Genomic DNA, 71,817 nt, shown 5'->3' with positions numbered 1-71,817 from the left:
GAGCAGACCGGCAGAGAGAAAGAAGGCAGAGCAGAGAGACAGAGAGTTCCAATTTCATCCAGTTCTCACGCGAACTGTGAAATTTATTTATTTTAATATGTCCTGGCCATAATGGCTCATGCTAACAAAGTAGTGCTCGTGACACTCACAAAGACACTGACAGACTAAGACTCGCACAGACAACGTCACGCTGTTTATGGAGGCGTCAAAGTACGACAGGCCTTTCAAAAGTAAGTAAAATTTAAAGACAGTACAGTTATGATTTCATGGCCAAACTTAAAATGGGTGAAATGGGTGCATATTGATTATTCATAGTTGTGCGGTTCAAGTACGACTCATCCCACTAGATCTTTGAAAATATTGCACTACAATCGTAGATGACACTGAAGCAAGAGGTGCCTATGCCAGTTCATGACCAGCTATGAAGTAAGAAAGGCTACAAAATAAACACTTGACGCAACAACTACTATGTACACTGTTGGAACAGTGTTCCAGCGCAGTAAAATGAACGCAGTTGGAAAAAGGCCATTCACCTAGGGTTGGAGAGTAAGATAAATATGACACAACACAACCAGTTAATGAACGTGAAACGTACACCGGTGCACACTCACCCATGTGCAGACCATACGATCTTTGCAAGATACATATGTGCACACACACACACACACACACACACACACATGTACGCACACACACACACACGGACACACACACATGCGCGTGCGCACACACACGCACACACACACACACACACACACACACACACTAGGTTAAGCTAATCACCTATTCGTGGACCACCTCGTCAGGTCCACGCCAACGAAAAGTGCTCACAAAGGTGTTGGCTGTACTCACAAACAGTATGGAACTAACAGCAGGAGTAGCTTGCAGACGTTGCATGGCTTCTGCGATGAACACATCGGCTGTATAGATATTGCTGATGCATCCTTGCAGAGCGCTGACATGGCTTTTACAGCATCACGTGGTCCTCATACTGTGCCTGGAGCAGCGGAGTGTACTATCAGCGATACTCATGTGGTATCTGCCAATACTGACTGACCCTCACAGCACTACACTGGATATCAGCTGATTCCTACAGCATGCAGCTGGATATCAGCTGATTCCTACAGCATGCAGCTGGATAATAGGAAGAAGTACTGACCAGCTACATGCATCATTGCACTGGGTTTATAGCACGTAAAGATGACCTCATAGACGAGTCATTGCACTGGCCATATGTAGATAGAATGGAACCCTGATCATCACTCCCTGAACAGAATACATTGCAAAAGACTGACGATGTCTGTCTAGAATCAATCAGTACCAGATCCAGACAGCGGTAGCGCAGTCGGTAGTCTACTGGCTTGGAGAAAGCCTCCACGCAGGCACGAATCATGACATCCACATGGCACGTACATTCTGCGTACGGTCCGTAATGAACAGATGCCACGAGACCCCAGAACTGCTTATTCTCCACTTGAGAGTGGGCCTCTGACACCTTGCCGTGCAAGCTCTTCACTATTTGAACAAAGCCTTTACAGTCGGCCGGAATGAGAGCAGCGTTGTAGACGGCCGCCGTGAACATTCCTGAGTTCTCTGACAGCGCGGGACACATATGAATTTGTGTGCAGAAGACACCCAGTGTTCTGATCGTGTCCACCAGCGACAGCTCTTGCTCGTCCGTACTTGTTTGCTGCAGGAGTGTGGCAAATGCTGCACGATTGGATGAAATGAAGTTCTGGCACCGAATCAGTTGCAGGATAGGCTTTCCAAACATATCTGCACACAGATTCGTGGTACAGTCAGTGACTTGCTGATAACCAAGACGGTCTTCCTGCACACCCAGCTGTAGACAACCGATTTCAGCGGGAGCCTTTCTGACCGTAATCTTGAACCATGCACTGATAAACTTACACGTTTCACAGCTCGACATGATGTCGACGTCTTCGCCAGGGTATCTCAACGGGGGTGGAATTGTCGGCGGGGGCGTTGTCGGACGAGGCTTCACCTTCAATCGTGCTCTTCTTGCTTGTATTGCCTTTCTTCTTTCCAGCACCAATCTTCGGCGTTCTTGCCATGAGAGGCGAGGGCGGACATGAACTTTTGATTTGGTTTCATCAGCGGCACAAATGGCAATGAGCACAAGAAGGGCGATAACAATCAAGAGAAGATATTGCCGGTGCCACCATCCGGCTTGCCCTCCAGACAAACGCCCCATCAAGGACCTGCACTGACTCTAGACCAGCGGGGACTTCATAGCTAAGCTATCATCTTGTCTTGCACGACCATAATGAATATGCCGCAAACGGAAAAGACAAACAAAAGTGAAACTACTTGATGGATACCATTTGCATTTGGTCATTCTGGAGCACGCTGTTCAAAAACAGTTCGTGTTTTGTGGCTGAAGAAGTGACGACGTGGGAAAGGAAGTCGTAGAATACCGGTATTTTACGACTCCTGGAGCACGGTATCCATGGTATCGGTACGGTATGCCGTGCCCGGGCCGTGGTGCATGCACGTGCACCGCTTACGTCACACTTCCATTTTGCGCGGGAAAAATCATTACAAAAGCATAAAATTTATTATTCATGCTCAGGCCTACAGTCCATTCATAAAAAGTTGGGTCCTGGCTCTAGCTCTGGCGAGCTCCCGTATTTGGCGATTTTTCGTGATTTCATCGTACACAGTGCAGTGCTGCGAACTTTGAAATTTGAAAAAGGGTCCAAAAAGGGTGCCTGAACTGGGGTTCGAACCGCAGAATGCACTGTTGCAGGCGGGGTCAAACGGCCTGGATTTAGATGGTTTTTCCCAATTCAGTGCTTTTGGGGCAAAACCTGGCCGAAATCCTATTCTTGCTATGGCTTGCTTTTTGGACAAAAAAACTTCAGAAACATAATTGGAAGAGGATTCCATTATGGGATTGCAGAAAAAAATTCTAAAAAAACTCAACGTTTGACCCATTTATGGCCAAAAGCTAGAAGTTCATTTTTTTCTGAATGGACTGTAGCGCCTGTGCAAGAACGTCAACTTCGTCCTTTTTGCCCGATCGTTGTGGTCATACTTTCCCTGTAGCACTGGCCACTTCTATTTCCGGCACAGTCATTTGTGGTCTTTAGTGTGGAGTTCAGTTCAGAGATTTGTCTTTCTGCTGACACCTGTGGTCACTTTTGCACGTTCCCTGCCACTCTGAGGCACTTGGATCATCCAGATGTCGAGGTAAGTTTTTTCTCACTTGCACTGATTGTAATAGATCTACAGTCTACCCGCATTATAATAATAATATTAGTAGATTACCCGGGGGGTAGCCATTGGCGGACTATGCTAGACCAATCGTCAAATTATGCTTTTGATTATGCCACAATTATGCCAACAAAATATGCTGAATTATGCTGAATTATGCTCGGTTCTACTATGTATTCACGCTGTACATAGAGGGTTGAGAAACCACGCATACACACACGCGGCCCCAGGGCTTTCTAACAAAGCTGTATTATTATGCCCTAAGCATAATTTTTGTCTAAACCGAAAGATTATGCCGACCTTACACGTTGGAATCCGTATATTATGCCGGAGCATAATTTTTTGACAAAGCTGTATTATGCCCTAAGCATAATTTTTGTCTAAACCGAAAGATTATGCCGACCTTACACGTTGGAATCCGTATATTATGCCGGAGCATAATTTTTTGACGAAATCCCAAGATTTAAAATATGCCAAATATTATGCCGGCATAATCCGCCAAGGGCTAGGGGGGGGGGGGGGGGGGGCAACATTTTTGTCCTACATTAAACAATGTGTATAACGAGTTTATCTACAGTACTGGTCAGAGAAATCCAACCTCATGAATAAAATAGCACCAGGCGCTACACAGCCGTACATACTTACCGGTACAGCACTACACATACCACCGTAAAGTACCGCCAGAGCGCCCCACCATCTCGTCCTTTCATGGCCGCCTTGTGGAGGCGGATTCATGTGTGTAGGTCATACGACACGGACCTTGTACAGTAAGATCGGGCGCCGAAGAACGCAGGGGCTCGAGCGCAGCCTAGGAAAGTTCTTAAATTTTTGATTCTAGCCAGACCGTTCTTATTCACACGCGCGCGGCGAGACGAGTGACGTCATGACGTTTGTCATGCACATGATGATGTAGTGCAATGTAGTACTTCTAAACTAGTGGGTGTCGTAAATGGGAATGACTGTACATGTAGCAGTTACTGTTTACACGTGTACATGACATGTACTCACCTCCCATACATGTACAATGTAGATCTACATGTACGTACAATGTAGATCTAGTGTTCTTAATTTAAATCTGATAATTCTAGCCTGGACTGTTCTTAAATTTTGCCGGTTTTCCAGCCTGGGTGTTCTTCGGCGAGGTGTTCTTCGGCGCCCGATCTTACTGTACAAACATTGCACATTGTGCAGTCAATCCGTACCCAGTTTACCTTCGAGCTCCACATAAAAGCATACCAAGTGTGACCTTAGGACACGAAGGTTCTCACATCGTACAAACTTAGTAGCATTCTGCCATACGATTTTCTTCCCTTGGCTGTAAAATCAAGGTGGGGCGCTCTCGCGAGACAGAACGCTCTGGCGGTACTTTACAGTACTGGTCTGTGCACTCGAACATGGTGCTACTTTATTCATGAGGTTGCATTTCTCTGCCCAGCACTATACTATCCGAACTTGCAGTTGCGTAATCTTCAAGTGAACATGATCGATTGGGCGAATCCAGAGCAAATGCGCTCCGAGTGAGCGCGATTGTTCGGCCGGATCCGGGGTACTTGGTGTGTAATCCGACCACACTGGCCCCCACACCGGGAGTGGCTGGAGTGGAAATGGACTTTGACGTTTTTTGACAGCTTTGCACGACATGCGTACATGTTTGCATACTACACCCTTGCTTTGTTCGATTGGGCAAGCGTTGCTCGGACCACACTGCCTGCTCGCACTCAATCTAGATTCACCACTCGACGACACCCTTAGGGCATGTTCGATTGGTAGGATCGGGATCCAGATCAACCGGATCCACTGGATTCGCACTCTTTCAATTGGTCGAATCCTGATCCGGATCCTTTGGATTTGGATCCGGTCAGCCCACCTCGGGGAGCAGAGTTGACCGGATCCAACGGATCGAAATGTGACCTTTGTGCGTATCATGACGAGTAAAAATCATTTTTGTACACATTGTGATACGCACACACGTAAATCGAGATACTGTTGTTGACTTTTCGTACGACAAGCACGATGAGTACGATTTTCACCCTTTTGGGTGACCTGTGAGTGCCATTTTTTTTACTTCGACGAAAGCCGAAGCTTCCGCCTGAAGGCGGAAGGCGAGAGAGAGAGAGAGAGAGAGAGAGAGAGAGAGAGAGAGAGAGAGAGAGAGAGAGAGAGAGAGAGAGAGAGAGAGAGAGAGAGAGAGAGAGAGAGAGAGAGAGAGAGAGAGAGAGAGAGAGAGAGAGAGAGAGAGAGAGAGAGAGAGAGAGAGAGAGAGAGAGAGAAAGGTGATTGCCATAACATCTAACTACGGGCAGGAGGCTAATCCCCCCCGTACGAACTATAGGGCAAGTAATGAACCATGCATGGTACACCCGCATGCCGCAGTGTACCAAACCTTAGCAATAATGTGTATAAACTGTATCACAAAGAGCGGGGGCCAGCTAAGGAAATAACAGGGTGTACCAAATAAGGAAGGCGCCAGGCTTTGTGCGAAGACATAGAATACAGGCAGTTATGAATCCGTTTATGGGAGATAGATAAGTAATTAGACACATAAATGAGGCAATCTTGTCACGTGGAGACTTAAAAGGCCACGTGTCAATAGCATGGATACGACATATCCCCCCGCTTACACGGAAAAGAACACGTCCTCGTGTTATAAGTAACTTAGTAGAGCTAGCAGGAAATTGAGGGAGGCTGTGGAGATCAGAAATTAAAATTTGGCTCCAAAGATAAACACTAACGCTGGGTGGTCATTGCTATAATTTGTATCGCCACTCGTTTATTGTCTGATTATCATGACATCGGCGCTGATTAATGTGTTGTTTTGGTTTTACCTCAGCTGTAGTCCCCTCCACTGATAGTCGATGTTCGCGCTAGTATTAGCTGAACTCTTTTTCACGCTGCTTCTCACACCCTCTTACTGACAGGGGAGTTGTTGGCCTTTATCAATGCTGGTTGGGAGCTTGCACATCATTGTGAACCTGATGAAGGCAATTTGCCGAAACGTTGTAATATTGTGAAATGAGTTAAACTGTTGCAGTGTTAATGGAAGAGAGCGTGTGGGCTCTACTACTTAACTGTTAGTAAATTAGAATAAGATTATAGCTAGCAATTTTAACTAAACGAGTGCAGGATTCCCTACCAAAATTGTTCACAACTAACTGTAATATCGAACACAACCAATCCAGTCAGTACCACTGAAGTCACTTACTCGTGCCACACAGGACTCTCATACAGTTGGTGGTGGATGGCCGGAACGCGGGGTTCGCCTTTCCATCACGCCAACTGGCGGAACACTATCAAATACCCGAGCGGTGTCCTCCTCGTCTCGGGCGGCGATATCAGTGGTATCTGGCTTGTAGGTAGGAGTCAGGGTGGACGCCATGGGCTGCGGTAGGTGACGGCTGAGAGCTTCTCTTCGACTAGGTATGGTCCGTGCCAAAGTCTAGCCAACTTGGCGGTTGTACCCGTCGAAATAGCTGGCACCAGAAGCCAAGCCGCGTCACCTGCTGCAAAGAGTCAGGGCGGTTTGACAGGGCTTCTGCGTTAGCGTGAGATCGGCCTGCCCTGCACATAATGGTGAACTCAAATGCAGACGAAAATTCCAGCCAGCGAGCCACAATCGCCGGTGGATTTTTAAAGTTAGCCAGATGTTCCAGAGAACGGTGATCTGTGCGTATAACAAATTTTATACCAAGCAGGTAGCAACGGAAAAGTCGGAAATGCTGCACAGCCCACACCAAGCCCAACAATTCCTTTTTGGTGGAGGCATACTGTGTTTCTGTATCGGCCAGAAGTCGACTAGCATTAGCTATCGGCCGTTCCAGGCCTTCCTGAACCTGAGACAGCACTGCTCCTAACCCTAGTCCACTAGCAGCTACGTCTACCAGAAATGGTGATGCATCTTGCCGAAACCTGGAGTAAGCTACTACTGGGGCGGTCGTCAGCACCGTTCTCAGATTCAGGAAAGCGGTTTCACAGTCACGAGTCCACTAAAACACTTGTCCTGTTTTTGTCAGGCTATACCAGGGGCGAGCAATGGTGGCAAAATCTTGGGCAAAACGCCTATAGTAACCACAGAATCCCAAGAAACCACGCACTTCCCCTACGGCTTCGGGGGTAGGCCAGTTGCTTACTTTCTCAAGTTTACCCGGGTCAGTCTTAACTCCCTCCCGGGTAACAGTGTGTCCCAAGAACTCTACACTTGTGCCAAACAAGAAACACTTACTAGGTTTTAACCTCAGATCTGCTTTCAAGAGGCGGTCAAAAACCAACTGCAACCTGAGCAAATGCTCCTCAAACGTGCTTCCAAACACAATGATATCATCAATGTAAATTAAGCAAATCTGCCATTGAAGATCACTTAAAACCACGGACATCATTCGCTGGAAAGAACTGGGGCCATTACAAACCCCGAACGGTAGTACGTTAAACTCAAAATGACCATCTGGGGTCGCAAAGGCGGTCTTCTCCTTATCCCTGGGGGCCATAGGCATCTGGTGATAACCAGAACACAGATCCAAAGTTGAAAAGTACGCAGCCCCTCCCAAAGAATCTAATGGGTCCGGAAACCAGAGGTCCTGGTAGAAGAACCTGTATGTAACGACTACCGTATTTTTCCGGTTGTAAGTCGACCTTTTACGACTAAAAATGGAAGGAGAAAGGGTGGGGGTCGACTTACAACCGGGATTCGACTTATAACCGGGAACTATCAGAATCTTACAAAAAATGACCTGCCCTGCATGCATGAGTGCACCATGTGTACACATGTTTGCCAGTTTATTGGCCTTTTTCGAGGATTGGGACGTTATACCCTCCAATAAGGAATGTTTACATGATTTGTTGATGTGTTAGTAGCAGGGCGTGGTTGGTAGTGCATCGTTGGGTGAAAACTTTAAAATGCAGAATTGAGACCTCCGGATATGGGGGTCGACCTATAACCGGGGTCGACTTACAACCGGTAAAATACGGTACCAGTTGCCTAATCCTTGTGTTTTGTCTTGTTTGGATGGATGTGCGAGCGAACGTGCGGACATGTTGGTGCCTGGAGCGGTGAATGGATGTCCAGTGGACGCTCTGATTGATACAGGATCTGCCGCTACATTGTTGTCAGAGGATTTTGCCGACCGCCTACCTAAGGCACTGGAAAAGGAAACCTCTGACCAAGGCCCGAAGTTGATTGGTGCCAACGGACAACCACTAGAAGCCGTGGCGTCAGCAATTGTTCAGTTGGAACTCGGGGATGCAACCTGTTGGCACCGGGTAAGAATTGTTAAGGGGTTGCCACGTGATTGTATTCTCCGGGTCGTCGGACTACGACATGTCCATCACAGATCAACTCGGAGTTATTCCCGTAGCTATGCAGAAGACGTTACTTCAGTAACGTCTGGCGCTAGCCAGGGTCCACACAGCTTTAATTCCCGTAGCTATGCAGAAGACGTTACTTCAGTAACTTCTGGCGCTAGCCAGGGTCCACACAGCTTTAACCCTTTATGGGTCTCACATAAGCGAAAGGGTCGTATGTGACCCTTACAGTAAAATCGCATTTTCTGTGAGTTTTGTTGCTAGGAGACAACTAAAATGGTGCTCCACGCGTAGCTGAGGTCCAAAGCTTTCCAACGGTGTAAAAAACAGCCATACTTACCATACAAATTTTTGCAGTATCGATCGGCTGAAGTCTGGTGAAATTGGAAAAGACGACCATCCGCCATGCGCGCATTTCGAGAATGGGAGTGCATCTCTTGAGGTCGTGTCAGAAAGGTTTTCTGAGGACACTGACGGCACCAGTCTAGGCTGGATGTCCCTGGAGAATTTCCAGTGTAATGTGGTGAGAAAGAGAGCTCCGTTGAGTCCTCCTAGCTCAAATAAATCGTCCCCGAATGAAGAAATCAAATTTACCAACCAGCGAGGAAGCACAGCAACAGCAACTCTTACAAGGACTTGTCAGGTGCGATCAGCTGATTCGCCTGGCCGTGAGAATCACGGCATGCGTGACATCGCACCTGAGTACTCATCTGAGCGAGAGTGAATCTGACGCGAGCGGCGATGAGGTGAACGAACCAAAATTGTGATATTGTGGAACTGTTGCTGCTGGTGCATCGCCGATGGCTAGGTATTGGAGTTCAAGGACGGAATTAGGAGCATATATTCTTCCCAAAAGACGTAGCGCTTACCTGATTGTTTATCATAGGACTTCAGCTCCATCATGAACTTGGTATGCACTTCGTGCTGTGATTTTTGTGCTTTTTGTTCGCAATTATATTTTCTCTCAACTTGAAGGGCTACCACGGGTCATACCCTTGCCTGGACATAGTCATATTTGTGTTTTCTGGACTCGTCCAGGCATACAGATTTTGAAAGTATATGGTTTACCCATACCTACAACTAACATAACTTGAGTTATGGCTGGATGTTTGTACGCGTGTTTGCGTGACCACCCCTCACATACATTGAGTAAGACCCACAAAGGGTTAATTTGGTGTTTGTTTGTTTGTGGCGGACGGACCTCCGTCTGGCGCTATCCCGTATCTGTCCCGTACCGTACCATCAAAGACATCTGGCCACAAACAGCTGGCCACAATATTCAAATAGGGCTTTCAAATGCAAGATCATAACGTGAAGCAACTTGGAAGAATGAGGCTGCGTTTACACGACAACGCACGGCCAGTTTTCCGTTTTCAGTCCCACATTTCTTCTTTCGTTTTCGTACGTTTACACGATCAAAGCCGATCCGAAGTGGTTTCCGTTTGTATCGTTTTCAAGCGTCTACACGAGAGCAAAGGATCCGCCAAAGTTCGTCATGTGCCAAGTGTTGCCGTGGAAGCACCAATCACACTCAAATAATGGTTGAAAACAGGCACACGACAACACACGTCACATGACGAAAATTGTAAAAACAATTTTTTGGATTGTCGGATCCGTGTAAACGGCCGAAAACGAAACAAACGTGACGGAAAACGAGGCCAGCACACCGTTTCGACTGTTAACACACCCAAATTTTTCCGGCAGAATATTTCCGTTTTCAAATTCTTCCACCTTGGCCAGCGTTTTGGTTTTCTTCAGTTTTGGTGTACAACTTTTACGTTTAGCTCTGATGAACCATGGATCCGAAAGGATTTCGTTGCGTTTTCGCCCCCAGCGTTGTCGTGTAAACGCAGCCTGAGTATGAATGTGAACTGTATCGGGTAATGCCAAGAGTACATAACCCCCCAGAGTGTGCAACTCCACTATGGGTGCTGTCCCGACAGAATTTCAAGTTGACGTCATTTTGATGATGCAATGCGCACTGTACACGGATTATCAGACGAATCCGGAACCTGTGGTTGACCGAAGCCGATCGATCCTGTACAAATTATTGCAAAGAAAAACGTGTGATGCGTTGACACCCGTACACATGTTGTAAATCACTGGTGCAAGGAGAAAGGAGAATTGCATCATAAATAATGACGTCAACTTGAAATTCTGTCGGGACAGCAGGGTATGTGGGAGTTGCACACTCTGGGGGGGGGGGTTATGTACTCTTGGTAATGCATGTAGGGCGATTGTGCGGGTTCGAATCCCAGGTTATGCCTTGAAAAAAATTAGGGCTGAAACAATTATATCGATAACTCGGATATCGATCGTTTTAACAGTGCAATCGATAATCGTTAGTGTTCCAAGCGAGTGCTAACGATTTTTATGCATGCATATCAGTGACAGTGTTCTAGCCCATGCACTCCATCCGATATTAAAGGGGAAGTTAAGGCAAAAATTAAAATTTCACCAGTTGTAGTCTTCGGGGTGCTGAGTCGAATGGTCTTGGTCCGAGAAAGCTGAGACGCTCCCTTCCTACTTGAATCCCAATCGAACTCGCGCACTTCCACTGAAACTGGGTGACTGCGCCCTACGAGATGGGGATTTGTATGCAAAATGTCACTAAAAGCGCCATTTCGTTCTTATAAAAGCACGGATGACCGCGATTGGCCCATATGTTGTAGTCTTTTGGACGCTGAGTCGACTGGTTTTGGTCCGAAAAGGCTGCGATGCAGCGTTCCTCCTATATTCCCAATCGAACATGGTTGAACAAGTGGTCACGTGCTCCTGCGTACACCAGTCACCTGGTCACCGTGCCTGCAGGGTACAACTTACTAGCCTGTTTGACCTTTTTTGGGTGCACTCCTGTCACTCGAGTTGAACCTTGGTGTGAAATTTGTCGCCTGCTGGCGTGGTGACCAGGTGATTTGGGCACCCAGGAGCACGTGACCGCTTGTTCAACCATGTTCGATTGGGAATAAAGGAGGAACGCTGCATCGCAGCCTTTTCGGACCAAAACCAGTCGACTCAGCGTCCAAAAGACTACAACATATGGGCCAATCGCGGTCATCCGTGCTTTTATAAGAACGAAATGGCGCTTTTAGTGACATTTTGCATACAAATCCCCATCTAGTAGGGCGCAGTCACCCAGTTTCGGTGGAAGTGCGCGAGTTCGATTGGGAATAAAGGAAGAAGGGAGCGTCTCAGCTTTCTCGGACCAAGACCATTCGACTCAGCACCCAGAAGACTACAACTGGTGAAAATTTGATTTTAGGGTATACTTCCCCTTTAATAAATGATCGTTTCAGCCCAAAAAATACTTCGGAGTAGGAGAATTGAAAAATTTATAACATTCCTATGCTTTTTTGCCTAGGTCATCAAGGTGGTAGACGGTGTCGTATTACCCTCGACCGTACCTGTCCCGTACCGTACCATCAAAGACGGCTGGCCACAAACAGCTGGCCACAATATTCAAATAGGGCTTTCAAATGCAAGATCATAACGTGAAGCAACTTGGAAGAATTAGTATGTATGCAAAGTGTATCGGGGGATGCATCCAGGGCGATAGTGCGGGTTCAAATCCCAGGTTATGTCTTGAAAAAAAGAAGAAGAAATTTATAAGAAAATGTACAACATCCCTATGCTTTTTTGGTCTAGGTCATCAAGGCAAAAAAGCATAGTGTAGGGCCCTAGCTTCCAAGCTCTCTCGTTTTAAATCGTGACCCGTACCCCACGCCAGTTGGTCTCTGTGCATTCTCGTTGCGTAGTCTAACTCATCACATCCCCACTTCATGTCACTCGTGCTGATTTCTGTTGCTTCTGGGCTGTCCCTGCAACTTGTACTAAAAGTTGTAGAGGACAGGGGGTGCTTTGCAAACACATGTTTGAAACCCAAAATGCGTCCACGTTGTACCTCAGCCCTTGCATACTGAGCTACAACAAGAACTCCAAGCGCACCACCAAACATTCTCATGTTGTGATAAGCAGTGGACTTGGGGAAGAATGATTAGGAAATGTGCTACGACTGTGAGTAGTAAGGCTGGATAATTGTGCTATTGTGCTTTCTAAAATAGTACATCCTTGGAAGAGCAAACAAATTTTGGTATTTTGGACTAGCAAGTCAATATAGATGTGTATGTATACCCTTGTGCAAGTGTGTGTGTGTGTGTGTGTGTGTGTGTGTGTGTGTGCACGTGTGTGTGTGTGTGTGTGCACGTGTGTGTGTGTGTGTGTGCACGTGTGTGTGTGTGTGTATGTGTGTGTGTGTGTGTGTGTGTGTGTGTGTGTGTGTGTGTGTGTGTGTGTGTGTGTGTGTGTTTGCATGCTGCTAACATCTCAGTTGCTGGTATGAACAAGAAGAGAGTGGTACAGGTGATCCCAGTGCTGACATTCCATTGGCCAGGCCAGTACCAATACTGACTTTGCCCTGGGGGTGAGACGAACATGCGCATATACCCAAACACACGTACACACACACATGTGCAGACACACATGCACACACGCACACGCACACACACACACACACACACACACACACACACACACACACACACACACACACATGCACACACGTGCACACACAAACATGCGCACACACACGCACATACACACACATACACACAGATACGCACACATACACATACACATGCGCGCGCACACACATATACACACCCACCCACACAAAGCACACTCACATACACAAAATACACACACACACAATGCAGAAAGGCACAAGCAATGGGTAAAGAAGTAATGCACAACAACCCCAAACAGCATGGGCTGGCTTTTATCTGTTTTTTATTAGATCAACTATGAATGGTCATGATGGAGCTTGTGGAGTGCTACAAAACATAGTGCTCCTGCAGTACAAATTAAATTTCATTAGCCCACTCCTGCTCAACTGATGAAGGGTGAATTCCAAAACACCGTTTATTGAGTAGGGGAGTTGTGTTTTCTTGCACGTTTGCCAAGTGGATGGTTCGATATGCTCCTTGTGTGTTACGGATGGCTGCCGTGAGTCAGTCAAATGTCAAGTGTCAAGTGCAGCAGGAGCCATGAGGCCCGCGGAGCAGCTTCGTCCAAAAATGAACAGTCAGACAATCTCCACAAAATAGTATTATCACAGAGACGAACATTTTTCTTCTTCTGAGGTGACTGTGTGAGAACAGTTGACCTCCAAGTCACCGCAAATCTTAACCCTTTAAGAGCCGCCCCATACTTGAATTTACGACGCATTCAAATGCAAAACTTCAAAAGATCGTAACTCAGTCCAATCTCGCTCAAACCCAGTGATCGAAATATCCAGGGCGAAGAGAAAACTCTCACCTATCGGGAGAAACAATCCGCGAAGCGCTGCGAGCAACGGTTCCTGAGATAAATCACTCGTAAGTTGAGCCGCGATCGCGGCAATTTCAAAAGCGCGCAGTGCGACTTTAGTATTGAGAATTTTGAGACTGTTCGTCACGCTGGTTTACTCGAATTTGCACGGGTTTCACTGTTGATATTGTCAAGAGTACACAGCGAAAAAATTGGAACTCCACGATCGAGTAAAATGAAATATCTGGAGCGGGACGCAATTGGACGCATTTGGGGCATTTTTAGTACTGTCGCTGCGATCTAGTGCTGGATAGACGGTGTGCTGGCTATCATGATCGACCTCATTATCTTCCTCTCGCAGAGACCTTTCCAGGAAGCCCTAGATTGTGAGGATTGAGTGAGTAGAACTGAAGCTATGATCCAAGGAACACGAAAAATTGCAGAATTTTGAAATTTTCCTGTGGCTCTTAAAGGGTTAACTCGAATTGAAGGTGGAATTAAATGGCTCGCTTTATGTACAAAACGGGTCATAATTGACGTGGTGAACTGCAGCACGGTATTTCTTTCATGGGATCTATAGAGTTTTTGCAATTACATCATCAGTTGAAATGCGTTGGCAAAGCCGTGGCACAATGCAACGCGCGCTAGAGATGAACTTGCAACTCGCTACCGACTCACTCTATACACATGTATATAGTGCCCATTAGCGATTCCGCAGTGTAAACTTAGAACCCACAAAAAAATTACGGTTCGCCTGAGACTTGGCTGGCAGCCAAGTTTTCCGCATTCGTAGGAACGCCACCACCCTTCAAGGATCACGGTGCAGATGCAGCTCCTAAAGCGGTGGGAGGTGAGTAGATCAGACCCACCACAAAGTGGTCAAAGACCGAAAATCCCATTCACTGCACCCATGCTTCCCTCAGCGCCCACAAGCGGTTCCGGGATTCCGCTGACTCATCACTGTGACTTCTTTGAAGTTCTTTCGCAAACCTCGATAACAACTGCCCATCATGCCTAGCCCTCGCTTCCCCTGTTTCATCACTTTGTCTCTGCTTACCTCAATGACATCATCGAATGAAAGAGCACCCTCAATCTGATGTCCCCCAACACTAAAATTGTAAGATCCTGCAAGTGGGCACACACGGGAATCACCGATAGAATTCAGCAAAGTGAGGAGTACTGTACTTTTACAGTAACTGTACTAAGTCATCACGCTAGTGACTGCACTATACAATGTACCCGGCACACTGTAAATCAGTCTCTGGAGTCATGCGCTGCTGCATGTGATCTGCATGTGATCTGCATGTGATATGCATGTAATATGCATGTGATATGCATGTGATCTGCATGTAATATGCATGTGATATGACAGAGCCAGGCCATCGTAACACTGGTTAGGTCATCGCGGGGCCCAAGCAGGCCACATGACTGCAGGACACATTCATCCGTGCAGGCTCAACAGACACTACTGGATATTGGATATACATGTAGCACAGAACAGACACAGTAACCATGGTAACTGTGCGGCATGAATGCAAGCTTGCATGCAACCATGCGGCCATGCAGAGCGTGATGCAGAACCTGTCTGACGCGCTGAACTCCATGCACTGGTAATCAAGCAGCAAGTTCCTCAACTGCACAGCGCAGTGTGTCTTGAAGGAGTGTGTGCGCTTACTTAGCTACCCTCAAATATGGACACCATATTCAGATTGGCAGACTGAGCACGCACGTACCTGGGTAGATTTGTCGCTGTCCCGTGTTATCAACCATACTGAGTGCATACGGTGAGAGGCAAAACTCAACTGTCGTCGACTGAGATGGTTCCAGGTTGATGCGCTTGAAGCTCTGAGTGGAAGGAAACCGTAAGGAGTCGGCAAGAATGCATGTCTGCTGCATACGACTGCAACAGCGCTGGCAGTACATTCAGTATTAATTTTTTTGCGAATGTCTACCGACAGTCCATAACCAATAGCATGTAACTGTGATCTCTGTTCTATGGGCCAGATGCGCGATGCACTGCCTTCAGTACATGATGCGGCTACAATCGTGTACTGTGGAAAATCGAACGCCACACTTTCCCTGTCGTTTGAAGCCAATCGAAATTCACGGATGCAACACTTAGAGGTCATGCCAATACTTGGAAGATTCGAGCAGAAACAATTGAGCTGGTATGAGAGTTTGTGCGTTCTAGTGCACGAGTACCGAGCGTCACGAAAAGCAGTGGTGCATTGATCTGTAATCAGTACACACAGACAGGGCTTGTGCTGTCAACTGCATGGGAGAATGTTTCCCCGTGCATTGGGCTACACCGAGTGCGTGTGTTGTGCACTAAAGCCTGCTTTGGTACCATACCTTCAGTGATCGAGTTGGAAGGCGCACCTCAGGTGCTATTTCTGGTGCAGTGTATAGGTAAACTTGAACCACCTGAGCATCCATCAGTAAATACAACAGAGCATGAACCATCAGTACATACAGCATAGAAAGACTTTCACCAACCAGTACACTGGTGCAAGGATGTCTGTGTTAGGCAACAAACTTGTGCCGAATGTTCGAATGAGTGCTGGGCGCAGACTCAATGTCCCCGGGTGTCTTACCAACACTAACTAGCCAACAGTTACTGCTCTTGAGACTGGCAAACAAGAGAATAGAATCATCAGGAATGTTGGAGTATTCTTGATTCACACCGTTCATTCTTACCTAGTTATTACACATGAAACTTGACAGAAAGTGCACGAAGGCGCACAGAAAGCGGTGCGGTCCTCCGTGGAGTTGCCTGTTTCATGCAAGCGCTGAAAAAAGCAGCTACGGTATAACACGTATCTTTCGGTGCAACTTATATTTTGGTAATTTGAGGTTAGGTTACGCCTGAAACCTGCCAGGTCCCTGGCACCGAAATGTTAGTACACCTAAAATAACATACTACTGAAGCAGTAGGGAAATGTTTCAGAGCAGACCGCTCTTTCCCATTCACTCGGCGATATCGAACTCTAAAACAACATACCGTAAAGTCGCGGATAAAAGCCGTGTTTGCATACAAGCACATCGCGGATAGAAGCCTGAAAATCAAACGGGTCAAAGGCATATAAGCCTGTCGCGCGTAGAAGCCTGGCTTCTATGCAAGAGCGGATCGGGTAGGCCAAGAGCGCATACGCTATGTACGGTGCATAGTAAAGCTGCCGCCATACCGGTAGTCGGTGGTAGATCTACACGTGTCACGCGTAGAAGCCTGGCATACAGGCCTGGCAAAAATATCAGTGGTGCATATAAGCATGGTTTGCATACAAGCCTGGTTTGCATTAAAGCCTGATGCAGAAAGCGGCCTATATGCTTTTCAGCCCGGCTTTTATCCGCGACTTTACGGTATAACACTGCAATAATTCAACTTATTTCACAATAATTATTACAACATTTCGGCAAATTGCCTTCATCAGGTTCACAAACAACATGTTATACAATAATTATGCTGCAATCACTTACCGGTACAAATACATACACATTTCTACCTGCATTGTGTGTACTTACCTCATCACTGCTACAATTGCCAATGTTGGTGACAGTGACACTGATGTTGAACAAAGCACAAGGCTGGATTGATGCTGTACTCTACAGTTTGGCATTGAGGAGGAGAGGCACACATGCAACACAACCCAATCACCTTGACATGCAAACATGTCTGTGTGTGTGTGTGTGTGCGTGCGCGCGCACGCGTGTGTAAGTAGGTGTGCGTGTCTGTGTGTGGTATGTGAAATAAGTGTGACTCATGCACATTCAGTACAAAAATACCGTGGCCGTCTAAAACAGATTGTTGGTGAACCAGGCAGCCATTGAGGCATGTTCTACTGTTCTAATGTCCTGTACCTGTAGTTGTGTGTACTTGAATAGCGTGTAGGTGAGACCATCACCAAAGTGGTGCAGTACTGCAGTGCTGGCACTGATATAGCGATATGTACGCCCGTCATTGTTAGGCTTGGCCATCTCATAATCTGTGAAGTTGGGCAGCTGAAAGTAACAACAACAATGGAGACAATACATCAGCCTACATGTACGTAAACCAAATACCTTGACAAGATGTGCAAAGTCCTTGGATACACCGCACAAGAAGAAAATGTTTTCCTGGCCATCAGAATGCAGTTGAAGGTGAAGCGCACATTTTCCTCTATTAAACTGTTCATTTCTCCAAAGAAAGTGTGTGTGTGTGCGTGCGTACGTGTGTGTGTGTGAGAGAGAGAGAGAGAGAGAGAGAGAGAGAGGTTTTGGGTTTCACCAATATCAATTACTGCTAGGAATGGGGGATGCCCAGAGTCATCCAGCGGCTCATCAATGAAAGAGTCTTGAGAAGACTCGGGCAGAGACACAGATAAACACACAAACATATTAGACAAGCGCATGTACACATGGGAAGGTCGAGCAGAAGCAGACAGAGCAGACAGCAAAGCTGGGCTGTACCTGATCAGACAGCATATAGGTGGTGTATGGCATTCTTCCTGCAGGACTGTTCAAACCAAATAGCGTCTCTACAATAGCTTGAGGTCCAGACTGTAAATAGAAAACAAAACACAACATAACTACAAATCAGACAGGCCTATCCACTCTCCACACAGGTTTTTTTTACAAGGCATAGCTGCCAAGAACACACTACGCAAAATACTGTCTATGGTCGGAGTATTCCATAAATATCGATATTTTTCAGGACAGTGCTTATTCATCCCCCCCCCCCCCCCTCAAGACGAATAGGCACACTGTTATCCATGTTGGATCAATGCCTTTGACAAAGCATTATCGAATATCAATAAGCTCGAGGGAATAAAAAATACGAACTTAGAAATATTTTAAAAAAAAAGCATCATCTAGTCTTCACCCGGTCTAGCATGTTCAGATAAGAGGCCGAACTCATGATTGTCCATGCATGTACCAACAAGAATGCGCGGTCAACGCACCGCCTTGGCTCTATAGTGCACGGGCCACACCTGCAGCCTTGGTACACAATCATACATGTATACCCCGATGAGCTTGGCCCTTGGGTGTGATGAGCTTGGCCCTTGGGTGTGATGAGCTTGGCCCTTGGGTGTGACTAGCTTGGGTGTGATGAGCTTGGCCCTTGGGTGTGATGAGCTTGGCCCTTGGGTGTGACTAGCTTGGGTGTGATGAGCTTGGCCCTTGGGTGTGACTAGCTTGGGTGTGGTGAGCTTGGCCCTTGGGTGTGACTAGCTTGGGTGTGATGAGCTTGGCCCTTGGGTGTGACTAGCTTGGGTGTGATGAGCTTGGCCCTTGGGTGTGACTAGCTTGGGTGTGATGAGCTTGGCCCTTGGGTGTGACTAGCTTGGGTGTGATGAGCTTGGCCCTTGGGTGTGACTAGCTTGGGTGTGATGAGCTTGGCCCTTGGGTGTGACTAGCTTGGGTGTGATGAGCTTGGCCCTTGGGTGTGACTAGCTTGGGTGTGATGAGCTTGGCCCTTGGGTGTGACTAGCTTGGGTGTGATGAGCTTGGCCCTTGGGTGTGAAGAGCTTGGCCCTTGGGTGTGACTAGTTTGGGTGTGATGAGCTTGGCCCTTGGGTGTGACTAGCTTGGGTGTGATGAGCTTGGCCCTTGGGTGTGACTAGCTTGGGTGTGATGAGCTTGGCCCTTGGGTGTGACTAGCCTCCACTGTACATGTGCATGTAGACCATCAACTATAAAGGGAGATTCCCTTTCGCCAGCGGAGAGGGCTCAACACAATGGGGAGCACTATTACAAACAAAAGGCACACAGACTGTTTCTAGAGTTTTACACCTTCTTTATGCATTTTGTGTGTAGATCATCATCTACATGCAAATACATGTACTTGCATGTAGATGACATCAGGGCTCACCATGACTGTACAAAGCGTCAATAACGGTCATTTGGATTTGACCAATCAGCGTACAGCAAAACAGGCCGTTTCTTGCAATTGTGGGGTGTTTTCTGAGCTTAGCTTGGCTGTATTTGTTTGTTTTAAACATTAGACTATTGTGGATTCGTGTTCAGAAGGTGTGTCTTTGGAGGGTTACTGTATCGAATTTTTCGATTTGGCCTTCATTTGGCTGAGATCGGATGGTGAAATCACTCAAACTCGAAGACGTGCGAACAAGTGAACAAAGAGAAAATATAGAAGTCGGGGATGGTGAACCAATAGAGTATTCCAAGACTGAGAAAATGAGCTATCGACGGTGAGAATCGGCCAAGTAGAACCGCTGTTTTACTTTTTTGAAGACATCAATGTCGGCCGTGCGTTCGCGCGCACCAACAAAACCTGGCAGCCGTGCGCATATATGTTGGACTCAGTAGAGCGTCCAGCCCCTATATGATGTCCAACCCCTATATAGAGTCCATTGGTCCATAATCCACTGTACAGAGTCCAAACTTGGAATCAACTGTGAGCTCAAAGTTTCGATGGACATCACTCCCTGTATAGAGTCCAGCCAATTGGCTTCACCCCTATATAGAGTCCATTGGTCCAAAATCAACTGTACGGAGTCCAAACTTTGAAATCAACTATAAAGAGTCTTTATGTGGACAACACCCCCTGTATAAAGTCCAGCCAATTAGGCATCCCCTATCGAGTTCGAAAATAGACATAGGACCTGCTGTAAGCAGTGAATATTAACCAGAAAACGGCCTCTCCCTTTAATCCTTTACATCATTCACTTCTCAAGATAAAAAATATGTATTGAGGCGCCACTGCAGCCACTTCATTACATGAAAAACCCTACAAACACCATCTTCAAATCAAGTGGTCTCTTCGCAGACGCTGCAAATTACAATATCTCAATCATGTAGTGTTGCCAAATTATTGTGCACGCACACACACATGCACACACCCACACAACGCCAAGAAAATACCTAGAAAAAAACCAAGAATCGAAAGAGAATAATGGAGAGCCCAGGATTAATTATTTGTTTTCAAAATTATTGTGCGCGCGCGCACACACACACACACACACACACACACACAAACTTATACAACGCCAAGAAAACACCAAGAAAAGAGTAGAGACACAATACACATGCAACTCCAACAGCCATGCAAACGTCCACCCATTTACATGTAAAGTCAAGAGGGATAACAAATAATTATACGAAACGAATGCGTACGGGGACGGGTACACGCACGTTTACATACACGTAGTAGTGTAAGAGAGTAACATAGTGCAGTGGTCAGCATAATACTAGCACATGCTGAGAGTGCAATAGCAAGCTTCACCATTGCTCATGGCCATGCAAATGTTCAGCAGCACTCAGTTCCGCAAGCTTCTGAAGATCAGCACACCTGCAACAAATAGATAGCACAAGGATACGCTTATTACCGTAATGATGCACGGGAGCACACAACTTCCAAGTTCTCAACGAATGTGATGCTCAATGAAAATCAATCCACTCAAAGACTTGTGAACAGGTGATGGTGGGGACAATAATCTATTACTATATTAGTAATACGAGGAATAAGATCGTTTGCGCACACTCAAGACGCACAGACACACCAACATACATGTAGTGTACACAGTGTTTCACTTCACTGCAACTAAATTGAAATGAGATGATTTGAACAATCTGTACAGCGTTGCTGTCAGTCAGTCTTCCCCAAGATGGAAATGCAATGATTTGTTGTCACGAGGCAGTTTCACTGACACAATGTCATGTTCGTGACATCAAAACGGTTACTTCAGAGAATACGAGTATTAGCTTGAGAAGCTTTTTCTTGTCATTGGCATACAAGCAATCCTCCTAGTCCTACTACTACTAGTACACTGGCACTGCGTTTGTGGATCCCATTGTATTTGACATCATACTACAGGAAGAGTGTCGTGGAGTTCACATAATTATCACAGGGATAAACTTGAATACATTTCTCATGAAATAAAATAATAATTGATGATAGCTAGACGATCATATATGCATATACGATTGATGCAAAGTCCTTGCAGTCCTTGAGGACTATTACGAAGTGGTTGATTACTTTTAGGGCATTCCTTCAAGCAACATCAAACAAACGCGATACGCTCCTTGAAAATGGTAAAAAAATTCAAGCATAACGACAGAACAGCAGACCAATCGAAACGAGTAAAAGCTTCCTTACCTCAGTCATCGTCCTGCCATGTAGTTGGACAGCCTTTTGACACGGTGGTACAGGCAGCTCTTGTCCAGTCAAACAGGGGTATCCTTGTGGCGTCGAACGAAAGAGAGTGTCAGTGTATCTGACTCGTCAGATTGCAACTGTGCTGAACTTTTCTCTTCCTCCGCTTTCTGCTTTCATCCCTCGCTCTGATGAAACCGTTCAAACGTCTTACTGGCAGCAATGGCCAGCCAAACAGGGGATCCTTGTGGCGTCGAACGAAAGAGAGCGTCAGTGTACCTGACTCGTCAGATTTGAACTGTGCTGAACTTTTCTCGTTCTGCAATTTCTGCTTTCATCCCGCGCACTGATGAAACGTCTTCAGAGAACCACAAGACGCTTTCCAGATTTGATTTTGAACGTCTCCTTATCCTCCTTGGTTAGCTCGAGACAGATTACTGTCAGCAACTGCACAGCAGAATTGGCAGCCATGGCTGAAGTGAAGAAAGGAATGCGCTGCCACGAGGCAAGCAAAACTGAAAATGTGTTCTCTTTCGGGCACAACACACAGGACGGCGTGACTGGATAAACTGGACTCCTGGACTGTGAATAGGGGACTTGTGGAAAAAGTGTACTCCTTATAGGGGATTGCGCGGCAGGATGAAGCTGATCAAAACTGAGTGGACTCCTGGACTCTGTATAGTGGATTTTGGACCAATGGACTCTATATAGGGTGCTGGACATCATATAGTGCATGGACTCTATACTGAGTCCTACATATATATCTGCAAGTGCAACAAGAAAGGGCCGAGGAGACCGCAAGCGTTCCAAGTGAAGAGTTTACCTTCGTGTTGACTCAAGCTAAGGACTCAGGCCAGTCAGGGATCATACCAGTCACTTGTCATCATGGTCATGACTAAGGAATTCATTTGTGGCCAGGAAACTCCACACTCGCATGGTCGAAAGCCGCGAGGTCAAACAGAAAAGAGTGTGCCGAGTCACGACCAGGAAACGCTGAGTTTTACTGACAACATTGGTTAGCTAGGCATGACAAAATCTTGTAGATGCCAGGACTCCAGTTCACCAGTACCTCACACACATATCTTGGTCAACATGCACCAGCGGATTGAGAACAATGGCCAAGATGGCTTGGAGAAAATACGTCTTGTCCACGTGTCTTTCCCGGCATCAAACAACAAGATTCTTTTGGCACTGGCCCTTCGCTGCACAGACTAGACCAGGAAGTCGTAAAATACCGGTGTTTTAGGACTCGACTGTACATCGCTGTATACCGATCAGCATGAACTCGGGTGCGTAGCCGCTATGACTGCACAGGCTCTGGCCTCTGCGGCTGTAGCCATTTTTCCAGAATGGTGGTCGGTGCTTTTTGAATTTGTTATGGTCGTGGTGAGCCCTGAACGTCCTTACGTTGTGTTTCCTATCCTTTACCGAGAAGATGAACATCATGTAAACAAGATCCTCCCCCCCCCCCCCCCCCACGAACCACAAATTGGTATCTGTGAACGGCCTTTAGAATTGAATACATTGTTGAACTCGGATGGTGAGCCAATATAATTATGATGAAGAAAGGGAAAGGACAAAATGTTTCCTTCCCCTCTTGGACCTTTCCGAACCTGAGCCTTCCAAGTTGGAAGGTTGTTGGTTTGCGCCTTGGAGAAGTGTTGGAGCTAGGTGTTAGGTCGCCGAATGTCTCAGTACTCCTTGTCAGTTTTGTGCAATTTTGTCCCACTCGCTGGCTGTATAAGATCTGGTTACTTTGCTGGACAGTTTGTCATAACTCGTAACATGTTAACCTTTTCCTTTCTTCATCATGAATACATTGGGTTCCTATACTTATTTGAAAGAGAAACATGCTGTGGACAAGGACACTTAAGTCAACCTTTCTAAGATGAGGTCACCTACAATTAATTCGTTGTCTCGGGTCACTTCACTCATCCGTACCAGGGTCGGTCGGTCGGGTTTATTTTTTATTTTATTTTTATTTTGGTTACTGCCATATACATGTATATGTGCATACATGTACAATTGTGCAGATCGAATAGCTTTTGTCCATCAAGCCAGCCGATCAAATCTGACTGTAGACGATCCAGCGCAGTCATTGTCCCATCAGATCCAGGTTCCCTCCAGGACCAGATCTTGGCCTCACTGGCAAACGAGTCTGACGAGCAGCTCTCACATTGAAAACTTCTGTCAAAGAGCGACGCGGTGGCGGAGCTGATGCTGTTTCAGGACCGATTGCGGATCGGAGATAGACACAACATCGTCACCAAGCGCTGCATCCTGTCCTTTGGCTGCTTCTGAGGTCGATATCTCGACTGCTATTATTAGGGTTGCGTGTGTACATAGTCTAGCCATGTACATTAGCATGCACTGTAAAAAACACATTTTGCGATCGGGTGAAAAAAGACGGACGGTCGGTCGGGTGACCCGGAACAACGAATTAATTCTGGGTGGCCTGACCCCTTTTCACAAAATTGCATCAGTTTCAGATCTGAATGTTCAGTTATCAATAACTTTACCTGTCCAGCATAGAATGTCTCCAAGACAGCACTTGCATATAATGAGCAGTTGATACAGGAAACCGGGCCACCGTTCATCAGCACTACAATCACTGGTTTACCAGTGCTAGACAGCTGTGTTATCAAGTGCTCCTGACAGCCAGGAAGACTGTATGCACATTTGCACAACAATGAAAATACAGACAGATACACAGCCACACACACACACACACACACACACACACACACACACACACACACACATACACACACACACACACACACACACACACACACACACACACACACACACACACACACACACACACACACACACACACACGTGTGCAGCCACACACACATACATGCACACATTGGATGAGCACATCAGAATCATTGATCAAAATGCACCGCCCAAAAAAACTGCACAATTTCATGGCCTGGAGAGAATCATGTGTGCTTGTTCTCGATTAGATTTTAACCACCAAGCAAAAACAAAATGATTATACCTAAGGGAATCTGTGTCCTCCTTCTCGCAGGGGAATGGTGACTTGATCCAGTTGGATGATTCTGTTCCACGATCCTGTTTGGAAAGTTGCAGAAATCAAAGCCGGCACAGCAGTGAGCACAATCCAGGAGCGGATCCAGGATTTGTCCAAGGGGGTTCAATTTTTCCCACCCTACCCACAATGACGAAATGTTGACAGACACATTTGTATAACAAATTCACACGTTCGCGTTATCGGTACAGCCACTAATTAAAAATGTAACTTCAGTACCCCTATTTTCAACACTCTGCAGCTAAAACATTATCGAAGACACGTAGCACAAGGAAGAAAATTTCAATTTCTTTGCCCCAGAATAGCTGATTGGTACTTTCTCCAGCAGCTCGTCTGTAATAATTGTAAGTAATATTGTACTCCGAGCCACCCTATGTTGACTCCACTGTACAGTAGGTTCCATAAGGCAGGCTTCCTGCATCTTGTGTGTCTCAGTCATAAGTGTCTCCAGTTCGGAGAAATTTTGATTATTGGATGATGGGACGTTGAACTTGAAGGTGATTTTCAGCGTTTCACTCCTTGTTTTACCTTCGACACTGGTGGCTACACTATTCTTTGGAGTGTCACCAAAATTCAATGGCAGCTGGTCTTCAGCCTGCCTCTTATACATGTGTTAGGTACCTCCTCCCGTACCTTTTCTAGCTGGCCTGCATGCACTTACGTACTCACCTTTTGTCTCCTTTTGTTCCGTTGGCCTGGGTAGCTACTTGCGCGCCCATATTTGCCATAGCTACCCAGGCCCTTTATCTTGCTGTTCAGACTTGATCTCTCTCTCTCTTTTCTCACTCGTCAATAATCATCATGTAGTCGTTTCGTTCGTCTTGGTCTCTTCAACGGTCTCCTCGTCTATAATAAATGTCGTTCCCACTAACTTGTTCCCGTTGTCAGTCGTCCTGTTTCGAACTCAACATTGGCGCCCGATTATTGATCGACCCACGACCCTGAGATCATCCCATGCCCAGCCCAGGGGCGTACATAGGGCGGTTCCCAGGATGCCTGGGAACCAGTAAACAAATGTTGATGTGGGTAGATCTACGGAGAATGTTTAGATCGCCTGGCGGTCCGAGGGTCGACGGTGACTATCAGGTGTGAAAGTGCTGCTGGGGCATTTTTGTGACACAGCGTAGATCTACTGAACTAACTTACTGGGCACAACAAAGTCTCTACATACGAGTTACATCGATTCCTCGATCTCAGAGTCATTTCCTTGTCAATTTGTTTCGACAAAGTTGGTTACGTTTTTGACGATGCTTTCGCTTTGTGAAAAAGAAAAATGAAGCGTCGACATCCAGAGGGCCAGCGCTCTATTCAGAGCTATTTAGAGCAGGAGGCAAAGCGTGTAGCCAGTGACGAAGGTCAAGCGATACTAGTAGATGAGATTGCGGACGCACCTGACTTCCAAGTGGAGTCTGCAACGAGCAGCACAGAGGACGGAATCGTCGGCGAAGCTGTAGAGCGACCGTTGTTGGAAGCTGCTGGATCATCCAAGACTTACTTCAGTGACATTGGAGTGTGTTGGAAAGGATATTCTGAAAGTGTACTTCCACAGTGTAATCCCTGATTCCCCCGAAATATGCCGGACATGGAAAAGATTTCCGTCATCGACAATCACTGTGCGCCACTGAAGGCGAAGGATTTCGTTTCCTGTGCGTGCCCAGACGGAGGGCAAACAGCGCTTTCAACTATCCTGGTTGGAGGAGTTTCCCTGGGTAGTCTTTTGACCGGCATGCCATGGTGGCTTCTGCTTGCCCTGTGTGATGTTTGCTCCAGATGATTCGAAGCTCGGGCAGCTTCACCGCAGTCCTCTCGAGAATATCACCCGACTCAAGACTGCATGCAATCGTCCTGCTGAACAACACATCCATAAAAATGCCTTGGCAAAGTCGAGTCTTTTTTAAATTAATAATAGCAGTGACATTATCCAGCAGTTTATGCAGAAACTCCGTCTGATACGTATAAGAGCACTAGCGTGTGGAATGTTGGTTGATCAGTTGGCATGGGAACCACTCCTGGAGGTGAGCGGTGTACGCCCCTGCAGCCGTCCTCAACCGCCATTCGTCTCGTCTATGTCAACCTCGTCTCGTCCATGTCAGTCTCGTCTCTCCTACGCCAACCTCGTCTCGTCTCTATCAACCTCGTCTCTCCTACGCCAACCTCGTCTCGTCTATGTCAACCTCGTCTCGTTCAAGCCATGCAGGTCAGCTACCTTTCTTTCTTTCTTTTTTTGTATGCGTTCCTTCTTCGTCAAATTTTTTTTTCGTGAATTTTTTTTGTAGTGTGTGTGCGCGCGGGTGTCCTTCATTAATATTAGGGGTCCGATCATGGTGAGCCACGCTCTCTTATTTATGTCGTATATTAAAGTGTAACTAGGCTCTATTAGCCGTGCAAAATACTAGTCCTCAGAATACAATTCAAGTCCCTCGTCGAACTCCATTTTGTGCCATGTTTTGAAGGGGCGTTTGGGCCCGTTGTTATTGGCAATGTACACACTATAGTATGAGTAGTACAGGAACGTTGACGGTTGTAATGATCTGTAGACTGTAGTGCATTTTTTAGTACACACTTTTGTGAGGCCCGTGCGGTGTGTGTGTGCGTGTGTTTTCTCCTTCAGTCATTTTTTTAAATCTTGTTCTCTCTTTTTTTTTCTCTCCGCGAGGACGCGGGATTTTTTTTCATGGAGGGGTGGTATGTTAGGTACCTCCTCCCGTACCTTTTCTAGCTGGCCTGCATGCACTTACGTACTCACCTTTTGTCTCCTTTTGTTCCGTTGGCCTGGGTAGCTACTTGCGCGCCCATATTTGCCATAGCTACCCAGGCCCTTTATCTTGCTGTTCAGACTTGATCTCTCTCTCTCTTTTCTCACTCGTCAATAATCATCATGTAGTCGTTTCGTTCGTCTTGGTCTCTTGTCTCCTCGTCTATAATAAATGTCGTTCCCACTAACTTGTTCCCGTTGTCAGTCGTCCTGTTTCGAACTCAACACATGTACATGTAGATGTACATGTACATGTACATGTACATGTAGATGTACATGTAGATGTACATGTAGATGCTTGGACAAACTCAATGATTATGTACAAAGTCATGTAGATCTACCAAGGTGCATAGCTAGCGGACCGCTCTGGCCTGGGCCGACTGGGCCGTAGCATGGGACGCGCACGTCGCATGGGCATGGGTTAGTGCCTAGTGTTACTTAGTGGTGACACCCGAACTATGGTCGGAAAAAATCAGGGGGGGTTCATTCGAACCCCCCCCCCCCCCCCTGGATCCGCCCCTGCAATCATACATTTTCCAGTGAACCATGAAATCGCAAACACATTATGCGCAATGTGAATGTGATTGATCTGTCATATATGATGAATGCATGCCCATACAATGGAGTCCAGCCGTGCCCCCACCCCACCCCCTGTCCAAGCAACCAGTCCGATGTAGAAACTGATTGTCAGTGTATTAGGTGGTGTTGACATATACAAGTCAAGATGTGGATTAGCTACACCAGCCAACCTGCTAGCCGCGATGCCTGACAAGACACACTAGATGATAGCCGCAGTGGGACAGATAATCCAGTTGGAGATTACAAACACCACCCAAAAAGACAAAGGAAACTGAACTCACACCGCCTTCTCGTTCCACTCGACTGCCGTCAATGCCACCAACGTATACTATGAAGTCGGCTTGTGGTGCGGCCGCCATGGCTTCAGCAAAATGACTCTTGTCAGGGCATGTAACTGCAGAATAATGACAACACACATCATGCACAGTCTACTCCATGAGAAATGATTACTTACTTTTCGGAAAACCTTAGCTGTTAGCTGTTGCCAACCATACAACATAATCACAGTCGAAATGTGGAAATATGATCGTAGTGATTTTAGAATATTTCTCAGAAGAGGAATTTGTGACAGTCTCAATGATCAGGTATGTGTTAACTGGAGGAATAGGCGTTAAAGAAGTACAACATGTCACACAAAAAAATCAAACAACAACACACACCTTCCACACAAACAACACACACCTTCCACACAAACAGCAACACACACCTTCTGGACATCCAGGCACATACTGAACATCCATATTCTAACCACAAGCAGAAAAAGAAACACAGACACTTACGCATACATTTACGCACGTCCAGACAGCCACATACACGGCACACACACACACACACACACACACACACACACACACACGCACACGCATGCACAAACACGCATGCACTTGTACACGCATGCATGCACATGCACACACGCACACACACATGTGTGTAAACATGTGTGTGCACAGGTGTGTAAACATGTGTGTGCACATGCAAGAATACCGTAAAGTACCGCTGATCCGCTCTCTCTCCAATTTCCAGCCCCTGTCGAAATTCTGCCGGTGCAGCGACGTCGGCGCATACAATGAAATACGATGTTGAACCGACGCATGTCCTGCTGCACACCATACATGCGAGTGCAGGATGAAAGTCTGCACAATCCAGCATTCCAGGTCTGATCTTCTGCTTTGTTGTACATAGTACTGCACTTGAACGACTTGATCTAATTACCACCCCCTGCCGAAAAATCAGCTGGGAAGCGACACGGCGTGGGGGGGGGGGGGAGGGGAGGATCAACGGTACTTTACGGTACATACACACACACACTTTTAGTGTTAGTTGCAATGTTAAAGTTGGCCAACATTCCTGAGGTGTTGTCATATTGGCAACACCATCGGTCCGTATATCTAGTGTGAGCCATCTAAAAAGTCAAAAGAAGAAGAGCCAAAAAGAGATACAGTCAACTTCGCTAATATCAAGAGTACATGAAAACCAGAGTGTGCAGCTCGGATGGGTTGCTGTCACGGCGAAATTCCGTGATTACATCATTTTAGTGATGTAGTGCGTACAAGCAGGATTCAAGCAGGTCTCTTTCTGCACAACTGCAGCTCAGTTGTACGCACTACGCCATTTCCCGCCTCAGATCTGGGCCAATTATGATGTAATCACGGAATTTCGCCGTGACAGACACCCATAGCAGAAAAGGCACCAAGCTGCACACTCTGGTTTTCATGTACTCTTGCTAATATCGACTGCGGATATAACGACAATTCGCGAATAGCGACTCGATTTCTATGCCCAGAGCAAAGTCCCATCCAGCTGTAACACAAATAATGAGACTTCGGATACAACGATACTTCGCGAATAAGGACGCTTTTCTGATGCCCCGCCGAGTGTCGTTATAAGCGAAGTTGACTGTATATAATTTATTCTGTGAACCAGTGATGGAATGAAGTATACTTTCGGCATGTACTGTCTCAGGTAGCTAGCTTTGCTGCCTTTTGTCTACCTCGTATATCAGGAACCAACTAGCCTTTAGGTTGACTTGAACCAACACATAAACAACAGGGGAAAACATTACCTTGACAGAACTGTGCAGGCCATGCGTGTCAGGCCACAGAGACGGCTGCGTCATCCATTCCAGGATTGTTCCTGGTGCCAAAGACAGCAAAAGAAACACGGAGGACACATCGATTGATTAATTAAACCCTCTAAAGCCTAGGTCTGAGCAACTGTCCCTAAGAAACCTGTTCAAAAGTGCTGCAATCCACCAAAGGGTGGGAGCATGAACAAATCAGAAACAGGAAGACACATTCGGACAACTGTGGATACAGTAGTGTTGAAACGATCTCACCGGATACTCGTTAGCTCGCTCGCCAGAAACTCGGCTCGTTTGTGCGGCCAGCTCGTTTGCACTAACGAACACTGTACACCGTAGACCCGGGTGCTCGAATCAGAAACGATTTGACAGGTGTGCAATTTCTCATCTGTAAATCTCAACAATGTCAGAATATACTTTTGGAGAGGCGATGGAACAGGGAAGAGAGTCTGGCTTGACCCACCCAGCAGGAATTCAGAACCTGGGTGCGCTACAACACAAGCTACAGTACGCAGTAAAATTGTCGTATTTCCTTCGGATTTTTTATTTGAAAATTGGGTGCTCGAATCAGAAACAGCGAACTCGTCAGATCGTCTCCGATTCAAGCACACGGGTCTGCCATCGTCTACGCTTGGTGTGGCAGTTGAGGGCAGGGAGTAGTAACTTACTACTTCATTTTTGAGAGCAAGATGGTCAGTGGAGCCGCAGATTCAGCAGGTCTTTGGCAGCACCGTACAGGAGACCCATATCCTCGAATCCAGGACCCAGCAAAAAGTGGGTCGCGAGTATTTCAAAAAGTGTTTACCGGGCAGCGCTGAAATTTGGCATACCGTTAGGAGGCCGTATGTTGATGGTATTTGTGAAAACTAAACGAAATCGGAACAAGTTTAGGTACAATTTCAGGGTGTTTCTGTTTTGGTACCCTGTGTCTCATTCGAGCACCCGGGTCTACTCCGTACACATGGCAGTACATGTCGACCGGAGAGTCGTAAAAATATTTTACGACTCCCTGGTCGATCGCGAGTCCAGTCCCGCGCAAAGTGAAAATCACTCGCAGTTACAGTGACTGTATGCCTGCACGACACTTGAGTTGTTTCAGTTGTCGTTGCAGCTTTGGTGGGCTCTAGTGATGTCTTGTTCCGCATCTGCTGACCTGACGCAGGATATTCTTCGGTCACCTCTCCATTCGAGTGTAAGTTTCGCTCAGTCATTTGGAAGTTTTCTCCCGCAATGCAGCGAAGACCAGGGCTACTTGCAATCTTTGCAAAACGGTCTATTCTTACAAAGGCTACTCGACGACGGCGCTGAAAAGACATCTCGACACCAAACAGCAGTCCGAAGTGAAGCAGCAGCAACCCCAAATGCCGGCGGTGATAATTTGAACCAGCTGAAAAAATCGGACTAAGAATTTTTTTATTCAAAAAATCATATTTGCCACATCAATGAAACTCGTTAGCTCGCTCGATAGCTTGCTCGTTAGTGAAACTGATCGCTCGTTTGTTATAGATACGCTCGTTTCAACACTAGGATACAGCATATTATTTCATTGCAGCTCCTTCAATTCTTGAGCAATTCCAGGATTGCTTTGGTGACTACTTCGAAGTACGATCAATTGAAGGAAACATAATTATTACTTGCATACTTATTGTTTCACCAGGCCAAGTGTAGACTAGCTAGGGATGCATTTTTAAATACACTCTGCTGAGATAACAGCACCCGAGTTCAAGCAGCGCATTGTGCCTGACAAACCTGTTGGTCTTGCTGGAAAAGCTGAGTATGTGCCGCCAAAGTACACTGAACTTGAATTGACATGTGGCCCTATAGCAACACAAACCACCAGACCAACAAAGTAACAAAGTAAGTAAGTGATCAGTATGAGTACTGGAGCTGTGTCTCAGTGCTGGACGGCGCTCACACTAGGGACATATTATTTAGCTCAGAGATATCCAGAGGTCTAAAACTACGTGTTTCGACATACCAGCGAGCCGTCAGTGGTGAACGCACACACACACGCTTGCACACGCATATGCACACAAATGAATACACAAAAACACACATATGCATACATACACATGCGCGCACGCGCACGCACGCACGCACACACAGGCATGCACACACACTCTTACCGACGAGTAGTATCTTTCCAGTGGCTGTGCTGGTCAGGGGAAGCGTCTTGTTGTTCTTTAGAAGGACCATGGACTTCCTAGCTGCCTGTCAGAGAGTGCAGTAGCAGACACAGCAGCATGCTGTCAGTGCACCAAACTTGTGTACGGTTACAGGCCATACTGTAGCAGACATGGCACAGCATATATCATCAGCCTGCAGACACTTATATAGAGGTCAAACATACATGTAAGGTAGATATTTGGATCTACATACGTCTGGATCTGGTGGTGGAAGACTGCACGAGTTCATGACAATCCTGAATAGACACGGGTGGACCCTCGGAGTTGCACTTCGTAATGAGTGCAAACCGTCCTCACTTGGGGAGAGTAAGCATGGGTTCGGAAGAGATGAAACATTACTACAGTGACAAGCAATACTGCGACTCACCTGCACAGCCAGCTCAGAATGTGCCTGACACCCTATAGTATCCATACCAATGTCACTGTGCAGCAGTGCAAACACCAGCCAACAACAGCACACAACAGCACACAACAACAACACAAGGAAAGATCAGGATAACGTGTAAAAGGCCAAGGGTCTTAGGAAAGTTTGGCCATAGTTCATCCCTTGCTCTAAACTGTGGCTCTTGCCTTCGCCTGGCAGACTAAACATTGGCTGCCCTTTGCCTGGAAGACTAAGCATTGGCTGATACCAAGCAATATCCAATACTCACCAGTTTCAGGGTAGTCCTAAGAAATCCAATACCATTCAGGAACGCCGGAAGCAGTTTTTTGCTTGGTCTGGTAGTATCATTGCCTTTCATACAGTTTGTGTATGATATGGCGGGTACACATGACGTCTACAGTAGGAAACATGTGTTGGTTGCCAAAAAGGTCGTCCGGTAATAACCTAACCAACTGGACCGGTTCCGGCGGGCCTGCCATTGAAGTAGACAGGCAAGCTCGGGGGCTTATCTCATTTAAAAATGCCACTGGATGGACTAACATAATTATAGTGATCGAGATCTTCAGGAACCAAAACACAGCAATGATTTGCTAACTGCTAGTACCTGTAGCTAACAATGTCACCTACATACAGCTACCTGCACAGCTACCTGCACAGCTACCTGCACAGCTACTTGAAGTACCTGTATAATCAAGGAAGGAACATGAACATCTCAAAGTCGCACACATTCTAGTTAGCCAGTGGGTTGCATGCCTCATCAGAAGATGCCTCTTGATGCCTCATTGTGTGCGCCCTTTGCCTATGTGTATGTGCGGGCATGGGCTTATATCGTTACACAGCTTGGCTTATCCGCAGGGTTCTACGGAATAGTCATGGCTCATGAGAAGTACCTGAAGGGAACAAGCCAGTCGGGATCCTCACTGCCAAGAGCAAACCGAACACCCAGCACACGGCGTAGCGCTGCATCTAGCTCACTCTCCTTGGCTAGCCCTGCCTGGACAGCCTGGGGAAGGTACTTATTCCATATGCAACCACCGTATCTCCAACCTGCACACAGCACATGCGACACACTATTCATCTTCTGTAATCGTCCATAAACTGCTGTAGCTTCAATGCTGAAAACATAATGTTTAGGTGCATTTACTGATTTAGTCAGGGTAACATACAAGCCTGCACGCATGAGTGTGCTCGCATTTACGTGTGGCCACACAAAAAACACACACGCACACACACACACACACACACACACACACACACACACACACACACACACACACACACACACACACACGTGCGCATGCATGCACACACCGGGTTTATAAATTGGTAAGAAAAGCACCTTGGCTAGATGGCCCACCGCTGGCCATGTCTTGATGAAGTCCAGCATTCTAAACACAAACAAACATAATTCATCAAGACAATGTCCGAGGCAGCACTACACATTTTCGAAACATGTCATGCACATCTCTACGTTCCTGCACATTATACTCCAAGCAGATCGCAACAAATAGATCTATCTGTACAAGGCAACGTCGTATATTAAAGCCTTGAATGTTGGACTTACAATCGATAGCGCACTAGCATTTGCGTAGCTTGAAGTGTATTTCTGCGTCGACACGATTCCCTGAAAAAGAGATAGTGAGCAAAAATGAACTGTTTAGAACAACAGTTGTAACGAGAAAGAAAGTTGTGTTGAGTTATCACCGTTAAAGCAGAGGAAGTTTGGCGGTGGAATGCCTCTGTAGATCACGAGAAAAATGAAAATATTCAATCCATCTATAAAAAAAGTATTTCGACGTCCCCGGGTGGGCTTGAACCACCAACCTTTCGGTTAACAGCCGAACGCGCTAACCGATTGCGCCACGGAGACATCTGAGTGCACAGGCTAGCTCTCCAGTGTTTTGTTGCCTGTTACAATCGCTCGCTATAACTGAAAAGAGGCCGTAAGACCACCGACCAAGCAAAGACAAGGATTTTTGCTGGGACTCCGCAGGGATTCCCGAGAAAGTACCAAGTGCATGATACATTCCCTCATCTGTGTGCATCACGATCGACAGGGAAGGATTTTCCGTACGAGGGATGTGATATTCATTGTGGTGCCATTGTTGTTTGTTGTTTTCTTTATTTGAATTCGCTAAAACCAAACGGACAGAACTGTCCAGTGACAAGGGGGCGAATGATGAGCGTCATAATTACTATGCATCAAAACATCTCAGGACAAAATGAGACAGACTATATTAAGGGAGGGTCTGCACAACACTTGTACATAAAGGGGAGTACGAGAACAAAGGCGCGGCAGAAGTCGAAGCAAGAAAGCAATCAACGCCAGAGATATTTTTGTCCACCAAAAACAGAGAGAGAGAGAGAGAGAGAGAGATCCGAGAGCGAGAGAGAGACAGAGAGAGAGAGACTAACAAATGAGGGCTGAGACCTCTACAGCAGGGCTTTACGTCTGAAAACAACCGCACGAATTAACAAGCAAGTTGTCAGAGAACAGGGAGAGAGACGGGCAGGCATTATGAGCAGGACAGTCATTGATGCAGCAGCCAGCAAGCCAGTCAGCCCATGGTTGCTAGTCTTGCTAAGCGACAGCTCCCCACAGGGGCGTAGGAGGGGTTTTGGAAGTGGTACGGCCGAAGGTCGTTGCGGACGAAGGCCGTGTTGGAGGGGGGTCCGGGGGACCTCGCCCGGGAAAATTTTGTAAAAAAGACACAAAATCCTGCGTTCTGGGAACTTCTGGCACACTTCTACGTGTACGTAACGTCGTTCGTAGTGTGCAGTCGAGTCGAGTACAGTACTCAGTAGGGTCTACGACTACAGATGCATAACAGATCTACAAGTCTAGAAAAAGGTCAAAGTCTGATGCGCATATATGCATGCCATCGATGGATCCTGATTTTTTATCACGGTTTTGCACGTTTCGGACGGACCACACTTTTCGAAAAGTGGTACGGCCATGGCCGTACCAGTCGTAGCGGGTGCTACGCCCCTGCCCCAAATCCAAACTCCCCAGATATGGTGGTCACTTCTGTCTACCAGGAACCTTTCTCTCAATTCTGTCCCTCTCCACTGTCACAAAAGCATGTGTGACTTTTCAACGAAATCAAAAACAAACATGTTGATTACCACAAAATAGTACAAGGAATGGAATCAGTATGTCTGTTCTGATTCAAGTTGTGCACAAGTCCTAGTTACAGACAATGCCGTGTCTCAACATGCCCGATGCAATGCGGTGTTCCACTGTACTTGCCAGTACGCCAGAGTTATCACTGAAGCTGATCATGGAGAAGTTCCATCTGTTCAGCAGGACATCCGTCAGCAGCAGAGGATTGCAATTGTCTGGAATGCCACGAAAGGCACTGTAGGCTACCTGCAATCCACAGCAATCAAACACAAGAGTTCCTCGCAACTTCTACCCTTGTACCTTTCGTCTTCTCCTATCCATATTATCATGGCCTTCTAACGCTCCCTTCCAATGATATGGCTGCTGCCGGCGTGAAATTGGGTGGTGAGCAACGAAAACATAGACTTGAAATAGAGATTCCACATGTCCAACATGGCATCTACTGAATGCAGGTATTTGGGTATTGTTGGCATCCAGCATGGATGGTCTCGCCCAACAGAATCGATGTACCCTTTACCTAGCTACTCAGCGGCATACGGATCAAATGCATTTCATGGCTGCAAGAGGCCATTCAGGACACCTTCCTTTCATTCATAAGTATGCTACTACTTTCTTGGATGAAAATGTCAAATACACCTCATAATATGGTGGGGACGGGTAGATCAGATCCCCGAAAGTCATCAAAGACCATAACCGCCATTTGCTACAATGGTCGGAAATGATCCCCACCACACACTCCTACTGCCAAGTGTCAACTTGTGGCTGATCCATGGTTAAGCTTACCATTACTGAGCTGACCTGTCCCTCCTTGACTGTTTGCTCAAAGGCCGGTAAATAGTAGTCAAACAGTTCGCGGTCAGACACATTGGCGTCAAAGTGCTGGCGTATGGCATCCTGTGCATCATTGGGCAATCAAGTGTCATGCATGAAAGTACATTGTAACACACAGATGCTATGCACTCACTGCCCCATGGCACATTGGAGCCAACACCTGTCCAGCACTGCAGAATACGCAAAAACAGACAGCTGCATGATTTGATGGGTGTGAAGTGAAGCAGCTATCAGCCTGAAAAGCACAAGTGAAGACAAGGTGAATTTGTTTCGAGCCCCCCCCCCCCCCCCTCCTCCCCCACCTTCGAAAAATATCATAACGTGTGGCGGAAATTCACATTTGCCAGCAAAATGTTCTCGAACAGAACATTACCGGTCCAGAGTGCACAGCAAACATGTTGACATCGGCCGCCATCTTCATGTATTTCTCATCTCCACCTTGCAGTCCCTTGATATGTGCTACATTCACAAGCACAACAAGACACAGCACGGGCCAGCACAGCACAGCACAGCACAGCACAGCACAGCACAGCATAGCACAGGCCCGCACAACAAAGCACAGTGATATTGATCACGTTGCAACTGAACACAGGCCGCAGCAACCAAGACAGTTTTGTAATGTCAAGCTGTATCCGTTGGAGTGCTACCTTCAATAGTTTCCAATACGCAGTGGAATCAATCCTCTGCCCACACATTGCTCAATGCAATAATGGGAAGAGCTTCCAGAGGACTGTTTCCTGCTCCACGATCATCAGGCAAAATAATTATAACATCTCACAGCTAGTATTCAATGCGGGTACTGAGCGGTGTTTAAAATGTGAACAACCCAGTGAAGTGACGTGTCATTCACAAAGAGCACACTTCCTATGAACACAGGGTCACTGCAGTGCATGCTGAAGAAGGATAATGACACAATCATACCTGATGCTAGCGTGCCCGTCAGGAAGGGGTCTTCGCCCCACGTACGCTTGATTCTACCCCATCTGGGATCGTGGTTGGCCTGCATTGAGAGACGGCATGCGCAGAATATTATTCTGAGGAGTGTCATAAGACTGGCGGCGAAAGACAACAAATACAATAATTTGGATGCACAGGGAGAGCGAGTATGCGTCGTACACGACCCCCTTTTACATTCTTATACGCACTTAAAGCGGAACAATCCGTGCAGCGAAAAATGACCGTACTAAACCAGGCATACAGTACATCTCACCCGGGCCAGGCATGCACTACATACATCATGAATTCCATTGGAGATGACTGGAGCGAGTGACTATGCCTATAGTATTGGCATGGAGGGCGAAAGCTACATGCCGCGGACTACCACGGCAGTGCACTTGTAACCATCACGGCGGACTAGAAGTTGGATTATGAAGGTTTCTGGAAATCATCATGCAACACACATAATACTGAGTACCATAACGGTACTTATGAACATCAGCTAACTTCACAAGCACTCTACAGCATATACGACAAGATGAAATCCAACCCCATCCGTACAGGAAAGCTACTTGACCGTATGCTCACTGCACAATGTCCCATCTACATAGTGCCAAGGGTTGCATAGCTCCGGATCGGAGTTGATATAGTCATGGAGCTGGATTTCACTTGAAAGCACCGAAGTACACGTACATTAGTGGTGGGTCCGAAGCAATGCAGGCCTGTCATCATATGGCCATGGATTCCCTGTCTCTTTGCATTGTTGTAAGCAGCTAGGCAACAAAGAGTCAGAAGCAAGGAATAAGCCATAACATAGCAGCAACACTACATAACCTAGCAGCATCAGTTCAACACTATTATTTGGAAGATATAATCCTAGATACCCCTTCAAGTTGTATGAACTATGAATGCATGAAGTCTAAACTCGAATGAAGAGTCAGGCACTGTCAAGCCTTGGTCCTTTTCTTTCCTATACTACAGCCTCTTCATTCCTACTACAGCCTGTCGGGGAATTCTTTCACAACACTGCAAGTGCAAGCAAACCATCTGTGTTTGGTTATGGTATCCAAATACAGTCAAATCTGAATAGGATGACACCAATAGATCCGGGTGGAATTTGTTCATCCCAGAGGTAGTTCTTATCCGTACCTTCTACCCAGTGAATGCACCTACTTGGTCCAAATACTAGTTCTTCAAACGAGAAGTTTTCAGTGTAACCACCCTCCTGGCCAACAAGAAAGCAAGGCCTTGCAGTTTCATCCTAGCATTGTTAAACATAATATTATCATTTTTTAAACTCCCTTGAGCATGTGTATACTGGGGTGCAGTAACTGGGGGGGGGGGGGCTGCCGGAAACTTCACCAGATACTTCTTCAAGTACTTGCCTAAACAGTTCAAAAATACTCTGATAAGAAGATGGTGACGTTTCTCATACCTCTTCCTTCCATGCCTGCAGCGTGTCCTATTGCCTGTACCTGTGTACAACCGCACGCGCGCGCGCACACACAGACACAGAGAGAGAGAGAGAGAGAGAGGCACACACACACACATTACCATATTCATGGCGCAATGCACTAGATGTACAAGTAGCACAATAGCCGGACAAGAGCTGCCAGCTTTATTGCTTTCAATCCCTTCAATGCATCGAGCATGCACTGAGAATGCAACGATTAGAATGGTGATGATGCAGTGGTAGCGGCACATGATGATATTTAGTCATTGGGCATTATGAGGAATATAAATGCGCTGGCACCAGGCAGAAGAACATGGATAAAAAAGCCACTTCATGACTTACCAGCTCCTCATCCATACTGGCTGACATGCCAATGACCTGTGGAAACACTGACGCTGTGCCATTCCATCCACTGCCTATGTACATATTAACGGCCATAGGTATTCCATAGCAGCAACAGCAGCAACAGCAGCAACGACAGGAGCAACACCAGCAGCCCCCGCAGCGGCGGCAGCGGCGGCGACAACAACACAATGATGACAACAGTAGCGACACCGTGGCAGCAGCTGCACCCGCTTTCCTCTACAGTACATATCTTTTTACTTGTAAATCATTTTAGGCAGTTTTTCACAGAGCTATAATGCCAACTAAAGGACCTGGGAAAAAGAGATGACTGCTGACCAAGCCAAGCACCTCAAGTCAAAGAAAGGCTGTGACGTTCAGAATGTAATTCAGCACCAAAAATAGAAATGAAGTTGATTGTTCCAACTAAGTTCAAAAATAGAAAGACGACAAAATTCATCCCTCATCTGTTAACTTCAGCTCATGCAAAGGTTAATGAAATGTGCACTTCTAGAGCATAGCTGTATGTACCACTGTCGCAGCCCAAACCTCGCCCATGATACCATATTTCCCCGAATGTAAGTCGCACTTTTTGTTACACTAAACTTCAAGGGCAAAGAAGGGGGTGCGACTCACAATCGAGTGTGACTCCCTACTTATGTGAATGCATTGAAACAGTTTGGCTCAGACCTGAAAATGGGTTGCAACTTGTAATCAAGTGTGACTTAATAACGGAGAAATACGACACTAAGTCACTGTGATACGCTGTTTCCATCGCGACAAACACCTTGTCAGGCTCCTGGTAGCAGCGTGAGTCACTGCCACTTATGGAGCGGTGAAAAATTTATCTGCTACCTGGAGCCTAATAAGGTATTTGTTGCGCTGGAAACAGCGTGCCACAATCCCAGTGTAACAGTTTGTACGGTCAGTGATGTCACAATCGCAGTGTAACAGTTCGTACAGTTAGTGATGTCACAATCCCAGTGTAACAGTTTGTACGGTCAGTGATGTCACAATCGCAGTGTAACAGTTCGTACAGTTAGTGATGTCACAATCCCAGTGTAACAGTTTGTACGGTCAGTGATGTCACAATTGCAGTGTAACAATTCGTACAGTTAGTGATGTCACAATCCCAGTGTAACAGTTTGTACGGTGAGTGATGTCACGATCGCAGTGTAACAGTTCGTACAGTTAGTGATGTCACAATCGCAGTGTAACAGTTTGTACGGTCAGTGATGTCACGATCGCAGTGTAACAGTTCGTACAGTTAGTGATGTCACAATCGCAGTGTAACAGTTTGTACGGTCAGTGATGTCACAATCGCAGTGTAACAGTTTGTACGGTCAGTGATGTCACAATCGCAGTGTAACAGTTTGTACGGTCAGTGATGTCACAATCGCAGTGTAACAGTTTGTACGGTTAGTGATGTCACAATCGCAGTGTAACAGTTCGTACAGTTAGTGATGTTTTTGGCTGCAAGAGGGCTACACAGTGTAGTGCTCTCGGAGCACACATTTCAATATCTTTATCCCGCCTAGCTGATGAAGGTTAAGTTTCATAGCTCTGTGTGTTGAGCAGGAGTGGTGCATTCTTGCAGGTTTTCGAAAGTGGAAGGTGTGACATGCCCCTCATGTCCTCGGGATGGCAATTGCGAGTCGGTAAATTTGAAAGGAAGCCGGTGAGTTTCATATTGAGAGCAACCAATTTCGTCCCCAAGGACTACTATTTCATTGATAATTATTTTAGCATGGTACATGTATGCCATTAACTCTGCTAGAATCAATAAATGCTCACGTTTCTGATGCTTTTACAGTCTCTAAAATTAGTTATGCACTGAGCTGCTTACAAAATATTAAACACTGCACGTTTACAGGGGATAGTATGGTACATTAGGCCATGCATGCTTTGCTTCAGGTCGGATGAGATCAGAATCCATAGCACAAGCTACTTCCTTTTATAGACTCCTGTCCTCCAGAGTCATACGCGTGTATTGTGTAATTTAGCCTCACCAACAGTTCTAAATCACCCACCAGATTACACCAAAATGAACTGTCTTGTGACAGTTAGTTGTACAGTTCAGTGTGTAAGCTGGTTGAGAGACGCATTCTCTGCCCCAAACTGCTAAATAGTCATGAAATACATTGCGGATCGCAGGCAGTTCATGGCATTCGTTTGCTAAACGAATCCACTGCATGTAATTCGTTAGAGGTTTGAGGCGAACAGCCAGCACATACATGTATAGACTTCATAGTGTAGTTGCGCTCACTGAAATCAGACCCAAAGCGTAAAGCTGGCACCCTGGACAGTTCTGACTACGACATTGTATTTGTTTATTTATACATCCAGCCGTCCTCGTGCCCCTTCCAGGGCGGCAAGGGCCGTGCAAGTTGAGGGCGCGAAATATGCACTGCTTTGGGTCGGATTCCGGCACCCAGGGAGACTGTACACGTATCCCTTACCTTCATAGTCACTGCCAGTGAATCCCCATCCATGACAGCATTCAGAGCGCCAATTGAATGCTGTCCAGTTTAGTCGAGGTATACTCGGTGACATGGAGACGAGCTGTGCACATAAACACAGTCAATATCACCACAGTGGTACGGGAAACACGACCCGGGTGAGACTCAATCACACACACACGCATTTTTTATTTTACTTATTTTTTACTATTATTCACAAACCCAACTCGTAATATAAATAATAATTATTATGTGGACAAAAACAAACAGCTACTGAGCAGGGGCTGCACTGGGCAGCAGTGATGGCATGCACACACACACACACACACACATTCAATAATTATGGAACCTTTGTGCCATCTGGGGGGGGGGGTGTCATGCCTCGTCTAGTCTCGTTTCGCCTCTCTCTCTCTCTCTCTCTCTCTCTCTCTCTCTCACTCACTCTCTTATCTCTAACTTAAGCAAAGACATCACGTTGAGAAAGTAGCGCCTGGCAAAGCCAGGGTCCAGTACACCTTTTATCCCCGAAGCTTTGCAAAAGACAGTACAATGAAGAGCGCATGATGACCGAGGTAACATCGAAGCATGGCGAGGGCCCGGACCTTGTTTCGTATACAAATTTTTATAGGTGTGATGCCAGGATTGCCGCGCCGGCAGGAACCACATGATTGATCACATGATTGATCACGTGAACGACCAAGGCCAGCAGAGCAGCGACCGGCAGGTGATCTCATGTATCACGTTACAGATCACCAGCCCTGCGTTGCCAGAATGCGCTATTCGTATGATGCCAGTGACCTAGGCAAAGAATGCGCATAGCAAGGGTCCAGAGCTGGCAGGTCTCTCCTCAACTGTTATGTAGACATGGAGATTGTTTCCGTTCCAATGTGAAAAGTGTGCGCATACCAGAGGGCATGCTAACAATCTGGCCTTTTATTTCATTGGTGCAAATGTACATTTGTAAATGATTCTCACGTTATGAAAATTAATTTTGATAATGCACAAGCTTCAGTGTTCGTTTACCTGTTCTGCCTTCTCTTGAAGGGTGAGTCGTGAGATGAAGTCCTCAATTCGGACACTATTTGGCAGTGTGTAGTCCTGAAATGGGAATAGGCCTTCGGCCGATCTTTCACCAGCCACGTGTAACCTGCCAATGCTTGCAATCATACACAACACAACGCCAAGCGTAGCTTGTAGCGAGCACCGACTGACAGAGTGCTTCCCTTGAGCCATGCCTTCAGCACACTAAATTCAACAATGTCAAGGACAAGGGTGATGTAGCGGAAATGAATAACGTAATTACCCAAACAAGGCCGGTCCTGGAAGCTCACCCAATACGTTTCAGATGTAAGCGAGTTTGGGTAACATCATAATTATTCTGTTACCATTCAAAGTCACCTGGCTTGAATGATCATCAGCCTCATTACAAAACTGTAGTGCATGCTTGAAAGACAGGCAAGCCGCAGTGCTTGCCTGTCTTGTACTTCTACTAATACGCGTAGTCCTGATCTGATTATGATGCATGCATTCCTTGATTGATGAAAGTATGCGCACTGATAGTGATAGTGATATTACTGGCAAGCGAGTGAACGCCACATCGGGCGCCGTGCAGCCCTAGACTTGCGAACACTGGGATGGTGAGCTGGTGCAGGGCGCAAACCTGAGTGACTGTGGATCAACATGATGGGCATGTACCGTGTGCATGTACCGTGTGATGTGTATGTAGAACGTCCGTCCGTAATCTGGTAATCATGGTGATGACGCCAACACGACCACATTCTTGCACAGGTAGGAAGAAGATCTAGGAATGAGGGGAACATGCACGTGAACTTCAGTTGAAGTTCGGCATCAAGATCAATAAGGAAGGATCACTTTAGAGTTTAGTCTTTAGTATTGGGTCTACCGGTAATTCCTCCGAAAGGACGAAATAGAATGGGAAGATCGTAGCTGCAAGTGTTGGTATGACGGATTTGGTGCTAAAACTTACTTCCCATAGACTGATACTGATCTAAAAGCGGTGCAGCGGAGATTTACCGCTGGTCGTGCGCCGCTGGCCGTACAGTGGCGTTCTGCACAACTGCAGCAGTATGGCTAGACTAGTTTTACCAGCGTTACTGGGCCTGGTGCTTGCTTTACTTGTGATCGCGGCTGAGGCGAAACAAACCGAGGAAGAAGTCCAGGAAGGTGTGTGAATTCGCCTCGAAAACATGCTCAACAGTGGCGTGCACCGAGTCTTGAAAGGGGGGTTTCTAGAGTTGGTAATTTTTTTCTGGAGACCCATTGTATAAGCATGTATTTGTGCACATGCGCATGCGCATCCCCCGAACATCCCGTCGGAGATAACGGCGAGGGCTAGGGAGGAGACTAGGGGGGGGGGGGGGGAGACTCAAGATCAGGGGTGCAGGGCACCAATGAACACTGGTGCTGATGAGATGCGGGGCTCGTCCGACTGCTATCATCAGATCATGCCGGCACAAACGCGTCTGAGAGGGCACCAGGTACAGGGGTAGAAAGGACAGAAATAAGAGTAATGAGGAATGGAGGGTACGATGTTACTTGGAAATGTTGGTAGATCTACATTGTACATGTACATGTATAACCGGTAGCAGGAAAAAACGAGCACGGGTTACCTTCTACATACATGTACCAGCACTTCAAAAAGTATTTGCAAAGACGGTGCAAATTTAAAATGTACTCATATACATGTACACTGTACATGTTTGTCATATTAAACCCGTAAAAGTTTTATAGGCCTAGCCGCCCAGGCTACATGAATTGTATACACTACAGTCTATAAGTATAACACTATGTCTATGGTACTTCACTAATCCACTCCATGCAGGCATGTTTGTTTCATCAAAACACTGCTTGTTTCGACGTTTCTTTCTTTCTGTTCTTATGACGAAGTTTTCGGCATGTATTGGCAATGTTCCACATGAGTTCAATAAAGAGTTATGGACCTTGCTTCGATGGAAGCTCGCGGGAGAAAAGCGAAGCCCCGAGCCCTTGAGTCGCGGCCGGAGCTGCGCTTCGTTCTGAAGCAGCGCAAGTGGATCATGGACGCACATTTTTACGTCTTCCAGTCGATAACGTTTTTGACGAACATCTCTGCTGCGCACATGAGCGAGAACGAAAGGCTGTCATCTTGATTTGAGTCAACAGTTTGGAAGGAGATGTCGTCAATCATATCCTTGAACTGACTTGCATCGCGCGTGCTTGACTCGAATTTCGAGACAAAACGGATTTCTTAAACGTCACCGCCAATCCAGGAGCGAACCAGAGCTAGAGATCGATCTCTCTGTGGATACTCTCCACTGAAGAAAGAGAGAATATTGTATTTCGAACTGCATGCAAAGCAACTCTCTCTCACTTCGAAATAAGGACATAGTCACTGTACTGCAAACTGCCCGTCGATAGACGCGTATGCAGGATAACCAATCCAGTACGAGCGTAGGCACGCTTTTCCTTTGGCAAGATTGCCCGAAAAAAGGTGGTTTCCAGACACCAAAAAACTCATACGGTGCACGCGCCTGCTCAACATGCTCTCACTTCTAGCAAAACAAATGGCATACTAGTAGTGTTTATTTTAAACAATGTCCTCTTTTTACAACCGATCCAGAATAATAGAGAGGTTAAGATGCACGTTATTTCCGACGTGACGCGCATTTTCACGTCAAATTTGGCGTAAAACTCCAAATTTCGACGTGAGCAGCAGGTCACTCGCGTTGATTTTTCGACGTGCGAGCAAATAACGCGAGCTGAACTTTCGCGTCACGTCAGAAATAACGTGCATCTTGTAACAACAACAACAACCTCTCTAATGGCACAATATAACGTGTTCAGATCACTTCCTCGTGTTACATTTGACTTGAAACTGCTAAACGCTAGAATCTGTTCCTCACATGCGTCTGCAGATTGAGTACGCTGTACATTGTAGATGCATGTGTACCAGTGACCATGGTGACTAGCCACAAGGCTATGTATGCACTTGCCCGTCCGCGCATGACGACGTGTTTGTCCAGTCGGCAAATATAATTGTACTGAATTATTTCCCTGGAACTCCGAACGATGGTCTACTGTGCGGGGCATGCCACATGCCGTCTAGTGCATACTCACGGGAAGGAAACATTCCCGAGACTAGCAACAGCCGCTGAAATAGTGCTCGATGCGCAACATGTGGAACATTTCACACGTGCATGGAAGACAAGGGACCATTTTTGGATATGCTGCAGCTCAGAGAGTTTCATGTTTATGTAGGCTACTAGCAATCATCAGGCAAGGATCAGTTGCCTGCTGATTGCTACATAAGCATGAAACTCTGAGCTGCACTGTGACATATTCTGATTGGCCCTTTGTCTTCTACGTGTACTGAAAAGGCAAGATGGACAACATTTTAGTCAAACCATGCATTGTGCACCCGTGTGGTAATTTCCGAACGGGGGGGGGGGCAACAATTGAAGAAGGTTGCAGTGTGAATTTAGCTACAATCCAGTGTTCATGTTTGCGCATGGCTGCAAATTTCATCAACATTTAGCCCCGCAGCGCTGGGGTAACGAGAGTGACGGATGTCTGGTACACGGAATTAAATGAATTATGCTCCGTTTCCCTTACTTTCATTCTACAGAGATGTTTGAGCTATTTGAAGAAAAGGCCAAGCTGGAGACGCAAATCCAGGCACTGCGCCGTGAGATGGTAAGCCTTCAAAAGCAGATCAAAACTGGTGACTACAAGACGAAGAAGACGACAGACTCGGAGTCCTGCTCTAAGAAATGCCCGACGGTCAAGGAAGCACCACCGGCGGAAGAAGATAGCGGGGGAGTGCTCTTCTCCACTTTGTCAGACAAGCGGAAACGACCAGCAAGTTCAGCGAGATTCAAGGGCAAGTATCCATTCAAGACGACCACACTGGCTTCTATCGACGCCAATGATCCCAAACTGGAAAAAATGCTGAATCAAGGGGTAAGATGGTCGTGGCATGTTTTCCATGGGGAGGGGGGGGGGGGGGGACACACACAATGAGACACATGCAAGTTCCCCAATCCAGTGAGGTTCAACTTCACTGAGTAGTTGTAGAGTAGCGGTGAGAGTGGCAATACTGCCAAAAAAACATAGTGGAAACTCCGGTGTCACACTGCACGTGTTAGATAGTCTGCCCACATAACCGTGACTTGTAGAACATGCAGGTATCCATTTTCTTAGCATATTTCTCTGCCAGTACGCGTAGTGCTCGCAAACTATGTCAACGATACCTAGTATTATGGTCCAAGTGAGAGTCAGGAAGACTTGTGCAATGGTGGTGAATATTATAGCTGAAGCTAACTGGCGACTGTTTGTTGTCTGTTTTCTCCTATAACTTTTGTGTGTGTGTGTGTGTGTACATGCATGATGCATGTATGTATGTATGTATGTATGTATGTTCATGGGCATGTATGTGTGTTCGTATACATGTATGTGTGCACACTAGTCAGAACAACAGTCACAACTTAAAGTATGTATGTGTGCATGTATGTGTGCGCACATGTGCGTGTACAGAGACCTGTTCTAATCAAGAACTCCAACCTGATGAAACCTGCAGTGGATAGATGGGATCAACTGTTCTATGCACAGAACATCGGTGGTCCTAAACTCGCTGTGCAACTTTCCCACACACGCCAGTTTCTCTACTACGGTGATATGGATGGCAAGGAGTTTGTTTGGAAGCCACCGTTTGAGCGTAACATTGGTGTTTTCCCTGACTTCATTGACTTGGTGGAGAAGCTGGAGAAGAACAAGAATGGATCCCATAGCTATTTTCATGTAAGAAGAGGCCTTTGAAACTTGAGAATCAGGTTATCGCACCATATCGAGGAGAGTATGCATGTTGCATAGTTCAAAATCCATGCACAGTAAAACCTGCCCTAATCAACTGGACGTCATTGGTGCAGAGGAAACTATCCTGATATGACAGGATTCCAGTTGATCCAGGGATGTGAGGTCGATCCACGGCGTGAACATTTGGCCGGTCAGTGCCGGATTCCGCTTGATACAGTGTCCGGCAATCACAGGTTTTAACCTTACTGTACTTCCTATTTCATTGATTATGTCGATGCATGTACTGCATGCATATCAGGACCGCCGGAAGCTGTTTATGATTGGTCTGGTAGTATTGCGGCCTTTCATACAGTTTGTGTATCGATATGGTGGATACACATGACCTCGACAGTAGTAGACATGTGTCGGTGGACAAAAAGTTGGTCCGGTGATAACCTGACCAACAGGTCCGGTTCCGGAGGCCCTTTATCTAGAAGTACATGTTGTAGCAATGACAAGAGGTGATGCTTGCCTTTTCGATATGTGTAGTCAGTTGTTCCCCATGTCGAGGGGGGGGGGGAGGGGGGGATGCGTGTCATTCCTGTCCAATATGGCTTGACACTTCTCTGACTCGTCACTGATGTTGCGGAGGTAACAGAGGGCCCATGAGATAACTGAAATGTTGGAGGTCACTGCATGAAAAACGTTGGTTGTTCCCACTTTGTCTGTAATTCTGGATTCCATTTACCGTGACAGTTGTGTGCTGTCTATCTTCAAGCGAAACTTCCTGAGATACCCTTTTAATATGCAATTCCATCGTGCATGGTCAAGCTGGTAAGCTGGCTTTTTGGGAAGAACTACAGGAGAACTAAAACATGATACCAATCTCCAGATTGACTTAAATCCAATTTGCCAAGAATTATGTATCTCCAAGCTGCTAAAATTGTATGGTATTCTGGTTACTTTGTTGCTGTTCTCTAACCCCACCAGTCTGCACTGGAAGAAATAGCACAAGGCCCGCAGATGAGACTGGACTACGAAAACTTCAACTGGAAGTGGATCGACAGACTCAAACCAGATCACTGGGGAAAGCTGAGCACGAATCTGTTCATCCTGGGAATGCCCAATGTTGTCACACCGGCACATTACGACGGCTTACAGAACCTCTTTGCTCAGGTACTAGCCTAAGTAAATGTATGTTCAGGTGACCTAGCATTGCCAGTGACACTTCTGCACATCTGGCTGCGGCCAGCTACCCTCCAATTTGTGTGCCGTCGCTATTGCTGTTGGTGTCTATGTCTCTGTGTCTGCCAGTATGTACGTGGAGTGAAAATACCCAGCGTTGCGAGTAACGCGTTCGGCTATTCAATAACACACCAACCCAACTTCAGAAACGTAATTGTCTATATATTCTCAAGTACGAGATGTGTTTGTGTGAGCAAGCTCCGGTATTCTGGGCTACGCTAAAGAGACCTAATAGCGCGGGACGGTATTTAGCGTATGCTACTGTGTGTGTGTGTGTGTGTGTGTGAGAGAGAGAGGGGGGGGGGGGGGAGGGATAGCATCAAATACCTTAAACAAGTCTTTTTGATCTCGATATTGAATTACATTCCACTCAGAGAACATGGCGAGAATTTTAAGGCTACGCGTGATCTAAGAGCGTGAATCAATTCAAAACTACAACAGCCAGAAACAGCAAGGCTTGGCCGCTCAGTGTGTGTGTGTGTGTCTGTGTGTGTGTGTTTGTGTGTGTGTTTGTATGTGTGTGTATGCATGTGTGTGTGTGGGGGGGGGGGGGGCGCATGTGTGTGTATGCATGTGTGTGTGGGGGGGGGGGTATGTGGGTGTGGGTGTATGCATGTGTGTGTGCGTGTGCATGTGTGTGTGTGTGTCGCTATTCGAGGCAGTCAGGACCACATGTAATATATCTCGCCAAACCACAAACACGTCTTGTTATTGTGACCTATTCCACAGATGTTGGTTGCCTTGTTGCTTTTTCTCCCCTCTCCTCTCACCCAAGCCATTCTGCATAAGCGAAGCTGTGAACGCAGCATACTGCTGCTACACTTCAACGCGGGAATGGGTATAATAATAATAATAATAAACCACAAACAACACAATTCCTATGTTTGACCAAAGAAGGCTACATAGGGCATAGATAGTGCGACACTAACTAAGAGCTTGTCACTTGATGTTCTTCGAAACTCTTTTCTAGATTCATGGTTTCAAGCGCTGTATCCTGTTTTCACCGGGTCACTTCAAGACAATGTACCCATATCCACATGGACATCCAAATGAACGCCAGACCCAGGTAAGTGCGTAAGATCTGCGCTGTGCATACAAACATTTTGGCGGCGGGGGGGGGGGGGGGGGGCTGGGGGGGGGGGGGGGGCTGGGGATTGATCCTTTCATTAAAAGTACTGTTGTGGACGTAGAAATCCGGTCGCACGTCTAGCGGCCCCAGGGCCCAGGGCGCTGGCCAAGCAGCCGTGGGTAAGCAGGACACATGGTACACACATAAGAATGTGCTGCAGCGCGCTGGTCGCATGCGCGCATCCGATCAACATGACTAGACTGTGCACTGCGTGCAACGTTTTGTACGCGCTGAGGGCACCGAGCCCGGTCAATCGAATGGATTTCCATGTCCACGACAGTAGTACACACGGCGGGTATTTGACAAGTCACGTATACAAGACGTTACAATCTCGACTTGCATTGGGTATGACTACACTGTACTTCATCTAGCCTAGTATGCGCTCAAATGTCATCGGTAGTAAGAGCTCAGTGCAACACAATGTCGGACACGAAGGAAATAGCATTGCGACTGTAAGTTGTATGGTCATGCATATTATATGAAACCATCAGACAGCAACCAACACATATTTACAGCCTCTCTTCCCTTTATATCCCTTCCCCCCCCCCCCCTCTCTCTCTCTCTCTCTCTCTCTCTCTCTCTCTCTCTCTCTCTCTCTCTCTCTCTCTCTCTCTCTCTCTCTCTCTCGCTCTCTCTCTCTCTCGCGGGGTTGTGAGCAGGCTTTCATTTCATCTTTTCTTATTATTTCTTATTATTTCTGCTTTTCATCTCATTACAAAAAATCTGCGCTTTTTCTCCATCTGCGCTTAAAAATCTAGACTGACAACCTGCTTGTTAAATCATGCACCTGCTTTCAGGCGTAAAAACCCTGTTGTAGAGGTCTCAGTCCTCATTTGTTAGACTTACCTGTCTTTACGAGAGAACTTGGAAGCTCAGGGCCCTGCGCTATGCTTTGTTGCCTAGCTCATCGTGCATGTTGTTAGAACTGATGGAAATGCTTTTTCCTTTGATTAGCTACATCATTGTATTGCAAAAACGTTTCAATGAGATACTGAAGTACAAGTAACGCCTTCTGCATAGCTATGGGACCGGCGCTGACTCTGCCGATCACGGGCGTTCTGGAGTCGACGGGATGTCTGTCCTGACGTTTCCTGGGACCGGCGCTGACTCTGCCGATCACGGGCGTTCTTCTTCTTCTTATTATTATACTGACGGCAACTAACATCCATTCTGATTGCATTTACTCGTCTCCCTACTTCGTATTTTTTCAGAAAATCTCCCCATACAGCAGGGAGTCGTTTACATAATATGACTCCCTGCTGTATGGGGAGATTTTCTGATTGCATTTACTCGTCTCCCTACTTCGTATTTTTTTCAGAAAATCTCCCCATACAGCAGGGAGTCGTTTACATAATATGACTCCCTGCTATAGATCTACATGACTGTATAATATATACGTTATAATTACTCAATCTGATACGTTATAATTATTATGCTATCAGCCTACATGCGATCCCCGGGCTGGTCGACAGGCGGCCCAGCCAGCCTGCTAGTGGGATCTCGACCTCGCACACAAATCCACACAAAATGTTACTGCACTGAATGCATTCCCCCGATACACTTCGCATATATACTCATTCTCTTGATGGTACCGTACTCTTGATGGTACGGGACAGGTACGGGATAGCGCCAGGCATGTCGATGGCACAAACAAACAAACATATAGTAGCCAGCTGTCTTTGCTGGTACGGTACAGTACGGTACAGATACGGGATAGCGCCAGGCGTGACACAAACAAACAAACAAACACACAAATACCAAATTAAAGCTGTGTGGACCCTGGCTAGCGCCAGACGTTACTGAAGTAACGTCTTCTGCATAGCTACGGGAATAAATGTAACTCTCTCTCTCTCTCTCTCTCTCTCTCTCTCTCTCTCTCTCTCTCTCTCTCTCTCTCTCTCTCTCTCTCTCTCTCTCTCTCTATCTCTCTCTCTCTCTCTGTATATTTATGTCGGCTTCAGATTGATTTTGACCATCCGAATTTATCCGTATTCCCGCGGTTCGTGGAGAGCGAGGGCATAGAGGTGATCATTGGACCTGGTGATGTTCTATTCATCCCTACATTCTGGTATCATCACTTTGAAAGTGAGATGGACAGGTGAGCATGCTTAACTGGACGGAATTTTGCTGCGTACCGAGCTCCTTCTGCTCACTTATCATTGGTCGCATGTTGCATACACGCCTCAAAGTTGTATTGATGTTTGTGTGCTGGTCACAAATGTGTTTCTAGGCAACAGGCCACCATTCAATTGTTTAAATTGTTTTTGTTACACCTTCCGAACAACACTCAGTGAGAGCATGTTGGCCCCACAATGACAACCATTCCGCATGTCTGTATTCTTCACACTGTTCCGTGCTGCCATTTTCTGCTTTCCTGTCCCCCTTCTCAGTATGACGGTCTCGATGAACTTCTGGTTTGGAGACAACGATACTGCCCTTACCAAGCCAGCTGTTCCCCCAAAACCTCAAGACAAAGACCAGAAAACAAAGAGGGAAGAAGAGGAAGCAGCTGCTAAGGCTGATGATGATTTGCCCGAGGACATGTTTCGTCTCAGCACACTCAAGCTTCCCCCAGACACGTATAAGTTAGATGAGATATGGGACCTACTGTTGGTCAATGATGTAGAGTCGCTGATTGTACAAAGCGCTGGTCACTCTCGGGTAAGTCTGATTCAGGGTGTCGTAAACACAACTCGGGTATTCATAGGGTGTCGTGAACACAACTCGGTTATTCACAGGGTGTCGTGAACACACCTCGGGTATTTACGTGGGAGCCACAAGTGTGATGGTAGGGGTCTCAGTGAATTGTGGTGAGAAACTAGCTTGTACGATACTGAATACGTGTTGCTCAAATACACAGTAGGCCAAATCACAGTGATCACTGGTGCCTGCGGGTAGAGAGCTCTAATATAGAAGTCGGAAAAATTGCTGCAACTCAGAGTTCATTGCCATCATGCTAGTTTCCAGGGACTGTCTGAGGATGGCGGCTTAGCGTGCAACTTACTTATCAAAAATATGTATTATGACAAGACATTGTCTTGCTTATAAAGTGTTAAAAAGAAAGTTAAGGCTAAAATCACAATTTCACCAGTTGTAGTCTTCGGGGTGCTGAGTCGAACGGTCTTGGCCCGAGGAAGCTGAGACGCTCCCTTCCTACTTTAATCCCAATAGAACTTGCGCACTTCCACCGAAACTGGGTGACTGCACCCTACTAGATGGGGATTTGTATGCAAAATGTCACTAAAAGCGCCAATTCGTTCTTATAAAAGCACGGATGACCGCGATTGGCCCATATGTTGTAGTCTTTTGGACGCTGAGTCGACTGGTTTTGGTCCGAAAAGGCTGCGATGCAGCGCTCGGCCCTTATTCCCAATCGAACATGCTTGAACAAGCGGTCACGTGCTCATGCGTACACCAGTCACCTGGTCACCGTACCCCGGCCGTGCCTGCAGGGTACAACTTACAGCCTGTTTGACTTTTTTGGGTGCAGTCCTGTCACTCGAGTTGAACCTTGGTGTGAAAGTTGTCGCCTGCTGGCGCTGTGACCAGGTGACTTGGGTACGCAGGAGCACGTGACCGCTTGTTCAACCATGTTCGATTGGGAATAAAGGAGGAACGCTGCATCGCAGCCTTTTCGGACCAAAACCAGTCGACTCAGCTTCCAAAAGACTACAAAATATGGGCCAATCGCGGTTATCAGTGCTTTTATAAGAACGAAATGGCGCTTTTAGTGACATTTTCCATACAAATCCCCATCTAGTAGGCGCAGTCACCCAGTTTCGGTCGAAGTGCGCGATTTCGATTGGGATTAAAGTAGGAAGGGAGCGTCTCAGCTTCCTAGGACCACGACCATTCGACTCCGCACCCCGAAGACTACAACTGGTGAAATTTTGGTTTTAGCCTTAACTTCCCCTTTAACATATGAGACTTCCATCCCGCCGTTGATTGAGCATAAGCTAATCAATAGCCATTCGTAGCCGCTGCACTGCCAGATCTTCTGCAGAGTCAAGACTTGTAGTGTATGTATTAGCATGTAACATATCTCACACATCACCTATGAAGACTGCATGAGAACACCTTAGTTTTTCCCATGTGGAGTAATGTGGAATCAGCTATTCAGCAGCAAGACTCGCGCATGAGCAGAAATTTAATGATTTTTCTGAGCTTTTATTATCAAAGAGAAGTGGTGAGAACACAATCTTGCATCCTGATGATGGCAATTTGACGAAACGTCGAAAAATGATAATACATGTATGAACTGAGATGTGACTTAGCAGTGCCCAGGGAAAGAGCATGTCTGCTCATCACTTCTCTCGAGTTATGAAGCTGCAGGTTGTTACGACGAATTCCAAGTAAACATCGTTCTCGTTCTTATGTGTCTTTTGGTTTTTAAAGTTATTTAGTTCGAATGATTTTTGCATGGTGCCGCACTGGAGAGGGAGAGGCAGAGAACCAACATTGCAATCTGCTGCTTTGCTTCTCATGCAGGTTCGCCAGTTTCTCCAGGATGGTTTCAACCACCGCTATGACCTAATCAAGTATACCGGAATTGAGACGACGCGCAAAGACAAAGAGAATGAAAAGATGTACGAAGAGAAACAGAACCAGGAGCCCGATGATGACAACAAAGATGATACAAAAACAGGAGGCAAATCAACTCGAGCAGGTCAAAAACATAAAAAGAAGGTGGCAAAAGAGCTGGAGTCCGACGACAACTTGGGCGACGATGAAGAGTTCGGTGAGGAAGACGGTGAAGATGAGTAGCTGTGAAAAGACCTGGACAGGAGGGACACTGGGTGCCTTGCAGCCGCAACACACCCTAATGTACACCGTGTGCTGCGTTTGAATCAGCAATTGTGTTGAGTACAAGCCGAAATAAGGTACACAATGTGGACAGAATGTACGCGATAGTGGTAGCCAATCGCCGCAATGATTTCATAGGAACACGCAACACCGGGGCCACGCTTTTCCGCCGGCCGAATGTAACCAAGCTATTTCAAAGCTTGGCTAAGTTCGGCCGACGGAAGAGTGCAATCTTGTTTGTCATGTATTTGTTAGACCTCTCAGTGTCTTGAGTCAATCAGGATGCTTACATAGACCTTGCTGCTAATGCAGATCTTGCATTGCAAGAATTCAGCATTACGAAATAATTACAACTGACTTTCTCTACCAAAATTCTCACCGCCGATTGGACAAATGCTTATCGTCCACTTGATCATTCATTCCATGATGCACACACACACACACACACACACACACACACACACACACACACACACACACACACACACACACACACACACACACACACACACACACACACACAACACACACACACACACACACACATTCTCTCTCTCTCTCCTTCTGCCGTTTCAGACTAAAACTGTTATCATGCTTTTTTGTATAACAAAAATGACGATGGGCTTGCTACCATGCCTGTTCTTTTGCTGATCATTCTACTTTGAGAATGTAGATGTAGCATATTGCACATCAGCGACCTAGACATATTTTTTATAGATTCTCTCTTCTTTTTTTTCTTGGATTTTGAGTACATGGGTCCTGCCATCTAGAACGGTCAATACCCACTGAATACTCACTAATATCTTGTACTACAGCACAGCACACAAAGAAAAATCTAATGATTGTGAAGTGAAGACAGATGGACTAAGTTACTCGTATGAGAACACAGTATCACGATGTAGCGTACATCACGGTATTTCCAAAAACACACTTAGTACTTAGAACGTTAGCAAGTCATCACCATATGGCCTGGGAACTCACGACGGCCGCTAACATCCGGTGAAACCAGAGGCAGACGCATTGCCTAACAGTGGGGGCGAGGGGCAAGTTCAGTTGGTGAATGCTAATTTAGCATGGACGCATGTAAGCATGGGGAAACTGCATGCATGATATTTAGCACAATGAGTGGGAAATTGCCACGGTTACTCGTTCGCTGTAATGCATGATGTGTCACGTCGCTGCTCCCTGCTTGTTCCTCTTCAGCAACAACAAACAAATCAGTTGAAATAACCATACTAGAGCCTAGTGCAGCTGCGTGCAATATCAGAGTACTGCATCCAAGGAGAGAGTCCCAGCACAACGTAATGCAACATTAAGATCATTGACTCTGGGAACTTCCGACTGGTCATGCAGGCAAATTATATTTCTTTCAGAGAGTTTGCATGATTGTGTTTGGAAGTCTGGCCACCAGGCTTGGCCAGTCCGGGGCTGATTGGGTCCCAGGGCAGCTCTATATACAATGTGCACACCTGTCAGAGACTGGCTAGAAACGACTGTGTGACGACAGCAATGCTGTTCCTACTGATTGCAGACAAGAAGATCCGCTGATCCAGTGGAAAACTAGCTCAAAATGCAACGGGTGTTCAAATATATTTTAATCTGTGACAGCATCAGGATGCCAAGCAGTATGGACGATACAACCATGATATTTCATCCTTACTCAGCGTAAATCAAGGAGTTGAAAATTATAAGGCGGCAGAGGACGGTGTGTGTGCAGAAGTATCACCTTGGAGACGCAGGTACTGTGAAACGCAGGACAGCTTCACCGGTTGATACACTCAGTCGAGTGCGAAACATTGTACAAAGCTATGAATTTACATCCTCCATGTATAAACTGAATAGAAAGAGAATCCTTCCCAGTTCCATATAACTTCATGGGGCATACTTGGCACACGCGTGCGTATTATCTGTATCTGTATTATCACCATCATACTGAAACGGTATACGCTATCTGCACTGCCCTGTGCAGGACCAATGTCAAAGAAAACCAAAAGAACCAAAGCAGGCACCGTGCACAAGGGGAACTTGAGAGTAAAAAAGATACGGCATTCCGTAGATATTGACCAACATAACACAGGACATGCACATGCATGTGTTCTGGAGTTGATGGCAAGACGAAAAGAGAGCAAGAGAACGTACATGTACATGTAGTTGTGTTACGGGCTGACCCCCGCTCCAAGAACATCACTGACAACATTGGTGAGCGGCTCCTGCAAAATGAACACAAAGCCAATTTTTTTACAAACAATCACTGCCCAAAGGTGTACAACAACCTCTAAGCCTCAAAGGAGAGGTGAAAGCTGGTCAAGCAACGACCTAAGTGCTGTCAGTAGCCAACTGGTCTGTGTGATCATTTGCTTGTGGCACCAAATGTATTGAGTGTAATGGGGCATGTTCATATGAAAGATTTAAAAAATCCAAAATCATGCTAGGCTATTTCATTGGATGGCAGTTCAACTGAGTAACTCGGGCAAGGTTTTCCTGTACAAGTAGTCATTTACTTTTCTTGTTCTTCTACCCAGGGCTAGGTGAACAGAGTTTCTGTATACAATTTAGTGTTGGACGTGTACGCTGCTCATGTACTCACCATTCTGTGATGCCTTATCAAGTCTTCCATGGACGAGTACACAGTCAGAGAGTGTCTTAGCTGAAATACGCCAGGCCGCGGCTGATCAACAATCACATGCTTGACTGCCTTGCCAGCCTGCGCTGACCTAGAGAAAACACAAACACAGTCATGCACACACACACAGAAACACACACACACACACACACACACACACACACAGAAAAGACACACACACATACACATACACACGCACAGAAGTAAAGCTTAGCATTGCAACAGTTGATTGTTCTGTTTCAGGTGAGAAAACTGAACTTAGTCATGGACCACTCGCATGTTTCAGACATTACACAAGAAAAACATGAAAAAACGTCTCCGGAAATACAGCGCTCTGTAACCTGAGGAGTACATCAGATCAATTATTTTGGGCCAAACTCTCCCCTGCTCCCCTGCAGTCCATACCACGAATTTTCATTTCATGGCAACAAGTACAAACCGAAATGTGACATTGCGACTACTTCAGTATTATCGGAGCACACTGCAGCTCATAGGCTGCTGCATGCCTCTCAAGCACACGGTATACGCGAAAATGTATTATGGTACATGGCACATGCATATGGTATAGTATGTGCAAGTTACCAGGCGCGTGCCCCGTATGGGTTCCTGGGTGCCCGGAACCCCCTTTTTTCGCTTAAAATGCAGGATTTTGCTTCATGTTTTGAAATTTTTCCTGCGGCAGGCCCCCCGAACCCCCCTTGAAGGGCACCGGCGCACGCGCCTGGTTACAGGGTATTATTTTGACTCAACCCCACTCACCTCCATGATATTGTGAAGCCAGCATGAGTGCGGCCGCTGCGTACAAGGAAGCAGCCAACAGCTGTAGTCCGTAACTTTTCCTCGGCCTCTCTGCATGATCGCAGGCAAGAAAGCAACATAGAGAAAGAGAGAGGGGGAGCGAGAGAGAGAGAGAGCGAGAGAGAGAGATGGAGAGAGAGAGATGGAGAGAGAGGAGCATTACATTGGTTGGCTACATTCATTGCTCGATGTTTGCTAAATCAGAGCCGAGAATTCCAAGTAAATGAATGTACTAGTAGATGGCAAAGTAATTACCGGTTTGGGACAGACAAGACTCGCATCAACTGTGTAACTGAGTGCGTGATGACAGTGTCAATGATCTTTATGCAAGACTTACTCTCGCGACAATGGCCCGTGGAACCAGTCGCCGCTGTCAGTGGCTGCTCTATGTGACTCATGGTGATTTGCAGGGCTGGACTTGATGACATCATCACTGGAGTAGCGTCGCGTCGGCGGACTCCGCACTTGTGGTGGTACAGCCGATGGTCGAGCATGATGATGCGCCACTCCATGACTATGAGCACCATGACCAGTGACTGTGCCATGGCTGTGTGAGCTGCCATGGCTACCGTGGTTTACATGGTTGCCATGGCTGCCATGGCTGCCTTGTTGCTCAGCCACGGGCGGTAGTGTCATGAGAGCACTATGACTGCGTGACGGAGACTTGAGGCCTGGCTGTAGCATGGGTGGAGAGGTCGGCGGTGGTGGTAGGTCATCACAAGACATACCATGAATGACACTGCCTGGGATAGGAGATCCGTCCATCGACACGAGTGACATGCCAGGTGTTCCGGGGTGTTCATAATCGTCATCGGAGTTTGGTTCAGCTTGTGATGGTGGACTGGTAGGTACGGTTCTCACTGGGCGTTTTGGAACACGTTTTGGAGATTCGGTAGAGGGTGGGCGGCGGGGTGCTGATGTGGACAAATCTGGGTTGGAACGGGTCTTAGCTGGTCGCGGTGGAACTGGTTTCTTCTCCAATAGCTCAGCCTCTGGAGTTTCATAATCTGTGCTGACTGCATTCACGTCGAACGAGACATGCCTTGAAGTGACATTAGTCTCCCCACCAGGTAAAGGAGGTCCCTGCTGGTGATGGTGTTGATGGTGGGGAGGATGGTGGTGGTGATTGCTGTCACCATCTGATGCTCGACGAATTCCTGAAGGCGAGGATTTCGCTTGCTCGGGCTTGCTGGCTGTGAAGCTATGCGCCGCTATTTGCTGTGTCCATGGGGCAGTCACGTAGCGATTGGTGCTGGCTGACGACGGAATGGTGCTGGTATCAGGGATTTGCGCTGCTTTGGCTTCCTTCTTGCCAGGCGACTGGTCATTGGGCTGCAGTTGACTATGGAACTTCATGGCCAAAGGAGGAAGGGGAGCTGAGATTGCTCCGTCGCTTGATTTGATCATCAGATCTGACACATTGGGTATCTCTTCATACTTGTGTTTGGACACGGCAGCATTGTTGGCATAGGTCGGATTGCTTATTGAGGTTCCTACTGGCTTCTTGGCTCTCGGCTACAATCACAAAGTACAACACACCGGTTAGGAAATGGTGGGAAGTGTCCGCACAGCAAACTGGCAGTACACTGGGCAAACACAGATTCTCACGCAGAATTTGATTCCGCATGGTGTAAATGTGCATAGCCTATAGTGGCTAATGTGAAATGTACATCCGGAAAGGACCTAGAACGCTTCGGATGGTATTTGAAATCGTGCAGTATGCCACATGATTGTTGCTGAGCCAATCCAACCAATCGAAGATCTTGCACAGTGACCAGTATGTTTTTGATACTCCAAGCGAAAGTTCATTTTCCCGTACTGATTGGAGAAAAATAGTGTACTCCATTTTACCTTTGCGCTTGGCTAAACTACTAGTATTGGCCTTGCACGAGAGAAATACAGCCTCCGTTATCTGCACTCATGACTACAGATATCGGCAAACATGGCCCTTATTCCCAGGTAATGGGTCATGTGCAAGGAAGATACAAACCAGACACAAAGCAGTCCACTTCTGAATATGGAGCCAAGCTCCTGTTTCCTGCCCCCCCCCCCCCCCACGACTCACATGAAGTTACATTTTTCACAGTAGATAGACGACATTGACTTTGGAATGAAAATACCACTGTGGTAGGAATATGCGATGCTCACCTTGTTCTTCTTTGGATTACTAGTGTGTTCTACCGCCACGTCCTGGTAGACATGATCAGAATCATCAGGAGTCGGAAAGTATCCATCCAACTTGCAATCTGCCGGCACCCGGTATCCATCTTCGTACGCAAGCTCATCCACGCTAGTGCTTTCCACTGGCTGCTGGCTTGTATTCGCGCCGCCCCTTCCTCGCCTGGAACGCCTCCTACCGACTATCTTGTCCAGGTCTGTTTCATCCACTGAGTCATAGGTCGGTGATTCTGAGTCCCATTCACTTGGGCTATCGTCATCCGGACTGACACAGTTTCGTACGGTACCGTCAATTGTCAAAGCCAGGCCATCAATCTTTGAATAGCCTTTGTCAACGTTGGCCAAGTTGTCGATCTTGGAGTAGCCATCGCCGTCTCCCAGGGTATCGCAGGGTGCGTCGTAGGTGATTTCGTCAGTCGTTGAAGCCGTGAGGGAAGAATTGGAGGTGCGCGGTGACGGCTTCTCCAAGGCAACAGGTCGCGGCCTGAGCAGCATTGGAAAACTTCGCTGTGGCTTCGGTGGACTTTTGGAGCCCTCGACACGAGATGGACCAGCAGCGCAGTCGTACGCCGGTGGTGAGGTTGACTCGCACAACGTGAACCTGGACTCCAGGTAATCAATGGTGGACTGGACGTTCTTCAAGGCCGCGTCCAGCTCAATAGAGTTTGGTCTTCTCTTTTCCTCCTGCAAACACAGTTGAATAACGGGCAGCATACGCGGCTGTGTATCTTTCACCATGGCTAGCTCTTCGGCTCGCCGCTTGATTTCCGGCACAATGGCGACGCCTCGGGCCTTGCTGATAAACCTTCCCTTCGGTGTCGGAGGCTTGTTCACCACCAACTCTATCATCAACACACCGATGGAAAAGTTATCAATCTTTGTGCTATACACCGGCATATCACCGAGAGCTGTCTCCGGGGGCATGTACTCATCAGCGCCTGGCAGTTTGGTCGCTGGTTGCTTGCCGGCAAGAGCACGTGCCGAAGAGAGTCCACCAAGCTTTGCCTGACCCGTGCCAGTCAGTAGTACGGTCTTTGAAGACAAGTCCCTGTGTGCAACGGCAGGTTTGAACTCGTGATGCAGGTAGTACAGTGCATCACAGATGTTCATGCTCACGTCCACTATGTCTTTCAGCGTCATCACTGCTGCGCCTCTGCGACGTCTTTGTTCCACACTCTCATACAGTCTTTCTAGCACTAAGCACGGCAAACCGCTCTTAGGATGTTGCATCACCCCGTACAAATGAACGATTCGATCATGGCGCAAGGAGGACAAGAAGGCCGCCTCGGAAGCGACGGCCATGACAAGCTGCTTTCTCGTTGCCGGATCATCCAAAGGACGACTGGCCAGATCGGCGTTTTCAGCCGCAATTTTCACCGACACACTTTCCAATCTCCATGTTGCCGCAATCATGCTGTACGCCGCTCTCCGCTCAAGGACATCCTTTTCGTGTAGGTGGACATTCGTAAGTAGCCAGCGGGACACTTCAGGAATCGGACAGGGTCCGGGTGAAACAGGTGATTTGGCATCACCACCACCAGTCTGCAACATGATGCGAGTTGCGCAGGAAGATAAGGGCTAAGCGTAAGGTTGCTTTTTTCCACAGCTCTTTGTGCCGACTTCTCTCACGCAAGGTCAGGGTGTGCTCCTTTCCCAACTCCGAGCCCTGGCACCGTGGCGAGCCACATTCCGCACAGTTTTTCCTGGGAGCACAGCAAGACAATTCAGGACAGCGAGCGGATGCCTTCACTGACGGACGAATCCGACGTGATATTCGTTCTCTGTTGATAGCTAGTAGTAGCTGTAGCTGAATGAACGAAGCATCGTCGATTCGTCCGAGCATCCGAAGCATGGCCGAACACGGGTCTGAAGTCTTTTGGTAGCTAGCCTCGGGTACACAGGAATCGCAGCGCGGCACACACAACTCGCTAGGACCGAGTTTGGAATCCAGCTGCTTGGGAAGCACACTGACAAACACCCGCGGTGAAGCTTCTGCCCTGACATGGCCGGCACTCCGATAACACATACACACTTGAGAGTAGATCTACACAGCCTACGCTACAGGCTCATTATCTCTCACTCTCAGGCCAGTCACCAGGCCCAGTCATCATGGTCATGTATATGATGTAGATCTGTATTTAAAATCATGTATGTGCAATGACGATTATGACTACTGCTAGTACAGGATTGGGCACAATGATTATGACATTGTAGTCACCCGTAGTAATAATCAAGATAATAGTAGCACCAGATTACTGCCTTGTCACTTGTGAGTTGTGGTACTAGTAATATGTACCCTTGTCGCAAACAGGCAGTTTCTCTACTAGTAGGCAATAGGCATGCCCCAGTTCGGTGATGTAAGAGCCGAGTGCCTCCGATCCGCTGCGCTGCCTGCTCAAAGTCAGTATCAAAATACGAATATTTCCGCACACGCTCACATGCACGCCTTCATCATGTACTTGTATGGATAGTGTTGTGTATGTACCGTCACGTTGTGGCTAGGTGACAAGACAGTTGAGAACTGAGGTGACGAGCTTTGTTGCGGAATGCAGTAGGGGTGGAGACAGTCTTGAAAGCAGCGCTTTCATGACTCCTTCGACTCTTCGAGTCCTTGGCTTGATACTGTACATACTTTCAGATCTAGACTGTAAGAACAATTCACAACAGTCAGCGGATAAAAGGAAGCGGAGTGCACTGAGTCTGTACAGGTCATTGTACATGTATCATGGACAAGGCCAAGGCAAGGGGCATTACTTTGGAAGAAAGTAACTTACTAGTAGTACATGTACTTACTTAGTTACGGTAGTCAAAGGCCATCGCCAGTCGCACTCCCAGTAGAACTACAGACAGTAAAACTGTAATAATAATAATTTTAGTTGAGTGACTGTAGACTCTTCCCTTGACTTCATCCATTCCTAGACTAAGCAGGATTTGAATCTGCAAAAACCCTAAGGCTAACTGGGCCTTAGTAAACCCTTACTGTCCTTAGTGCGCCGCCTTCGCGATTTCGGTGTTGGTATGGAAGTAACGTGGGCCGGCCGGGACCACCACCTACACTACAGACTGTCAGGACCGCGTACGCGGTATACCATGGTATACCGTCGCCTTCAGACTAGAGGCTGTAGTCTGTCGACATGTCTGAGCCAGTGAATGTCAGCGTATGGGTGTCCTAGTTGTTGCGTACTTGTTGAGTATGAATCTATGATCATGACTGTACTACATGTACATGTACTGTAGTGTAGACAGTTGTAGTCACGATTTATACCCTATTTGGACAGATACTGAGATAGGCTATAGGGTGGTGGCGTTCCTGAGGTCAGAGGATATGGGGATGCGGAAAACTCCGCTTCCAGTTCCAGCCGGCCTAGTCTCACGCGAACCGAGATTGTTTTGGACAGGTTGCTACGCATGGTGTGCTTGCGTACGTCTCCTTGCCACCCCTTGGCCATTGCATGCATGTGCAGGACATTATCCTGTACATGTACATGTACGTGTACGTGTACGTGTACGTGTAGTCTCAAATATGTACGTATGTAATGTTGACTGAGTACGAGGTAATAAAAGCCGAGTACTAGTAAAACGACCGAGGCGAAGCGGAGGTTTTTATTTCCTATACTGACCAAGCACGAAGTCAATACTATATTAGGTTTATCACGACTAACTAAAGCATGTGTTCAATCCCTAAAAAGGAGTCAAATATAAGCAGCCCTAAGGGGTGAAATATGCAGGAATATTTGACTGCTTACATGTAGGTACGAAGTAGTGGTTGCGACTTCGGCGATGATTTGTAAGAAAGGTTTGCTCCCCACACTAGGCCTTGACGGATTATGCTAGCATAATTTTTCGCATAATTCCTACCAAAATCGAATAATCGCATAATTCGAGGCAAATTGCATACGAATCGCATAAGATTGGAATAATCCGCCTGTTCGCATCAAATTCCATACAGTTGTACAAGTACAAGTACAAGTAGATGCACTAGGAAGTTGTAGGTTTACGACTCCCTTGATAACATGTCCAGTCCACTACAATCAGTGATGGTCGTAGCTAGCTAGGTCGAGGACCGGTCGGACGGTGTGTTGACGTCATGACCCCGTTGAACTTTTGCTGCTTCAGTACAACGTCCTCTACAAAAAATTCCCCTGTTATTTTGCACAGAACCATTATGCATTAGCAGCATATGTGAGCATAATGCGGCATAATATGATAACTTTTAGCATAAAAATAGCATAATTCTCCAATTTTTTCAGCAATGCGAAAAGCATAATTTCACGAAAATATTAGCATAATCCGTCAAGGCCTACCCCACACCGGAGCTCGCGCTATTCCGCCGACTTTACTTGACACTTGACTGACTCACGGCTGCCATCCAGAGCACACGAGAAGTCCATCGAACCTTCCACTCGGCAAACCTGCAAGAAAGCACCACTCCCTGCTCAATACACAGTGTTTCGGGGAATTCACCCCTCATCAGTTGAGCTTGAAGTCGCCGAAGTCGCAACCACTACTTCGTACTGTTGTGCCCAGCGCGGGCTTGCGACTAGTTGGTTTGGAGGTGACAGCGTTGCGAATGACCGAGGGTCCTCGACGTCTGTCTCACCGTCCAGGAGCGACACTGACTCACGCTGCTATCTGGTGTTCACGAGGTGTCTGTCGCGCTGGAAGTGGAGCGTCTCTGTAAGTTTGTATCCCTGGTGATGTTTGTGCCTGGAGAGCACTATACAAGTGGTGCTCTTCAGGCACAATCTTCCTCAGCCTACTCAAGCTCAACTGATGAGGGGTGAATTCCCCGAAACACTGTGTATTGAGCAGGGAGTGGTGCTTTCTTGCAGGTTTGCCGAGTGGAAGGTTCGATGGACTTCTCGTGTGCTCTGGATGGCAGCCGTGAGTCAGTCAAGTGTCAAGTAAAGTCGGCGGAATAGCGCGAGCTCCGGTGTGGGGAGCAAACCTTTCTTACATGTACAGTGTAGGTATAGCAAAAATCCATGGGAGTCAATACAACACTCTCCGCAGCTGCCACCTCGAACTAAAACTCTTGCGGATAATGCCGGCAGTTGGCAGATCTTGGCATTTTTCTGGTATGTTTCATGCATGTTTGGTATGTGGATAAAGAAATGGAGCAAGGAAGTGCTTGGAAGTGCAGAATTTAGAATAGGCCTTGACGGATTATGCTAGCATAATGTTTCGCATAATTCCTACCAAAATCGAATAATCGCATAATTCGAGGCAAATTGCATACGAATCGCATAAATTGGAATAATCCGCCTGTTCGCATCAAATTCCATACAGTTGCACATGTCCTACAAGTACAAGTACAAGTAGATGCACCAGGAAGTCGTAGGTTTACGACTCCCCTGATAACATGTCCAGTCCACTACAATCAGTGACCATGGTGACGGTCGTAGCTAGGTCGGACGGTGCGTTGACCCCGTTGAACTTTTGCTACTCAGTACAACGCCCTCTACAAAAAAAGCTCTTGCGCTAGTCGTCATGCATGTTTTTTTGCGAAACCAAGTTGGCTAGTGCTGTGGTGTTTCGTCGCAAATGTGCAGCATAATGCGGCATAATTTGATAACTTTTAGCATAAAAATAGCATAATTCGGCAATTTTTTCAGCAATGCGAAAAGCATAATTTCACGAAAATATTAGCATAATCCGTCAAGGCCTAATTTAGAATCATGAAAACTATGATAACTGATTTTACTAATACTTAAGGGGGGACACCACCATTCGCAGCCCATATCAGACCGCATACAATTGAAATAGACATATCATGAAAACGGATTGGCAGATTGCCTTCAAATTTTCTATGTTCAATCACTATATACTGCTCCACAATGTAGGCACCAAAAAGAGAATTTACAGTTCATCCCAGTAATGCTTGATGGGCTACACAAATTCTTCACGGGTGCGCACAAACAGCAATTTTTTTGGACAACTTTGCAGCAAGATGTATCAACACAGACAGTTCCAAAATGCAGCAAAACCCAGTCCATATGCCTATGCAGGGAATGAACTACAATGAACTCTATCTGACAGGTATTACTACCCCAAATGCAGAGACAAAACAGGACGAGCCGCAAAACGCGTAAAATAGAAGGCACTGTGGGAGCTCAAAATCCAATGTAAAAGGTCCTATGATCACCATTGTAGTTCAATCCCTGCGCAACAAGTCACTGATTCCAAAAATGTATGGGCTGATAGGTCTAAAATAAACACACTAGCCGCAATCATGTCCAAGAAGGCAGAAAAAGGCCAAAAAGCGCAAACATTTAGGTGTCCTTTTCATAGATTCTAAGACTATTGTTCCAACTAAAACCCACCAGCCTCGTATGTGACACCCTCAGCTTCCACAATCTGCTCCTCAATTCCCTTCCTGCACCTCCTCCTTTGTTTCCTTCGCTGTTTTTCCTCCTGCTTCATCTTCTTCTCAGCCTTGGCCACTCTAATACTATCCAACATGAGCTGGCGTTCTGCAAAAACGCCAGGTGCGGTTGCAGAGAGGGATATGGCCCGACTTCCACTTCTCATACTCGTCAGCTGTGACTTCACTATGCGCCTGGCGAGCTTTCCACAAGCTGAAGCCATGGCAGTACTTGGAAGCTAGATGCACATCAAGGACCTTCCCGACTTGCCAGTCAATTGCCGTAAACGCACCGTGTAGGGAGGAAAACCCGCGCTTCATTCACGTACCATCATAGGTGACAGCAGTTATATGCTTAGGCCTGTCCATTGTCTTGTTCATCTGCTGCTTCGTTCATGCTGATTTGCGCAACTGACCTTGCCGCCTTGCACAATGCTCGCTGGTGCCGCTGGAATGCAGATAGCTGAATAGGTGGGGCAAATTCATGAGGCCGCAAAAAATTTGCCAGCCAACATGGCCAATTCCCAGCGTGCGCAATGCCAGAACACTGCGGCGATTGCACTCATAAAACTGTCCTGACTTCTCCACCACTGGCAGGCTGGTGCCTGCTGGACACTGGCTCTTCATTGCAGCATGTGATTCTGACAGTGGATGCAAGGCCAGAACGTGCAGTTTCAGCAATGGTCAGCTCACCTCCACAGTATTTTACACGAGCAAGCAGAGAAAATCAAATTTCGTAAACAATTCAAGTCCAGTGGCGTCTGAATCACAATTTTCAGCGATTGGGCCATGACAGTCTTCAGAGAACGAGGAATCACTTGAGGGAGCAACTGTCTGAGTTCGAGGCCAGCGCACATCCATCAAAGCTCTCCTCCGAATCCGACTCACCATCGCTCAGTTGAATCCATTAATTTTTTATTATGATCACTGTATTCTTATTTTTGGAACGCCATCGTACAACTTGCGCTTCGAGGCGGACTCTGGCACTGCTTCAGCTTCATAAACTCCCTCAGCAGCTTCCTGGACAGGTGCTGCGTGCAGTGAGAATCTTCTCTTTGCAGGACGCTTGCACGACCTGCTCTTCTTGTTCCCCATTAATCATTGTGCATCGCGCTCGAAACTGCAACAGCAAAGAAGTCCTTTGCTGTTTGGGAAAGAATTTTTTGCACTTTTTTTGCACGTGGCACGGGTCACTGCTGCCATGGCAACAAAATTTGGAAGTAAAAGCGCTTCAAAACTCCCAAACTCCACGGCCACAATCTTGACAGCTCGTTTAGTGCACGAGCATCGCGATGTGTACAATTTTTTTACCGTTGATCCGCCCCCTCTCTAATTCCTTTTTTCATGATAAATAAATACAGTATACTAGTAATCAATCAGTAAAATCCAAAGAAACCGCTAGAAGCAGTATGCGTAGTAGTCTACGGCCAAGATACCAGAAACCGTATCAAACTCAGCACGGGGTTCGAGGTACTAAAACGATTACCAAATTAAGTCAAGGATTGACCATTACATGCTGCATTCTGCCACTGCTAACGTGATCGAAGGGCAGCCGTTGATTCTTGACGCTTTGTGCCGATGACCTCTCAGGGCTGTGACTGCGGCATTGACCAGTGCAAAAGACAGTTGAGTGCGGATGTATGCCATGACGATAGAGAAAGGCTCGGACCTCTTATCGGCCAACATGGATGCAATCCGAGCGTAGAGATTGCCAGCTGCCTTGCCGTGACCACCTGTAGTGCTGAGCACGACCGGGATGAATGATCCATGCTCTACCTCAACGACTCTTCTCTCATAACTTCTTCTCTTTTCCTTTTCGTGCTTGCGGTACACTGCCGGGATTGATGACTTCTGGTTTGAGGGGGCAAATGGGTTGAAAACCCGGACATCAAGGAATGTCCTCTCAAACCGTCCACCATACAATCCACTGACTGCGATATCAAGGCGCGCGTTGTCGTCGGTGATGGTAGATCTCAAGGGGAAGTGTTCCCCCGAGAGAGGCTGGAGATGGGGTTCGACGGCTACATCATGGGCAACTTCCCGGAGAAGGTGGGCCGTGATGTCCCGAATCTCGTTGTGGCGGAGAGAGGGATAGCCGCCCAGCGAGCAGGACAGGGCATGGGTGGTCGTGAACGACTTTCCACATGCACACGTTGTCGGGAGATGATCCGGCGTCCATCCATATCGGAGGCATAAGGAGTCTCGAAACGCCCCCTTGTGCAACTTGAAGCCGAAAACTGCAAGTGGCTTGGATGTTAGCCAGCTTGAGGCACCCTTCTCTGACGCGAGGTTCACGGCATACTGGATGTCTGGGTCCAGTTGCTGAAGCAGTGCAGCCATCTGCTCATTGGCCAGTTGCGTTGACTCCTTTCGGACTTCTGACTTCAAGAGCTGCATAGCCACTCGAACTCCGCCGTTGTTGGACTCCTGTCTGAGGATCTTGTCGACAAGAGGTTGGGTGATGATGCTGGACTGACGGAATTGGTCCTCAAGATGAGTGGGGTTGATGAGACCCAATCCACCAAGTCTGCAGGGCAATGACAGTACGGCCCTGGTTTGGTCACCAGGCGGGCACCGGCCGGTAAGCGCGGGGATGAGCTGAAGACGTACGGCGTCCTCAATGGGCTCGAACAGCGGACCTGTCGCCGGGATGGTGCGAGCGACAAATGACCATTCGTGCTTAACACCATTGCAGAAAGCCGTGTATGCCGCTTGTGGGTGGCTGAGGGCGTACTGGGAGAGCACACTGATCTCGTGACTCCATTTCTGAACCTTGGTTGACACATAGGTTTTGCAGAACTCCTCAGTACCAAGGACCGCGCCAAGATGACGAAACCCATCAGTGCGTATTTGGACCTCCGTGTCGGAGAACAGCTTCCTCGCCTCGGCCTCATGCTGTGGCTTCACAAGAAGGACGGATTTCGTCGCGTTTGTGAAGTACCCGTACAATGGACCCCGGTCCACAAGAATGGACCACCACTTCCTCAGGCGCTTAATGGTGCTTGCTGCGGCAGAGTCATCTGCATACCAGGACTGCAGAGCTTCAGCAATGGAAGCCTCGCGGATGAGGGGGACCGTACCCAAGGCGTACATGGGCATAGCGAGCGGGTCACCTTGGGTTGTCCCCTCACACGAGAGGATGGTCTCGCCATTGCTGAAGAGCCTGGCTGGGCTGCGGTAGGTATTGACGAGTGCCGGTGCCAGAGGTGGACAGAGACGTTGGACATTTTGCAGGCATACTGATCGATTGAGACGGTTGAAGGCATTTGATGCATCCGCAAACAGAGCCCCTTCTGTGGAATCCTCACTGAATGCATTGCGCATGGCATGAATGGCTGCCTCAATGCCCGACTCTTGGCCGCCACAGAGTTGAAGACATCCAACGGCATCCTCTATGTGGGCTTTGGAAATCTTCAGGATTGCCTTACTGACGATGCGCCGTACCACCTCACCGATACCGATGGGCCGGACACCTGGGTCCTTGTCCAGGGGTATAAGGCGGCATGCAACAAATGACTCTAGTGAGATAGGATCGATGTACTGTGTGGCAAGTCTCCGGGCGCAAGAAGCCAATGCATCACACAGACTGTCAGATGCAGCCTTAAACGAGGTGCAGATGTAACGTACAATTTTTTTCAACTTTTTAGTGTACGAACATCGATGTGTACGTGTACAAATGTTTCAAATATTTTCAAATTTCAAACGGTCATATGACTGCAACGGTTGGTCCGAATCGCTTCAAATTTGGAATATTGACACCTCAGGGCATATGCTTTGATTTCCAATAGCAAAAAGATGACAAATCGAAAGTTGATTTTTTGACCCCTGGAAGGTGGTGTCCCACCTTAAAGGGGAAGTTAAGGCAAAAATTAAAATTTCACCAGTTGTAGTCTTCGGGGGGCTGAGTCGAATGGTCTTGGTCCGAGAAAGCTGAGACGCTCCCTTCCTACTTTAATCCCAATCGAACTCGCGCACTTCCACCGAAACTGGGTGACTGCGCCCTCCTAGATGGGGATTTGTATGCAAAATGTCACTAAAAGCGCCATTTCGTTCTTATAAAAGCACGGATGACCGCGATTGGCCCATATGTTGTAGTCTTTTGGACGCTGAGTCGACTGGTTTTGGTCCGAAAAGCCTGCAATGCAGCGTTCGCCCCTAATTCCCAATCGAACATGGTTGAACAAGTGGTCACGTGCTCCTGCGTACACCAGTCACCTGGTCACCGTGCCTGCAGGGTACAACTTACAGCCTGTTTTGACCTTTTTTGGGTGCAGTCTTGTCACTCGAGTTGAACCTTGGTGGTGTAATATGCCCGAAACTTTGCCGAAAATGCTTTTGGGAAATTTTCGTAAACCTTGCCGAAAATGCTCCCAAACCTTGCCGAAAATGCTCGGAAAATGCTCACTTTTTTGTAATCCTCAGCACATGCCGTCAAAACCAGGGAGTCAGAACTTTACTCAATAAGAGACTTGCTCGAGTCTGCCATGGTAAACAATTCATAAACTACTCAACAAGAAGCTAACCCACGGAATGCGGAAGTGACGTTCTTGTTTGGGAAGTTTTTCTTCTCTCAATTTTGATACACAACGGCCAAGTGCTCCGTTTCCCCCCAAAATGCTGCATCACGAGCCCAAAGCTGGGTTCGCGGATTGTACCGAAAATGCTCAAAAAAATGCCGGCATATTACACGGGGGCCTAACCAGGTGATTTTGGCACCCAGGACCCAGGCGGTCGCCAGGATGCAGTTTATCGTCGTACCCAGGACGGGCGCGTT

At 47.0% G+C, this 71,817-nt stretch overlaps 3 protein-coding genes, 1 long non-coding RNA gene and 1 other non-coding gene across 5 annotated transcripts; 1 reads left to right on the top strand and 4 right to left on the bottom strand.

Moving 5' to 3' along the window:
- Positions 1-12,492: 12,492 nt before the first annotated feature.
- Positions 12,493-43,597, bottom strand: LOC135808928 (xylan 1,4-beta-xylosidase-like). Its single transcript, XM_065322179.1, has 27 exons — positions 43,137-43,597; positions 42,114-42,216; positions 39,655-39,728; positions 39,295-39,334; positions 38,553-38,632; positions 37,845-37,923; positions 37,297-37,382; positions 36,876-36,986; positions 36,219-36,338; positions 34,533-34,592; positions 34,308-34,356; positions 33,859-34,015; positions 32,951-33,005; positions 32,524-32,608; positions 32,147-32,215; positions 30,380-30,450; positions 29,024-29,060; positions 28,599-28,711; positions 24,933-25,006; positions 24,445-24,592; positions 18,283-18,372; positions 17,695-17,835; positions 17,359-17,439; positions 16,189-16,260; positions 15,570-15,681; positions 14,894-14,961; positions 12,493-12,946 (listed from the first exon to the last, which is right to left on the bottom strand). The coding sequence occupies exons 1-27, from the start codon at positions 43,344-43,346 to the stop codon at positions 12,848-12,850; spliced, it is 2,484 nt and encodes an 827-aa protein (XP_065178251.1). The 5' UTR covers positions 43,347-43,597; the 3' UTR covers positions 12,493-12,847.
- LOC135810757 (uncharacterized) lies at positions 20,586-22,685 on the bottom strand. Its single transcript, XR_010552368.1, has 2 exons — positions 21,929-22,685; positions 20,586-21,121 (listed from the first exon to the last, which is right to left on the bottom strand). It is a non-coding gene; the product is annotated as an uncharacterized LOC135810757 (long non-coding RNA).
- On the bottom strand, positions 34,765-34,838 carry Trnan-guu (transfer RNA asparagine (anticodon GUU)). Its single transcript has one exon. It is a non-coding gene; the product is annotated as a tRNA-Asn (tRNA).
- On the top strand, positions 41,243-55,934 carry LOC135808929 (hypoxia-inducible factor 1-alpha inhibitor-like). The gene is made up of 9 exons (XM_065322180.1): positions 41,243-41,332; positions 43,840-43,901; positions 46,738-47,072; positions 47,646-47,909; positions 48,894-49,079; positions 50,119-50,214; positions 52,239-52,375; positions 52,668-52,938; positions 54,766-55,934. Exons 2-9 carry the CDS (start codon positions 43,865-43,867, stop codon positions 55,039-55,041), a joined length of 1,602 nt encoding a protein of 533 aa, XP_065178252.1. The 5' UTR covers positions 41,243-41,332; positions 43,840-43,864; the 3' UTR covers positions 55,042-55,934.
- A 640-nt stretch (positions 55,935-56,574) lies between these two features.
- LOC135808927 (uncharacterized) lies at positions 56,575-62,659 on the bottom strand. Its single transcript, XM_065322177.1, has 5 exons — positions 60,650-62,659; positions 58,839-60,016; positions 58,463-58,552; positions 57,668-57,794; positions 56,575-57,290 (listed from the first exon to the last, which is right to left on the bottom strand). The coding sequence occupies exons 1-5, from the start codon at positions 62,228-62,230 to the stop codon at positions 57,237-57,239; spliced, it is 3,030 nt and encodes a 1,009-aa protein (XP_065178249.1). The 5' UTR covers positions 62,231-62,659; the 3' UTR covers positions 56,575-57,236.
- Positions 62,660-71,817: the final 9,158 nt, after the last annotated feature.

Source organism: Sycon ciliatum, chromosome 2 (assembly GCF_964019385.1).
Source record: "Sycon ciliatum chromosome 2, ocSycCili1.1, whole genome shotgun sequence".
In the NCBI taxonomy this organism is placed as follows: domain Eukaryota; kingdom Metazoa; phylum Porifera; class Calcarea; order Leucosolenida; family Sycettidae; genus Sycon; species Sycon ciliatum.
The sequence above is the reverse complement of the archived record's forward strand: the minus strand, read 5'-3'. Positions and strand labels throughout refer to the sequence as shown.

What these genes read in the sequence shown, in the direction of transcription:
- LOC135808928 (XM_065322179.1), bottom strand. Translation starts at nt 43,346, where the DNA reads ATGGCTCAAGGGAAGCACTCTGTCAGTCGGTGCTCGCTACAAGCTACG. An exon ending in CACTGGCAGTGACTATGAAG is followed by an intron (nt 39,729 to 42,113) that starts GTAAGGGATACG and finishes ATATGTACATAG; the next exon opens with GCAGTGGATGGAATGGCACA. An exon ending in GCTTCGGACCCACCACTAAT is followed by an intron (nt 37,924 to 38,552) that starts GTACGTGTACTT and finishes CTCTCAATGCAG; the next exon opens with GCCAACCACGATCCCAGATG.
- LOC135808929 (XM_065322180.1), top strand. Translation starts at nt 43,865, where the DNA reads ATGGTGATGACGCCAACACGACCACATTCTTGCACAG. An exon ending in AAAAAATGCTGAATCAAGGG is followed by an intron (nt 47,073 to 47,645) that starts GTAAGATGGTCG and finishes GTGCGTGTACAG; the next exon opens with AGACCTGTTCTAATCAAGAA. An exon ending in TTTGAAAGTGAGATGGACAG is followed by an intron (nt 52,376 to 52,667) that starts GTGAGCATGCTT and finishes CCCCCTTCTCAG; the next exon opens with TATGACGGTCTCGATGAACT.
- LOC135808927 (XM_065322177.1), bottom strand. Translation starts at nt 62,230, where the DNA reads ATGTTGCAGACTGGTGGTGGTGATGCCAAATCACCTGTTTCACCCGGA. An exon ending in GTAATCCAAAGAAGAACAAG is followed by an intron (nt 60,017 to 60,649) that starts GTGAGCATCGCA and finishes TTGTGATTGTAG; the next exon opens with CCGAGAGCCAAGAAGCCAGT. An exon ending in TGATAAGGCATCACAGAATG is followed by an intron (nt 57,291 to 57,667) that starts GTGAGTACATGA and finishes TTCATTTTGCAG; the next exon opens with GAGCCGCTCACCAATGTTGT.